This window comes from Fulmarus glacialis, unplaced genomic scaffold (assembly GCF_000690835.1).
Source record: "Fulmarus glacialis isolate BGI_N327 unplaced genomic scaffold, ASM69083v1 scaffold4307, whole genome shotgun sequence".
NCBI lineage: Eukaryota > Metazoa > Chordata > Aves > Procellariiformes > Procellariidae > Fulmarus > Fulmarus glacialis.
The window spans coordinates 26,847-98,935 of NW_009222575.1; the positions used below are offsets into that span (position 1 = coordinate 26,847).

Here is a 72,089-nt window from a genome sequence, read left to right on the forward strand (position 1 = left end):
CCCTTTCAGTTTATCAGCCTTCTCTAATTGTGGATGCTCTGGCTGGAAATGATATTCACATCTTATTTGCCCTTGTGCCAGATATAAAAGATAGTTTCCTTACTCCTCAGTATTCTTATAAATATACACCTAGTCACCTTGTTATCCTTTCAGTGTTGTTTTGTGTAACTCAGGAACAGCTGATTACCCATCATGGCCCTCAGGTCTTCTCAGAGGTTTGGAAGGTCTCCACACAGCAGTGTGTTCAGTCATGTCCTGTGCTTCTACAAGAATGAATTTACATTTTACAATATTATAAAATAAATAGTTTGCTTTTCAAAAGGGATATTACGGAACAGGAAAGACTTCACACAACAGTGATGATAAATGGTATAAGACATGGAAAAACTCATGAATGGAGCAGGAAGAGATTATAATAGCTTTATGTTAGAAAGGGCACAAATAAGAAAATAAGATGAAAACTATTCATTTGTCTAGAAAAGATAGATACGGAATGCTCTGTCTTTATAACAGCAGTAAAAAAATAAGAGGGAGTTCAGTTAAACAGGCACATTTGCAACTGGTAAATGTTTTCATTTGAAGGGTGACCAGATTATGCAGTTTGGTATGGAGTGTCATTGGTATCAAGAAATAGAAAAAAACCCCACCCACATCGGAGTGTTGGTAAGATTATATGAATGATAAGAAAATCAGCTATTGACACAAGGGTGTTTGGAAATGGTGAAGAAACTTGTTTCAGAGTCTGAACCAAATTCAAATTAACATGAAATCTTAACTTCTGCCTAGTCTATTCTGAAGCATTTCTTTAATGTTGCTTAAGACAGTGTGGGGAACTGTATGAACTGAGAGTGACAATCCTAGTGCAGTTTTAACCCATTAATATTAGGCCAATCTAACCTTGTAATAGAATATCAGCATTTAATATTCCTATGTTTAAGACTGAGCTAATTTTAGGTACAGAAAACGTTGGGTCTTGTGGAATGGGAGAAATGAATCCTGAAAGCTTTTGGAGCCTTCTGAGCCATGTCAGTTCACAAAAGAAGTGGGTTTTGCTAGTCTCAAAGTAGGTAACACAGCCTATTTTCTCTTCAGGAAATATTCAAAGAAGCGTTTATAGAGACTGTTTTTGGGGGTAAAGTTAGAAACATGTTTAAGTAACAAAACATAAAGTAAATGGCTAGGCAATTCTTGGCTCTGTCCATGAGAGTACCTCCAAATATAACAACAAAATTTATAGAACAAATGAACAAACAAGTAATGTAATAGCAATTTTAGTCACATCCTGAATCAATCCTACTTACCTATAGTATTTAACATGAATTCTACTTGCAACGGTGTTGTACCTGTTAGGCAGTTTCATAAAGGCACTATGTTTTTTATATAACATTTTGTCCCTTTAGAAATTATCATGACGCATGTCAGGAGCTTTCACACTGAAAAAAATATGTCACATTAGCTTCCAAGTTTCTGATTGTCTAAATAACACAGTAACTCAACATACAGCTGTCTGGCATTTTGACAGTACAATAACCCATAATTCTTTCTGCCACTCAACACTTCAAGGTTAGCATTTTGTAGTTTGCTCTCAAGGAGTATTCATTTAAATTTTCAAGAGGCAAAGAGTTGAATGCTGTCTTATACAGCTCTCTTGATTTATTTTTTTATTTACTTTTCAAATGTATTCAATTTTTTTTAACCATATATATATATGTATTTTATTTTTAACCTGCAACTTTCTAGGAGGTAGGATGTTCATCTACATTTCTGTTTTTCAGAATATTGGAGGCAGTGAGTATTTACAGCAGAACTTCCTATAGCAGGAGTTTATCATACAATATTGGAAGCATCACCTCCCTTGGTATATTACAGGGGACCATACACTTGCTTAGTTATTGAGCAATTCCTTCACAGGAAAATGTGGAGTGGATCAGTGGCCTTTGGGAAGAGTTGCTTTCAATTCCAAACTTAAATCTTGAGATTTTGAGGCAAATGGAAATTTTGAAATTCATAATGAAATGTTTGGGCAAAGTCTTGTTTGTGAACTTAATGTAGTTTAATTTTGTTGGAACTGACTTGTAAATCAAAAGCTTAATGTTAGGCAAATCCTTCAGTCTTATAAGCTCTCAGATACAGAGACTGACTTCACTTGCAGTTTTAATAGCTCAGACTCAGTGACAAAAGAAACAATTTTTCTTATAACAGGAAGTTGTTGAGAAAATGGGAATTAGTAAGGAATGAGAGGTCTACATTAGAAAAAATGTTAATATTGTAGATTTTGGTGCAGATAACATTTTAAGTTTTTGGTGCAAGTTATACCTTAGATAAGTGTTCTGGCCTGCATTGATGCATATGAGTATGCATGTCCAAAGACCTTCTACCATGTCTGACTGAACTTCTTGGTAAAGAAAACGCAGAAAGATAAGAGATACTGAACTTCCATCTTTTTTGGAACAATCTACCTAGGGCAAATTGTTAGAATTGTCCCATAAAGACAGAGCCCCCACCTGATTCAGTACAGAATTCGTACAGTACAAATTCATGATTCAGTGAAGACATTCAGGCCAAGCATTGTGTTATTTTTGCAAAGATCAACACATTAAAACTTGACCTAAACATGTCAGAACCTCAGAAACTGTAAGGCTGTTGACACTAATTTTCTGGCTATTTTGAACTTAGGCTTGCAAGCCACACCATGTATATTTATGGTAACAACGATACTGTATTAAAAAATATTTAGGTTTTGTTATTAGAAAATAAATAGGTTTTGTATATTGCAAGTGAATGAGATAAAATACAAATATATCATGATATAGATACAGGAAAAACATTTTTTGTTATTGAAAAAAACCCCCAAGTTTCCATGCATTCCCCCCCCAAATATTCTTTGGCTATCAAGAATTAATTACAGCTTTTAAAGAATCAAACCCCCTATGTATTACTAGCATGTGTGTGCATGTGCAGAGTACAAATATGTCCTAGAAATGCACAAGAAAACATTAAGTGGATTTTGTTTTCCTTTAGTGTGATTACTTTTCATATGGTTCTGAGAGGAATATAATTCAATCTTTTAAGTCTTGGGAAAACAGGGTAGTTTTTGAGCTCTTTAAAAGAGCAATTGGACCTGTTTTGACCAAAAGAATTGTCAGCAGCATATCTGAATAAACCGGGGTGAAATTAAGAACTGTTTAAAATTCACTGTTGAGAAACAAAACAGCCTTTATATTACTGCCAAGTTCCTCCCAAACACACTTAAACTTTTACGTGATTACTCCTTTCTTCTCTTGTGCTATTTTTTCCTTTTGCTTCTTGAGCTGAGCTGGAAAAGAGAGGGCATACACATAAAAGATTGAAGTAGTTAACTTAAAAAAAAAAAATCCTTAACTAGTCGTACAAATAACAGAAACTGAATGCTATTCCAAAGTGTGCCTGAATACCTAGGTAAACACATAACGGTTGTTGTAAGGTAAGGCATCTGGGAGTTTCTCACCGAATTCTTGCTGAAGTGCAGTGTTGTAACTTCTCAAGGCATAAAAATATGTCTGTGGCTAGTGCCTTCTTCAAGGTGTAAACCCCAGTGGACAGTATGAAACATGGCTTAATAGAGCTTTATTGTGCTCCCTTTCCTTCTTCACCTTTGCTTAGTCTTTATTTCTTGCTGTCTCTCGCCTGCTGAGTTCTTTTACTGTCATTCTCATAAGTTTTGATTGCTCTTTCTATTGTTACTCTTTTGGACAGGCTTTCTCTCCCTCTACATCTCCTCTTTATCTTCTGGGGAACATCATTTCTGCTTCAGGGTTTTCTGTTCTTTGAGGAATATTTGTACATGATGGAGAAGATGCTGGACCTCAAGATTATGTAAGTGACTGTGATACGCATGTACCTGTAATCGCGTGACACATGATAAGCTGGATATTGGGGTGTTTGTCAAGGGAGAGTAGAAATATTGCCTTGCAGCTAAAGAGTGTGCTCCTTATCAGGGCTTTGTTGATCACAAGGCTGCAGTAGAAAGCGCATAGATCCTGACTTGAGGGAGAGCCCTGTTGTGGCAGATGCAGCCGGTCAATGGGTGAAGCCACTGAGCTGTCTGACTTCTGAGATAAATGGACTAGAGAGGGGCCATAGCTGTTCATTGAAATCCATAAGGTACAGGTGGGAGGGTAGCACAAGAGGTATCATGAGTCTTTTTAGAGGCCTCTTGCTTTTTGGGTTTCTTACAAGATTTCTTTTTCCTGTATGTGGAAGATGCCAAGTGTTTTTTTCAGTTTGTGGTGTTTTACGTAACCTACTCCTCCTATTTTTGACTCTTGCATAAATACTTTGCTTTCTGTATGACCTGAATAAAATTTTGCATAGAATAAAATAAATTTGTTCACAAATACAGTATTGAGAATGGGGGAAAGAGCAGGTGCACATTTTGTCTACTGCTGGGATTGTAGCTTGCAAATCTACAGGAATACTTTTGTTTAAAATTTTTGTTCAGAAGAATCATAGCATGTTCCAAAGCGTACAACTGATGCATTTATTCAGGTCACCTGGCAAACCCTCCTATCCCATCCCATCCCATTTTGATTTCCAATACCTTTCAGATGTTTAAAAAACCTTTGCCTAGTATTCTTACACTAAGCCTATATATTAGTTAACTCTGTGAACCTGTCACATCATGTCTTGGAAAATTGATTATGAAAGTTGTGACTTACTGTTTTGTGATGCACTTGGCTACCAAAAATAGGCTTTAAGAAATAGATGCCATAAGGAAAACAAAAATTAAAAAGGAAAACATTGGAGACTGTGGATTTTAAAACATATATAATTATATGTTTCTTGGATGCCTTTTGACTGATTAAAAATAAAAATAAGATTGGAACAAAGCAAGCATTTAAGTGTGTGCCTGCAGTTCCTCTTCTCCAAGTAACTGAATACAGGATTTCTTCTCTAACCCTGTTCCAGCAAGAATATGCACTGCTTAGGTATTCATTTCAGTGGCATTGACAATACTGACAATATAATTGACCTAAAAAGTTCTGGATTTCCTGTTAATGCACTTTAGAAATGTACATCAACTACAAAAAAATCATTTCTATCTACATTTCACTTGATTTCCATTTTCAAGAAAGGAGGTTTCATCATTATTATTCTATTTGAATAGCACTGATATCTTGAGAGATGGAAGGAGACTTCTATTGTATGCAGGAGTACTTTATTTCGATATTTTCTTTGTCTGATTATACATGATAAACACACATTAGTGACATTCCGTGCATGTTTTGAAGATAAATGGGATATCTCTTTAAACCATTCCTGACACTTCCTAACCTGTGGGCTTAATGGCATATTCTTTCTTTGATTCAATAATTTGTCTGTCAAAAAAGCTGTGCTGACATTCTCGTTGTTGTGGGACTGAAATGGAAAGAAATCTCTTATCTTTAAGATAATTTTTGAAAAATCGAGGTGAACATTTTAGGATAAAAATGTTTTAAAAATGATTTCAGTTGGAAAAAAAGATGTAAGTGTTGACATTATACCAACTGCTAGATGGCAAGTGATAAAAGGAAGAATGTTATCTAAAACTGTAAGTCCCCTTGAATTAATTAGGGAATGTGTGAAATCTTAGAAATGAAGACAGCTTCTACTACTATGCCTTGCATAAGTATTAGTTCTGTCAAATAACTAGTAACTTTTAAAATAATGGACTATAGATGTAGATAAAAGAGTCTGGTTTGCCAAACCCATGTCTCTTCTCTGTGTAAGGCAAATATTAATATATGCATGCACACATGAACATGTACTTGTGTATGCATATTGTCTGTGTATGTATTGATACCTATATGAACAAACTGGTATGCTGTCTACCTAAAATAATCTACTCGAGACTATTTTATTCACAGAACTGATATAGAGAGGATTAGTTCAGACAGACTATGCAGAACCCTTTCATTTTTCTTAGCACAGTCCTTTCTAAGGTGCTGGTGTGATGTGGAACATAAAGGGCATATGCTCTGCATGAAACAAAAATAGTCTCTCCTCAACCCCCTAACTCTCCAGTTTTAATCTGATCAAGTAACACAGAACAATATCAGAGGCCAAGGGTTCAAAGAGTGTTATATGATTGTGGAAGCTGCTTTCATGCTTTGAAAGTTTTCACTTGAATCTTGTGAGCTAAGCCTGAATTCTGTCTGCTGGGCATGCCAGTTTTACTTACCATTTTTCAGGGACATGACAGATGTAGCAACTCTAATAGTTTTAAACTTAAAATATTATGCTTTTATGAGAGGTAGTTTAGGCAATAGGCTCCACAAGAGAATTAACTAATTCCGAGTGTTTGATTAAACACTGAGGTCTTCTTTTCTTTATTGTTTTCCGTGAGTTTCATTTTTGCCAATGAGTACTCCTCAGCGCTTTTTCCAGAGCTGAGGATTCCTCAGAGCTCCTGTCAAATGTGCCTCTGGCTGGATGGCTGACTAACAGGGATTGATCTTCCACAGGGTGTCTGCCTTAATTTGTCTTTCCTGATGATTAGTCTTGTCCCGTTTAAGTTATAATTGTGAAAGGCTGACCTGGTGACTGTAGCCTATAAGTTACGATTTGAGGCTGAAGCTCCTTGGTTCACAATGCTTGCAAGGGCTGGAGAGCTACAATGTGTTTTGAGATGCTTGTCACCATGGTAGAGTTCAGACAACTCAGGTGGTTTTAAATAAATCAGCCAACCAGCAGACCTGCTGGCACAATATGTGGAATTGATAGGGAAGGAGCAAAAGTGATGCAGACCTGTTTGAATTAAGAGAGAGAATAACAGAATTACCTGGAGTCCTCCTTTCCAAGATTCCTAACAAACAGAGAGGTCAGATTCTCACCTAACTATGCTCAAAGGCAAAGAGAGAATATAATTTTAGCAACAGACATAAACAAGATGAAAACCCCTCCCTCAAATAATTCTTACCCTCCAAGAAAACCCCACAACCAAAACCAAAAAAACACGAACCTAAAAAAGATACAAGGAAGGGCTGTGTTGGTCTAAAGGAAACCAGCGGGTTAGAGATCAGAACACTGAAATGAACTTTGTTCAGAGTTTGAAACTCTGAACTCAGAGTTTGAAACTTGTCTACCCTGTAGCTGCCACCATTGTAAATTCTAGTTAAGGTGCTTTCTAGACCACCGCTGACACCTATTGTGGGGAGCCCCTTTGGTCAATCTCAGCAGAAAGGTATTCTTTCCTCCTATGCTCGCATGATTGAACAACAGTCCTTGAGATGTTGTAGGGGATAGCTATCTTGGGGTCTAATAAAATAATTTACAATCTAGCTGTATTTAGGATCGAATGAAATGTGTTTAGCATGAAATGTGTATTGCCAGCTCAGTAGTCTATTAAAGTTTATGAAAATGTCTCTTAATTCTCTAGTAGCGTTGTTCTTAAGTGTAAAGTTATCAGGTGTGCTAACATGCTCTCTATTAGTCCTTTTGTTGTACTATGTGATATATTTAAAATAGGAGGGTATTTTCAGGAAAGATGTTTGCAGATATCTTACTTTTTAAAGGAAAAGATGGATTTTCCTAGTAGCAGCACAGAATTTAAAACCTGTGGTCATATTATGAGATTTCATTGCCTGATTCTGAAATTATCCATAGACTTTTGGGTAAGCACAGTGTCATATTTACATATGCTGTGACTTTTTCTTCACAGTTCTTTTTCATCCATATGGAATGAAGTCTAAGGTCTGAGTAGTTTGGGAAAGAAGATATGTGGGAAAAAGGTAGTAGCTTGCTTTCTTGACAGTGGTGAAACTTGTGCACAAGCTGAAAAATCTTAATTTAGCATGCTATCAGCATTAATAAGCAAATGTTTACATTTCCGAGGTCTGACATCACAAATGTTAATCCTTAAACCTAGACTTCACAGTTAAGCAGCAAAATTTGCTGGTAGATTGATATTTGGTTGAAAATTTTTTGAATAATAGTAACTAAGGTTAGGATCAATGTAAATGTTGTTGGAAGCTTATCTATTTTTAATCTTTTCAGTCTGGACCAGAACTGGCAGTGTTTAGTTACCATCAATATGAAATAGTAGCAGTTTGTATATTAATGTCCTCTGGAATGAGACAGAAGCTTTTGATCTGATTGCATATTAAACCTTAAGCTATTATTGCAGCAGTGTTAACAGATTCCATTGATGTGAAACGGCCTGCGTAGGGTTGACTGAGCTGTCTTTGCACTAACCAACTGCTGAAGTATTCAAATAAAATGATCACTCATAGATCCCTCAAAGGAGGAGTGGGGGAAAGAAGTGGGAGGGGGAGCTCCACACAATAAACAAAGCAAAAGCACTCAATCCTTTTCAAAGACTTATAAATATTTAATAATCATCTGTCTACAGCCAATCTAGAAAAAGAAATCTTTAAATAGACTGTTCTAAAGGCCAAAACCTGAATTTTAATTGAGGTGGTTCGAAGTACACATTAGTTAGTCTGGCTTTTCTTGGATGTAAAGGCAATATTTTCCTGGGGCAGGGTGTGAATCTTTCAAAATGTAGGTATGATAACTGTAGGCAGATTTGGATTTTTGTTGTGGCAAAATAATGCTGCATGAGACAGTATTTTTTGCTGCTGGAAAAATACTTTTAGCCTGGTCACTTTCATTTTGACTGAAGGTAAATCTCAGCTGCTGTGATTATGTACAAAAAATTCTATGTCTGTATAGATAGATATTAAAAAAAAAAAGTGTGAAATGACATGATCTTTAATAACATTAACAAGTTTTTAAGAACTGCCTTTATTCTCCCCATCCTTTCTCCTAGGTCATATCACTGAAGCACCTGATTCAAGTGTCCCCTTGGATGAACCTTTCGTATCTCACGCTAGCCAATTTCAACAGTCTAAGTGGTCAAATTGAGCCATTTTGTTCTCTGTGAAATAAACCCAGGCCCATTATGCGTGATTTTTCATTCACACACCCCTCCCCTTCTCTTCATTTTCTCCATCTTCTCCTTACTACAGCTCTGTGAATGTAGAGTGGCAACATTGTGAGGACCAGTGTTTTCACTCTAGGCATGTCAACTTCAATCTGCTGCGATTTGGTGTGAAATCTGTGCCATGGTGTGGGGCAGAAAGGTCAACCCCCCCATAATTGATGTTGCTTATTCATCTGCTTCCCGTGTATTTTTCTCTCCACACACTGGCCTTTGTTTGGATAAATTGTTTGAAGATTTACTGTAGTTCTTAAAGCCTGAGAAGCAGCTCCTGCTGTACAACTTCAATGTCCCCGCTAGGCAGGAGGCTCAGCTAGGATGACACATAATGGCATTTAGATAGAAAGATCCTTTTCTCCCAAGACAAAACATAGAGGACATCTTCTGGCATAACAATTAAGGCAATTTTCAGACTAATTTACTATGGAATCACTTTGTACAGTCCCGTTGTACACTGATATTTAATATGTTAATTGCTATTAAAACCTGAAATAATATTTTAAAGAATTCATAGACTTCAGCAAGTCAGTGTATATCTGGAGAGGGTGAGAAGGCAGGGATAGAGAAGGAAGAGAAACTTTTAATGAATGTGATAATTTAAATTCCACATAGGTACTTTTCAGATTGTTAAGGAAAACCCTCAATGATCATAAAGAATCTGAATGTAGTAATTTATTGTATTTTGGATCATCAACCTTTGTTCTGCTTATGTTAGCAAATGGCATCATTTGAGGAAGGAAGAAAAAAGTGCTATTTAGATACTTGGAGGAGCTTAATGGAGATTTGAAAATAAATTTTAGTAAATGTAATAATATTAAAATTCCTTGCATTTTCAGATTTCCAGTGAGCATACATGTAAATATTTGAGCCCTGCAGTAAAAGTACAAGGACATAAACCTACAAACTTTAAAGAATATCTGTGTCCTTGTGGCTGTAGTCCTGAAAAGGGTGCATAATTTACTGAAAGAAATAGTTAAAAATAGGAGAAACTCTTCCTTCTTCAGTAAAGAAAAGAAGGAAAAAGCTTTATCACCTAGTAATCCTGCCTGTAGATTGAATAGAATAGTTTTGAAGTCATTGTTTTGATTCCCATTGACTGAAGGCTAGAGTAGCTTTATTGGTTAAGCTGTTAAATCTGCTGTGGTTTAAACACTTTTTTTTTCCTAATGCACCCTTGCTTCAGTTGACCTTGAAACCCATTATCTCTTTTTTTTTCTTATTTTTCAGAAGAAAATGTCTATTGCATCAGATCATTTGAACCTGTCTTAAAACACTGAATAAATATGCTTTACTACTATTCTTCTAATCTTTTCAAGGATAATATGAAAGTATAATCCATGAGTATTTCTTCTGCAATTCACTAGACTGGGCTGGCTCCTCTTGGTGATTCACGAAGGAGACTCTACCTGCGACTAGTAAGCGGTTAAAGATGTGTGTGGCACTGTGAATACTTCTTTGGTTTAGTTATGGAATACAAATAAACTGCATCTGGAAAAACACCTGGCACTTTCTTACTTAAGGCGACCAATACGGGGCAATGCTAAGATGTTAGAATTCTGAAAAGTCATTATCTTGATCAAGAATAATGGATTAAAGAAAATTCTTTTAGAATTGAAAGTAATTGACGGTAAAATTCAAATAACTGAAGTGTTATAGAATGCCCACTGCTTAGGATCTAGAGCAGGTTTATGGTAGTGCATGCACCTAAAAGCAAACCTCTCATGCGATCATACTGGTTTCATCCTGAGTATAATTCTATTCATGGACTGAAAATCTTACTAGCTGCTTTTTCAAGCTCAAATATAGTTACTGCAACATTTTTGTATGAGTATTTTGCTTTGCAGTATCTTCTTGTTATATGTCTGTCATAACGAGTTTACGTGAAAAGAATATGCAAAGATTCTTATAGAATTTATACTTATCTTAGTACTAGCTGTGGCATTTATTTTACGGATTTGGCGTTTCTGTATGTTCTTATTAGTCAGGTTTTGTTTATGCTCATTCTTTAAATTAAAAATGCCTGTCATTAACTGAAATCTTCTAAAAAACCCCACATGTCGTCTGTCATTTTTAAGACCACCAGTATGCATCAATAATTGAAATTTCACTTCCTTTTTACTCCTTTTAAATAATACACATGCAGTCTTAGAAATATGTGAAATTGTATTTTGAACAACAATAAATCTGAGATACAGACATCAGTAGGAAAATAATAAAGCATTTCACACAACTCCACCCAGTTTATTAGACAGTCTGATCATTAAAATATTGGTGCAAAGAATCTATAACATTGAAAAAATAGCAACACATACCTAATTTATTTTTACATATATGTTCCATTTTGAAATGAGGGGGAAAAAATCATATCATATCTTAGATATCTGCAAACAAAAGTTAAATGAAATGCTTAGCAGAAATTACCCTTCCTTTAGCTTCCTAGCTACTTTAATCCAGGCTGTTCTCATCCCTTTTAATAGTCAAAAAAGTTTTAATTTATGCACATTCTTCTTCCTGCCAAACTTGGAATATAACCTTGCAGCATAAGGCTAATTTTCTTTCCTTTCTTCATTTAGAAGTGGTTGGAAAGCCTAAAAATAGAGTATCTCTTTGCAGGGTAGTATGCCTTTCCTGTCAGGTAAAGCAGCAATATTTGAATTTATTTAGGATTATTTTTAGTGAAATGGCAGCTATAATGCCAGGAACAACTGCTTCTTGTACACTTTTAGAGGTGCACTATAGTGGATCTAAGCAATCTGATGGCCTGGATGGATGTTTTGCCAGGGCTCTGTTTGCTTAAAACTTTTAAGTGTTTTGGAGCAGGCTGGATTAACAGGAGAATTAGAAATACAAAGCATGTTAAAATCTGGGTGACTGGACTTTCTCATGAGCAGCCTTGCCAAAAAACTGTACAGCTCCCAGGACTAAAAAGCACATATTTCATGTTCACTTCTATGCTTTATTGTTATATATTTGTACCCGCCTTTTCTTTTTGCAAATAATGAGCATGAGGAACATGCAGAGTGTTTTTTCCCAGGCGGTTTAGACCTAACATTTGCAGAAAGGAAAGATTCTACAGTTTTGTGGTATGGGAAGTTGGATTTTGGAGGAAGGTTTGTTAGTGATAGGGGGAATAGGTTAAGCAGATTTTTATTTATTTATTTATTTAAACAGGTTTTGTCTGTTGTATATAAATATATGGGACTACAAGTTTGCCCTGTAGTCAGAACACATGGTAAATATGGAGACTAGCTGCATTCCTAAATTGTGAATTTTTAAGACTCTTTACGTAGTAAATATACTTTATGGCATAGTTTGTGATGCCTGTGTAATACTAGTCCAAACCTTGTCTACTCTTGTAGTCTTTGTAATTCCTATCCGTTTTGTAAGTGCTAGATCAATTCACATTGAGATGGCTTGTTACCTCACATACTTCTGTGCCCAACTTGTATTGCTAGTAGCAAGCCAGATATGTCACACTTTCTTTGGGAGTAGGATTAGTTATTTTTGTTTAAATTAAGTGTGAATTAAAGCATTGGTGAAAAGTGCCAGATTGACAACTCTTGAAGATGAGCTCCTGGATCTCTGTGGAACAGGGAACAGAATTGCTTTGCTTTACTGGTGTACCTTTGCCCTGACCTTGGACACATCACTGCTAATCATTGGGCAAGTTTGATCTCCAAGTTGATTTTGAACCTGTCTTCTGCTTTGAATCTGATGGCACACTGCAAGATGAATTTGCTTGAAATGAAATCTCCTCACTGGCAGCTGGACTAAGACTACAAAAAATTTGTTCACTTTGTCCATCAAATAGTCTTCAGTATCAACTTAGGGCAGTTTAGCTTGCTGCAGTTCTCCTGCTTCCTGCCTTCCCTTCCAGCTCAATTTTAACTGGATCATATCCCTGAACTGCTTAACCATGGGATTGCACGAGAGTCAGTATGTAGCTGAAGGGAGGAGGAGGTGAGGTCAAACAGTAAAAGCAAAGAACAGGAATATAAGAATGTGGCAGTCTAGATTCAGATTGGCTTAATTATTATGACACTGTAACATTGCAAATTACTGGTCTGAGCTTGGTTTAAACTAATAATTTAGGGTGAAGATGTCTACCATTGAAGCCCTATTATGGCCAAAGGCACCCAGCTTAGCTGTGTCATTCTAAAATGAGTTAAAATAACATATCCAAACAAAGCTTTACAGATTCATACAGAAAAAATTATTTCTTCCAGCCTTTTCATTCTATATTGAAACTCATACCATACTGAATTATGAAAAAGACCCTTGAATTATTTTGTATGTGTGACGTGGTTATATTGACCGTATTGCATTAATCTTGCCTGTTGTAGATCCATTATGTTTTCAAAAAGTTGGGTCCCTCTGTGTCTGCTTTTTGGCTTTTTTTTCCTTTTTAAAAATCTCACCCTGAATGAGTTTTGTAAATATTCAGTCTTGACTTCAGCTTGCATTGCGGTGTCATCAATTATGACAGACTGCTGCCTCTTCTCTCCACTCTTCATCTTTTCCCTGTCAAAATGCACCCTTTGGCAGAATATTTTTCAAGGGCTAAATGTGAGTCTAAGGGAGTCACTGTCAAGGTATTTTTCATAATTTCAGAAATATTTTTCTCTTCCTCTTGTTTATAATTACCTCTTTGAAACTTCAAATTGAAATGTTTCTTTACTGTTTTTTCATCGCATGTGCACTGTAGTGAGATGGCAGGGCAGATTTGAAGGTTATTAATGTATTTTTTACCCTTTGGGGTTGGGGGAGAAGAAGGGAAGAGACATATGGCATAGTATATATAATGTATTCCCCCTTCAGACCCTCACCTCAATAAATACCAAAGATTTTATATGAGTACCAAAAACTGGTCCGATACCCCTTTCGTGGGAGGACTTTTCCTCCCTTCCTCCTATGTGTTAAAAGGCCAGCTGCTCATGGTCCTTGCATCCCATAGGAGATGAATAATGAAACCCTAAGGCCACAGCAACTGTTTGCAGTCTGGAAAGAGCCACAACTGAATACCTAGGGAAGATAGGGACTTTCTTTGTCCCTCTTCTCTGCTGTTCTGATAACTGGGGATTTGTTTAGATCCCAAGGTATCTAAAAAGTTTGTAAGGTAGCCAAGCAAGTTTTGCTTACCAAGAAGCCTATCAGATATTTTCATTTTATTTTTTTATCTCCTTAGTAAATATTGAGATAGCTTCATTTGCACAGTCTCTGAAGCATTAAACACGACACTCATTGTAATTCTGAATTTAATTGGAATCTAAGAATTTGGTAACATTTGGTAAACATGAAAACCTATACCCAAGATACATTATATTGAGCGTAGAAATAGCTGTGCTGTTTCTAAAGGCTACTCTGATGGAAGAGAACAGTGTAAATATGTTTTTGTATGGCTTACACAGCTGCCTAGTTTGGCTGAGGGTTCCATGTGATCCGTTTTGCTTGTGTGTGCTAAGAGCTGAAGTATGGTATTCTCTTAACTCGTGTTGGTTTTGCAGGGATTGCCTGACATTTTAAGGCAATGTTGACCATGCGCTAAGAAGGTGAGGAGACTAGAACCATTCCATTAGGTGATTCAGAGACTGTTGATTTTGCTTTCTTCATTTAGCATTTTGAATCTGTAACAAATTATTTGAAAGTCTTGTGTTTGTGAAAAACCTTTTTTCAGCATTTCCATGGCTGAAAGGCTAATCCAATCTCCTGCTTCTAAGACTGTTGGTTATTGAGCATTCATAGAGGAGGAGTATGGCCTGCTGGTTAAAACAGGGAACTACTAGGATACTGAAAAGTGCAATTCCTGGCCCTGCCATATAATTTCCATATGACCTTGGGCAAGATATGTTAGATAAAACTTACTTCACAGGGGCATAATATAGCTGAATTGATGAGATTGTAGTGCTTTTAGATCCTCTTGAGGAAAGTTACACAAAAAGAAATTACTACCATAGTAGAATAGTTGTGAAAGTAAAGTAGAAGAGCTGGCATGATTAGGAGACAATTTATTGACTTTCCTTTCCAGCTATTTAAAAACTTTTCTAACTTAGTTCAGGTTAGAAAAGTTGGTGCACTGTCAGTTTGTTTCTGTCCTTGATATACACGTGCAACTCCCATTAGTGCCAGCAGGAGCCCTGTGCTTGCATCGCGAGAGGAGAATAGACCCCTGTGCGTGTAATGATAAGTTAGATAGCCTCTTGTGGCTCTGTGTATGATTTCTGATCTATTGTTCCAGAGATACTACAGCATGAGAGAGAGCTGCTGTCATTTTCAATAGGAAGTGAGAACTTTAAGAGCTTGAGAACTGTCCTCTTTTTTGAATAGCACTTTTGCTGCATGAAGTGTAATTTATTTTTATCACAGCAGGCATAAAGCTTCCAGGTTTTCATAAAGAAAAATGATCCATATAGCGCCCATGTCGATTGAACGATCATTTGAAAACCTGTAAATTCAAAACACAGCCCTTTCTCAATGCAAAGTATAGTTCCTTTTTGCTGCAGCTTTTAATTTTTTTAATCTTGGACTTTCATTAGTACTTCAGACATACTATAAAACAGTGTTTTCATCTCAGTAATTATTTTTCCAGCCATCAGTTTGCCTGTAGCAGGACACATTGTTTAATTATAGTAACAAAAACTTCTTCAGACAAGACTTTCTGTGCTTTCAAAATCTTTCAAGGTGGTACTTCGTAAACTTTCTATTTTTTTAAGTAACAAATGTGAGTTAGTCATTAAAATTTGGGAAGAAAGGGGAAAGGAGAGGAAAGGGTGGGAGAAGGGGGGAAGAGAAAGAAATTGTTTGTATCTTGCCTGATACACAAACACACAAAAAGAAAAGAAAACAAAGCGAGACCTATTATTAGTCCTACAATTTGACAGAACGGTTGCCTCTCTCTCTTCTGAGAAAACACTACATCTTTAAATTATGTCCATTCTTAAATGTAGAAAACCCTGCATTGTGTCTGTTAGTCCATAATTGGACTGTCTTTTAATACAAGCAGAGGCACTTGTTTCTGAATATAAACCCTGCACCTCAACAGGTCAGGGAGATAGTAAAAACCTGTTGTTTGGCTTTGTCTTGGGGAATAATGGAGTCACTAATCTACTTGATCTCTGGGAGTCAGATAAAGAAGAAAGTGAACGATGCATACATTTCAAAGATGGAAGGCACTTGTAAAAGCAATTTCTTTGGAGGGAAAAAGTGGAGCAAAGGCTGTTGGAAACCTTTTAATTAGTACTAATTACCTCAGCAGAAAACGTTGGAGGCTTGAAAGGATTTGTGTCAGCAAGTGAAAGATCAAAGATTGCGGCACTCGCATTTTAATCTGTTGGCTATAAAAACGAATAAGGGGGTGGTAATGGGGCCCATGAGAATGACAACCCAGGTGGTGGAGGCCTTAATCCCTTCTTTACTGCTAGCGCCTGAGGCCTAGTTCCAATTACATAATAAGATGATTTAATTTTTGCTTTAATTTTAACAAAAATTAAGTTTATTTTAGCCTTCAGTAAGGACGTGACAAGGCTTCCAGACAAAATCCTGTCAATATATTTCTTTTAATGTTTTAAGTCCAAGCCTTTATTTAGCCATTTTTTTCCTAAGCGGCTGAAGTTGCTCTATAAAAGGCCATGAGGCGGCAAAGGTGCTTTGATGTGGTCTCTGGAAATGGGGAGGGGCGACTGGTGGCCACTGTGGCGGCGCTTGGAAATCCGGTAATGCCATGAGTGAGCCTTCTTTCTTTTATTTATTTATTTGTTTGGGGTTTTGGTGTTGTGGGTTTTTTTTTTTTTTTTTTTTTAAACAAACTGCCTAATTGCGTCAGCAAGGAATAGTTCATAGGCATGCTTGCTGTGATACTTCACTTCTCTGTTTTCTTTCAAAACACTGGACGGGTTCACGTGATCATGTGTGAGGTAAATTACATCTTTATTTTTGTGGCTTGAGCAGATTATATGCCCCTCAAAAACCTAATTGTCATCAAATTCCTCTATGGACAAAAGAGCGAGCATATGGCTTAGGCTGAAGATAGGCTGATGGCTGCAATGTAGACTTCAAATGGATAAATTTATATCCGGGAATCTCCAGCACTTCCACACAGCCAGGCCCAGCCGTTGTGTCGAAGGGGGAGGTAGATGCATCTTGAAGTAGCATTGGGTTTACAATTCAGCTCATGCAGTCAAGTGTTATCTGTACTCAGTGAAGTGGTAGGGTTTGAGTTTTTTATTAATTTGACTTGTACAAAAGGTTTTATTATTTACGTTCTGAGGATTCAAGCGTAGTAAGTTGCAGCTGCTCATGTATTTGTTTTTGTAGGTAAAAACCTAAAAATCTGGAGGCAGTGGCAACACAAATAATCAGGCCTTTATTCTGGGTTACACCTTTAAATTTCTTATTCAATGTTTATTCAGCAACTAAAGCTTGAAATAAACTTTGAACTACATACTTTATTGAGTTTTATATTGAATTTTTATATTCAAAATATGTTAAATGTGTATATGAGTTAGATAATTGTTTGACAGCGTATATAATAGCACATCCTCATTCTGCTTGTAATTCAGCCTTCAACCTCAGGTCCTTAGGGTGTTTGATTTTATTCTGATGTGATAGAAAACAGTGTTGATTTTTAAATAATGTTGTTTTGACTAAAGTCTTGTGGTACCTCCATAGGCTCTGTATGTATTGGCATGACAGTAAAATATGAAAAAAACCCAGATATCAAAGTTCAGTGTTGTCTTCCTTTTGCTTGCCTTTTCCTAATCTGTGGAGTATCTTTTGTCTTCAAGAATGGTTCAAAGCTGCGCCAGGGGAGGTTTAGACTGGACATTAGGAAGCATTTCTTTACTGAGAGGGTGGTCAAACACTGGAACAGGCTTCCTAGAGAGGTGGTCGATGCCCCAAGTCTGTCAGTGTTTAAGAGGCATTTGGACAATGCCCTAATAACATACTTCAACTTTTGGTCAGCCCTGAATTGGTCAGGCAGTTGGACTAGATGATAGTTGTAGGTCCCTTCCAACTGAACAATAGTATTCCATTTCTTGGGCATGGAAAAACGACTGAATTGAGACCTAAGCCTCTTTCCAGGGCAGTGTAGGGCAATAACACTAGCTTTTATTTTTTTTTGAGATGGCTCTTTCCTGTCAGAGCGCTCCATCATGGGCCATGGTGGGTGACTCAGCTGCTCAGAACGACCCAAGGTGCTATAGGGTTATTTGTTGCTCCAGGGGATGTTAGGGTGATCCCTTTACTCTAACATGATCCTAGGACTTTTTATATTGCTGTCTGCTGTGAAGAGCATTTGAATATGTATGGGCATGGTGACCAACTAACAGTCTATTGATACAATCTGTGTTTTGGTAATTGTTTGTCATCTTCTTCCTCATCCCTAGCCTATCAAATCCACAGTGGTGTGTCTTCTGAAGGTGGGATTTATGCTGGACTGTACTTTAGTAGTTTAGTTTAGACAATCATAGTTTAGACAATCTTATTAATTTTAGGGATTGAAGGAGGAAGAAAACCCAACACAAAAAATCCTACCATAGGTTCTCAAGTCCATCCTCTTGGACTGTAAGATTGTTACCTGCTATCTTTCCCTGCCAGTGTTTTGTATGGTTCAATTTTAAATATACTTGCTGTGTAGAAATGGAGGACACTGACAGGACACTATCCAGAATTTTTTGTGATGTTGCGCATGTTCCTTCCCCCCGCCCCCGAATTATGTATGAATTGGAAGAAATGTATTTGTTGTCTACCATATACATTTTATTTGCTCACATTTCAGAGTGTGATAATCTTTATAATTTCAGAGGCCGAATTCTAGAATCTTGTTTTGACCAAATGCTTTTCACTATTAAATACTGTATGCTTCCATTGCTGAGGTAATGTGTTAATATCACTCATTATTTTGCATAATATGAGCAATGGGAAAAATAACCAAAATAAAAACCAAAATGAACTTTAAGGTAAACTAATAACTTTGTTTTGAGCATGCATTTATTGTTTACTTATGTAAACACTTATGTAAACAATTTTAATGCATGTTGTAAGAGTTTCATTGAAATGCAAACCCCCCCAATTTGACTAAACAGATTAATGAACAGTATATTAAAGCATTATCAAAAATCAAAAAGATGGAAGCACATGCTTATGTCTGAATTTGAACTCTCATATATAAATCTTTGCAGGATTTCCATAAGGCCCAGTAATACAAAAAAGTTGTACAAACATTTAGTCCTAAGCAGTTATCATGCAACAGTGTTTGACTGAGTGCAGTGTGTGGTAACGATTCCCAAAAGTCATGGGGTGTTTCCTTGCTTTCTGCTCTTTGCAAGGGTGATTTATGAGTTTACAAGTTCCTTCCCAAACTCTATAATTGCCCCGACAGTTCCCCAGATGGACTATATCCAAGTTGATATAAAACAGTACTCATTGCAGCTGGTCCTTCTAATTCATCTTGAGTTAGGTACTGGACTTCTTGTTCTTTTTGTCTTTATTTAGATTTGTTACCTCTCTAGAAACACTGTACCATGGTAATTGGTACTACCTTCCCCTCAAACACCAGATACGCCTGAAAGCAAAACAAAGTTCTATTTAGTAAGACTTAGCTGAAAGCGTTTAGTTTTATGATTGGAAACAAGGACAAATACTAAACTCGGTCTTTGCATATACTTAGCAGATCGCCTTTCCACTTGCTGAATCCATCTTCTCTAGGATTCCTGGAATGGATTCCAGCAGGTACCGCTTTGGGTCCAGGTGTCTCAGCAATGCATCTTCTCAGTCCTGCCTTTAGTTCTGATTTAGTGCTGTCAGAAACCAGAAACTTTGGTGATCATGTTTGGAAACTGTTGGTGATTCTCTGTTTTGTATCAACTGAGTGGTTCTTCCTTGCCCTGAACACAACTATTTCCTCTTTCTCCCCGGGAGTGTCAAACTGGCCAGTTACCTCCCACTCCAGCTGGACTTGTCCTCCTATACGGGATTCATACCGTCCTGCCAAGTATTACACAAGACACATACATACATTTCACAAATGATCTCTGGTATGCCGTTAGCTTTCTAGAAAGAGATGAACAGGGTATAATGTTAACACTGATGACAGACCCAGTAACACAGTTACTTTGTTTAAACAAGCCCATGAAAAAGTGTTTCCCCTCCTACAGCTTTTCTGGTGTTGCAAGCTTCCACTTGCATAATGTAAAATTCACTGGAGATTGCACAGACATAACTAAAAGAAAAAGTTGTCTCTTGCTTGTGTATACTTGCATTTTAGAGTAAAGCACATCTGTGTGGAAGATGTGCTGTTTAGCAGTTAGGTAGTCTCCTTGAAAGGATTCTAGTTATTCTTATTTGGCTCAGTTGTGCATAGATCATGTATGCTTTTATCCTGTTTTATAGATCTAATAATCTGTTTACTAGCTTTTGGGGCTTAAATGCTAGCTACAGTAAGGAAATCCGTTACAAATAATGGTTTGAGTGCAAAAAGAAACATTGAAGAGTAAAGATGAAAATTTGCCTTACACTTGGAGATCGTTAAAAGGTTTTAAAATATACACCAAAAGTTAAATTTCCTATTGTTATTAAGGCACCTAAGTGATCTGATCTTCTTAAGGCACTAATGTCCCAGCTTTTTCTTTTAAGGTCTGTAAGAACTGTAGTTTGCTCAATACATTTAAAAATAAAAGTGTTCTAATTTCAAAACTAGATGTGTAGCTTCCTGATTCAGGCACCTGTGCTAACATAAAGCTTAAACCTGCAAAGCTTGAACAGTCACCTTTTTGCCATCCTTGGACATCTCTGGACTGATATTTTACCTTAAACTTTTTTTTTTAAAGTATGCTGTGAACTTAGTGTGTAACAAGTGCTTGAGCATTAAGGATGCTGATGAGCAAAATGTTTAGGAAGAGGATATTAAAAGTTGTACTGTGATTAAAATAAATATTGAAGGACAACTTAGATCCTTGTTCCAGAAACATAGGGGTGTAAAATACTCTTGAACAAAATTTTAAAATATATAACAAATTTGGAAGCTTGTGTGAACAATTTTATTAGTGTAATTGGCAGAACTCTTATGTCAATAATCAGAAGCTATGTGATTTTTGGAAGCTTACCAACAGTGGCTTACGTGTTGATTCAGTTACTCATATTTTTTTGAGAAAGTGTGCAGTTTAAGTAAATCTCATAAAAAACCATTAATACAATGAATCTCACTTCAGTGCTTTATTAAATATATTTAAATATGCATTAAAATATTTCAGAGCCATCAAACTGAGGACACCATTGAGTGTTTAGAAAGAGATGAATGCAGTGGCTGTTAAGTTTTAATTGTCTCTAATCTCTTGCTACTATGGCAATAAAAATAAAAACTTTTTAGAGCAATATTCTATATAATGCATTATTTGCTAGGAATGTTCTTAGTCAGCAAATCCATGTAAGCTGGAACATATATTTTCTACTTTTCCATCATTTTAATATGTAAGTTGTATGCTTCTAATAATCTTTGTGTTCTTCTTATCTGCATTTAACAGCATTGAGAAATCTTTCTTAATATTATTGAAAGCTGAAATACCTTTCAATCGTCTTCTCCTTCTTCCCCCTTCTCAACAAATTTCATGAGAAAATTAAAAATTTGAAATGAATCTACTCTATCTTATTTTGCTGTGCAGTTCTAAAATATTCTGATGAGCCTGGATAAGCTGATGTGGCCTTTAGGGAGAGACACATCAAATATAGGCAGACAGCTCCTGTGTCTGATAACAAAGACTGAGGAGGTCAAAACTATCCCAACAGGCCTGAGCAGGTCAGTCAGAGGCAAATGTTGGAAATAAAATTTGGTGGGGAGGGGAGTAAGGGTCCTGGGTCAAGTCCTGTTCAAAAAGTCAGCTTTGTCAAAAGCTTCAGTCACATTCTTACCTACAGGCAACCTCTGCTGATCCCAACTCATTAATCGAACTGGAGAGCCGTCTTGACCCTGGCTCCTTCCCTTTGAAGTGTGGTGTCCTCTGCAGCATGAGGAAATAATTTGCTGCCTGATTCAATGAGCCATCAGTAGAGCCAGCAGACCTAATGACATGTGAGAATATTAACCTCCTACCACGAAGAGCTGTGAATCTTGAGAGGCAGTCTATAATTCACCCAGCACTCCTGAGCCTTTCCTTTCTGTCTTATTCTTGCACTCACTTTCTCACTCACAGGGAGAGAGAGAGAGAGAGAGAGGAGACACCCCCTTGTCATAAAACTTTATTTTCTTCAGTAGTGGGAGCCTTACTGAGCTGCTTGATAATGAGTTACTTTCCTTTTGCAGTTGGATAAAATTTATACTGCAAACTAGACATCCATCTTGCATACAATAATTTCTGTTTAAAATATGACACAGGCTGCATAACTGACATCAAGGGGGTGGTAATCTGAATACTTACCCAAGTAGACTATTTTATGTTTCCTTATTTATTTTTCATCATCAAAGGAAAAAAAGCAAAAACAAGAAAACAAACATGCATAACAATGATGTTATTCTGTATAATGTATTTTCTAGCTGCCCTCAGTCAAGAGGATCTTTCTGCAATCTCCTTCTTCCTTCTTTTTTTTTTATTTTTTTCCTACCTAAAAGGAAAAACAGTTCTGCCTGGCCAAGTACTGTGTGTTATATGCACACACAAGGGTGTGTTCTTGCCCTTTGATTCTTAACAAAGAAATAGATTGTTGGTCTAATCCCGCTGCTTTAAAAGTCAGGGCTGGTTTTTCTCTTGTTGACTCCTTTAGCATGTTCAGTCACAGATTCAGGTCTCAATGTCTGGTAAGCTTCAGAAAGTGAGCCACTGTTATTCACGTGGCTAAATAATGAGAAAGGAAAAGCAAAAATGGCCCTGTGTGTATATGCTACTCACCGTGAAAATCGTGGTGATTACCAGACTTTACACTGTTATATACCCATATACAGTAAAATACTGTAAGAGTTTTGTTTTGTTTTTAATGTCTTTTCTTAGTGCTGATTGCTGCTGCAAAAGATCAGAACTTACAGGTTACGGGTACAGATGGGGCACAGTATCCAACGTAGCAAATCCCAGACTAAAAGGACTATTGCTGGCAACTTAGTCTTGTCTGTGCTAGAAAGGTTTTGGGTTTTTGTTCTGTAACTGTTCTGGCACATTTCTCATATTTGGTGGAAACATAGCTTGCAAAAGCAAATGAAATTATACCAAGTGTGACCACTTCTAATGGTAAAAGACGTTTCTCCACTGGGAGTGAAAGTTAGCGGTATAGTTGTGCAGCCAAAACCTTTCTATTGGAAATTGAGCCTGAATTCTGTTGGGTTACAATTAGAGGGTTATTTTGATTCTGAGGAGTTGTGGTAAACGTATTGGTGTGTCGTGTGGATCTGAGTACAGACTAAGATATCGTGCAGAGGGGATAAAGGAGGTTAGGGAGACAAAGCAGGGTAGGTAGCAGAAGGAAATAATAAATACATGGCAGTTGTATGCTGTGTAACAAGTACTACAGTGTCTGTGGTATGCGCATATGTAGATCCCTGTGATTTTAAGTTGTTCTGAAGATATTTTTTAACATCGAGGGATTCGGTGTTATGTCCATTAACAATTCTCTGCTATCATGCTTGAGCAGTCTATTAGTCGTTCTCACCTCTTATAGCTGGTCACAAAGGCCAGTCCCCTTGCCTCTCTCTGCTTCATCTTTTTTATTAAGTTTATTAAAACTAGCCAGATTATACTTTCTTATGGCACAGGCTGTGCTTGGTCCATTCATTATGGTTTCTTATCTTGGCAGGCAATCTGAATTGAACGGCAGCTAGTCCATTATGCACATATGAAGCCCATCACTCCTCCAGCAATGGCCAATTCATCAAACATTTATCTTTTGCCCTCTGAGCAGTGCGTCAATTTGCTTGTCAATCCTCAGCCTTGGTTGTTGTGGAAGATGGGAGAAAAATTACTTTTCTTTTTCCCCTTCTCACTGAACTCTAGTAGTCGAAATGGGCTTTACTCTACTCACTCTACAGGCTTGTTACTCCCCCCTTCTCTGTGCAAAAAGGGGAGGGGTCAGGTTACTATCTGAATTGCAGAGTGACAGATTGATCCAAGATACAGTAAAGCTTTCATTATGGCACTGCCTTTGCACTTGAATTTGCTCATATTTCCATTATAATACTGTTTTTTAGAGGGTTTATAAATAGGTTCTCAACTTGGCACATGGAGCTGAGAGGAGCTTTTAAGAAAAAATACATTATAGGGTTTTAGTTTTTGTGTTTGTTGTTTGCTTGTTTGTTTGTTTTTTTAAAATAGGTAGGTTTATATTTTGTAAACCCTGGCTTGTTCTTTTGCTATTTCTAATCACTAATACTTCCTTGCATTCTTTCAAGTTCAGGAAATGGCAGTGTTGCATTTGAAAAAAAATGCCATTTGTTTTATTAGGACTGAATTCTGTGTTAAGATTGGGGAAAAAGACAAAAGGATCAAGAGACACTCACATGCAAGTTTTTCTCTTAAATCCTCTAACCTTGTTATTCTTCATCAAATACTTTCAAGAAATTTTAGCAGAAGGATGCTTAAGTCCATACTTAGGAATATTATTGAAGTGATGCATCCACTGAACTACAAGGACTTCCTAGTGGTGTTTTTTCCAGAAAGCCCTTTGATAAAATACGAATGCATACAGTCACTTGCTCTCTGCTTGGTAATTTTTAGCTGTGTTTTGCAAACTGTATTTTGTTATATGATACTTGTTCGATCATTAGATGACTAAGAGCTCATTTTCTGATCCATTTTGTATTATTTTAAAATATTTTATATGGCTTATGTGAAAACCGCCTTGCCACAGGCTATGGTATTACACTGATTGTCATTTTATTTAAATTTACACAAAATTGTAACAGTAATATCAGATAAAATCTTGGCATGTTTAATCCTAAAGATGTAATATAAAAACTTCAGCAAAAAGAAGCCTAACATGAAGGATAAAGCTTGAGCTGTATTAATGGGATATCCTCTTGAGTAGAGCTGTATTAAATACACATAGTGAAATCTGAGAGTTTAAAAGGTGCATTAGAAGAGAAGTTGAACCCCACGCCAGTCAGCCTGGTTGCATTGTGGTAGAGTTAGGCCAGGAAAATAAATTTTCTTCTTCTTTTCTTTTCTTTTTTTTTTTTTTTTTTTTTTTTTTTCTTTGGTCTTGTTTTTTTTTTTTTTTTTTTTTTTTTTTTTTTTTTTTTTTTTTTTTTTTTTTTTTTTTTTTTTTTTTTTTTTTTTTTTTTTTTTTTTTTTTTTTTTTTTTTTTTTTTTTTTTTTTTTTTTTTTTTTTTTTTTTTTTTTTTTTTTTTTTTTTTTTTTTTTTTTTTTTTTTTTTTTTTTTTTTTTTTTTTTTTTTTTTTTTTTTTTTTTTTTTTTTTTTTTTTTTTTTTTTTTTTTTTTTTTTTTTTTTTTTTTTTTTTTTTTTTTTTTTTTTTTTTTTTTTTTTTTTTTTTTTTTTTTTTTTTTTTTTTTTTTTTTTTTTTTTTTTTTTTTTTTTTTTTTTTTTTTTTTTTTTTTTTTTTTTTTTTTTTTTTTTTTTTTTTTTTTTTTTTTTTTTTTTTTTTTTTTTTTTTTTTTTTTTTTTTTTTTTTTTTTTTTTTTTTTTTTTTTTTTTTTTTTTTTTTTTTTTTTTTTTTTTTTTTTTTTTTTTTTTTTTTTTTTTTTTTTTTTTTTTTTTTTTTTTTTTTTTTTTTTTTTTTTTTTTTTTTTTTTTTTTTTTTTTTTTTTTTTTTTTTTTTTTTTTTTTTTTTTTTTTTTTTTTTTTTTTTTTTTTTTTTTTTTTTTTTTTTTTTTTTTTTTTTTTTTTTTTTTTTTTTTTTTTTTTTTTTTTTTTTTTTTTTTTTTTTTTTTTTTTTTTTTTTTTTTTTTTTTTTTTTTTTTTTTTTTTTTTTTTTTTTTTTTTTTTTTTTTTTTTTTTTTTTTTGACTAGAGTCTTGGTAGGAGAAGAATGGTGATTAAATGACTGAGTGGTTGACTCTAATAGGTTTTTGTGAGCTACTGAAAACTCCAATTGGGATTTGTAGTTTATTTCACCAGGTAAATAATCCACCTGTATGGGGTACAGCTGTTAACAGTTTATTTTACCTTAATGTTGCAGTTTCTTCTAATTTCATTGTAAGACTTTGGACAGATAGGCTACATTCATCCCTCCCAAATGTACGTACTTCACTGAGCCTCACCTGAAGGTCTGATTCACCTTATGGAAGTGCCCATCTTTTGTTGCTGGCTGTAAGGAGTTACTGGGCTTCTACAGATGGATGAGATAAATCTGCATTGCTGCTTTTCAGATAATTTGAGGAGCTGCTGCTTAATAGCAAAATCTTTCTCTCAAGAAATTCTGCATTTCTGTTTTATAATTGGTAGGAAAGTGTTTGAAATGTGAATTTAACATTTAGAATTCAGAAGGCCTCTTATCTCTTTTTGTCTATCTGTTTATTGACTGTACTTTTGTTTGTGTTTTCTTTGAGGTTTGGGGGTGGGTGGTGGCTTGGAGGGGTTGAGTAGTTTGGGCTTTTTTTTTTTAAGCAATGGAATTTGCTGTGTAAGACTCAGAACAAGACTATGAAAACCAGATGAAGATTCTGGGTTTTTGTGAATCCCCACCATTTTAATGTGCTTACATAGCTCGAGATTATGATCGTTGTGCAAGATGTTTTCATCCCAATCTTTTTTGGTAATAAGGTGTCCCACGAAGTCTTGTATGCTTTCAGTGTATAAGGAAGGGGGAAAAACAAGGGATGGATATTCATTTTATTGTATGCCTGAAATTTAAGTATGACCTTTATAGGAAAAGATTCAGAAACTAATTGTAGATCTAGTTCATAACACAGGTTTAATCTTTTCTTATGGATGTTTTTTCTTCTGAGGTGTTTAATGATTCTGCTCATTCATTTCTTTCCATTTTCCTTTTGCTGACCATATTCACAGGCTTGTCTTACATTTTATTCAAAGAGCTGCTTCCAGATATTTTCTATCTAGCAACAGAAAGCTGGAAACAGATTGACTGGAAGTGATGCAAAATGCTACCTCTTGATAGCCTGCAAAATACTAACATTCCCTCTGATATTAGGCAAAACAAAGCATTTCATGTTTTGGAAACATTGGTAAGCTTTTTCTCCATTGAGCAGAATTTTGTGATTCCTATTTTATGACTTATCTGGTCTAACTTGGGGCCTGGCCCACACTAGAAATTTTGGAGGTTCTTTACTTTTACTGGGGCGCTTTTTTTTTGTTCTGCTTTGGTCTAGAAGTCGTTATCAGAACTGTCCGTTACATACGCCATTTTATTTTCTTTTTGGATGTATTATCATGCAGAAAAATGGGTATAAATACTGAGTAGGACTGCAGAAAAGAAAAGCTATTACGCTTGAATAGTGTAGAGGTCATTTTTTGATGCTTTACTTGTAGTTTATCTGCCATTACTATCTCTGTGTGCAGGAAATACATAAACCTTCGATTTGCAGTATTTTTGTGATTGTAATAGTGAGAGTGGTTTTTCTTCCTAGAACTTGAACTGAATTCTAGCCACTCTATTTTCTTTAAAATGGGTTATTTATTTTTCTGTACTCACAGGTGAGAGGTGTGTTTAGAGCAGAACCCCCCCCAAGCAGATTTGAGAGTAGAATTCTGACAGAGGCCTCAGCCTGAGGGAGTTTGCACAGAAGATTCACTGAACCCCTTCCACCATCAGAACAGAACTGGAAATGGCTTGGGTTTTTTGCCTTATTTGTATGCTATATTTCAGATTAAATGGCATTTAAAATTGAACAGGAATCAAAGCAAGTAAACCTGAAATGATTTGCAAATTCCCAGGGAATTATGCAAAATCTAAACTTACACATGTGTATGTCTTAATGTTTTTTTATATATAGCGTTTATTTATTGCTCTTTGTTTTGTTTTGGTGAGGTTAAGTCAAAGGACGAGAAGTCAGGAGCTCTGGGTTTTATTTCTTGTCTCTTAGAAAATTGCTGGAGGTCACCTTTCGTTAGTCACTTAACCTCTCTCTGCTTTACTACAAAATGGAATTTTAAGCTCAGCAGGTTTTTGAAGAGTAATTCATTAATGTTTAAAAAAAAAAAAGCTTTGTGCGCCTTGGCTGGCAGGTGCTGGAGAAATGGAAATTACATTTCTATTCTTTAAATACTGAAATTATCTAGTACTAGGGTTCTCGTGTTGATTCTGCTCTCCTGTAATCTGTTAAAACATAAAAGGCAAGAAAAAAGGTATTTTTTTGTAACAGCTCTGTCTTTAACTTCTGGTAATGGCTATCTCTTGTCAACAGAGTGCAAATCAATTTCAAGGCAAAAGCCAAACTCTCTCATTTACATATTGTTAACTGCTCTCTCTTTTCCTGTTAAACAGGAGGAAAAAGTCATTAGATGTGAGGCAGCTGTCTTATTAATGGAGGGGTGGGGTAAAATGTGAGGAACACTTCTTTTTCAGCGTATACTTCTGAACAGCTTGTTCTTCCGGGCCAGGACAAGAGTACCAAGGTTTGTCCATTACTTGAGAGGCTTCTGCTTTTTTTCATTTATAAAATCTTGTGTTTTCATTGTCAAATATTACCAAAATGAAGAGCTGCTCTTTAGTTTCATTGTAACTAAATCCCTGTCAGGCCAGAGGGATCGTATGAAATTGTGTCGTTGACAATTGCCATGCATACACATAGGAAAAAAAAATCTCTGCCATGACATTCCTTTATGATTAAAACTTTGTTACCAACCATGAATGAATTATGGAAAAGAAAGCTGGAAGAAATCATACTGATTAGCCAAAGGACTTGGATAAAATGACATTTCTGAGACCTTTGTATGCTAAAGGATTATTTACTGTCTGCTTACAGAACATCTTAAGTCCTTTTGCAGAGGGAGTCAGTTTCCCGTTTAGCGCAGTGTTTTTGTAAGCTAATGAGGGCAAAGCGTGAGCCATAGGCAATGATGCTGTGATATTAGCTGTGACAGGGAGCTTGATCATAATTATCTTAATGAGGATAGGGTTAATTACAGTGGAAACTTAAAGTTTTTTCTGTTTGAGTGAGGCAGCACTGAATACGTTGTGATGTTTTGTCGGTTTGATGTGACTTTGGAAATTGCAATGGAAATCTCTTGGCAGCACTTGCTCTCCTCTGGGAGCAGAGTGTGAGCCCTGCAATGAGGTAACGGAGATGGTACCTGTGGGTGAGATAATGGGCAGCTTTCATGTCATTAGAGCAGGGAAAAGCAACCTGCAATACACCTTAGTGGTGTTTATTAGTCTTTTGAAACTAGGGAAAACAACTGCTTGCCACTGCCCCTTCAGTGCTGGTTGTATTGTGGTGGTAAGATTGTGTGTTTGTTTTAATATACCAATACGGGGAGACATTTTTTCTGCTGTGAACTATGAGAAAACAGCACAGATTTAATTTTAGACAAGTTCTCTTTCTCAGGGGATTTCCCTCTTTTTATACTTGTCTCTTTTAGGCTGTTTGACTGCTTCTTGTTATGCTGTGTATATATACACACTCCTTTCCTTTTTTGTAATGGGCTTATAAGGAAATATTTGGAGTACATTAATATAACTATCTTACACTCATTAAAATAAAAATGCCAGTATTTGGTACTGATTTCTACCTCAGCTTCTCAAAAATGCTTTCTATATACTAATTCACGATTGCAATCCTTTCTTAGGTGAGTGATGTTATCTCCCATCTGCAGATGTGAAATTGAGGCACACGGAAGTTACGGGACTTGCTGAAATTTGTACCATAAAACCTATTGTGTGGATTGTACTTAAAACTTTTAAATTGTGGAGTACAACTGCTGGGCAATATTTCCTTATATATTATGGTAGAGATTGTTGCCTTGAATTTAGTAGCTAGTATCACTGAATGATAGCAAACACATTTTTTCCTTTTTTGTTTCTTTACCAACTGTTTTACCAGTTTTGTTTTGGTGCTAGTTTTTTCTTCTGTTTAAGATGAAAAAATAAGAATTCTGTGAATAGCAAAATAACATATGGATGTAAATTTATGTTAATGGCTACACCCTCTCTCTGTACTGTGGCAACCCCTGCCATCTCCCTGGACTCTGCATTTAGGTGATTAAATCACCAAGTGCACACTGCTCTGATGACATGAAAACAACAATTAATAAGCAACCCCCTGTGTAACATGGCTCCTTTTTAACTGAGCAGCTAATAACATTACATGGCAAAAATTATCAAAACCCAGACAGGTGTAAGGAGATTTGCGCACAGTTTTCTCTGCCTGTCTATGAAACTAGTACCCTTGTGTTCAGCCCAGGCTTGTGAAAGAAAGGCTGTTTCAATAGGCAACTCCCTCTAGTGTTTCAAGGCCTTTTGTCCCACTTCATGGCTTGTCATTTTGTTTTATGCCTCCCCTGCAGCAGTTTTGGATGTGTGCTTTCTTCTCCTTGCCAGTTGCCAACCATTTGCTGATTCTCATGATAAGAGTATTATATTTGCATAACATAACTCAGGAACAATGTGCATTTTGATGCTGACACTGACCAGAGCCCAAGCAATGTTTTTTCACAAAGGACCTATTAACGTCCCATAAGACTCTGTGGTGTTGACAAGGAGGTGGCCTTCTCTGAACTCCTTTGGCAAGTCAAAGTCTTACATTGAAATGTGAGGTTTGGAAATTATCCACTATTTATATAATAAAGAGTATTTAAGAGGAATTTGCTAAACTAGGTTTGTCAAATAAACTGAAATGAAAACTCAAACAGCTTGATAAACTCACTGCTACTTCCTCTGCGTTATTTTGCCTTTTAAAGATACTTGGGGGAAGGCACTGGCTGAAATGTTTGCTGATCTCTCGTCTGATCTTGACTTTGGCAAAACCAAGTTTGTTGTGACCCTTTGCTGAAATAGCTAGCTTAATACAGCATGCTAGCACAGCTCTTAACGGTGTACAGTTTATGTAGGCCGAATCAAGTTTTTTCCGAAACAGCTTGTTAAAGGCAAATGCAAAAAGTGCGACTGTTGCTGTCGTGGTTGTTTCAGTATAAAGTTTATAATAGAGGCTTTTGTTCTTTCAGCTTCAGAAATTGTAGTCTCAATGCATTGTAATGCATAGATATGCTATAGGGTGTAAGCATGGCAAATTTTCTTCAGGTCTGGCTGCTCAGCATCAAAATGGCATTAGTAATAGTTGTACCTCCCTTTCAGAATGCCAGGTCAACAGACTGTGAGTGCTTTGGAGTCCTTGGACTGAAATACACTGTTTCAATGTTTTGCAAATGTTACTTGAATATTCATAGTTTAGTGTACAGTACCCAGTGCAAAGGTCATGGACTTGATTTCTTTTGGTTGTTTGAACCCTCTAACTGTGATTTATATGTGGTCAGTAAGTTGTATCTACAAAAGTGGTATCTTGTTTTTGTTGGACAGATGAATGTTAAATTCTCTAATTTGAAACCCATATACTTTCTAATAATATTTGTATTTTCTTCCAGTAGTAGTGCCTGTAGAACTCTCTAACAGGGACCTTGGCTGTATTTTGGTCTTTGCCAAAAACTGGGAGGAGGGTGAGGAAATCCCCTCAGTATAAATGTCATTGGAAACTGAATAAGTAGTATAGGCTGCATCTCCCTTATTAATCACATTTTATAAAACAGCCAGGAGATACAGTGATGATCTTCCCACCGGTAGGCGTAGTAGATCAGCTGTCAGGTCATGCAATCTCAGCATATCTTTAGGTGTCTGGTAGGTGAATGAGCTGTGAATGCATGTCTGTGCGTATGCTCTGTATACCATGCATCTTAGTTGATTCATGTGTGGGGTTTTTTTTCCTGTTGGAATGTGCAAGCATTAAGAATTAAGTTTGGAGTAGATGCCTTAACAAGGTACAAAAGTGGGGTTTTTAGGGTTTTTCCCTGTACTTTGCTATCAGAGGAATGAATACCTCCAGAATCTTGTTTATTTACAAACCGTCATCTGCACTTCCATGTTGTGAAATGCTCCTTTTTAAAGCTGCTCTCTGCAGTCTGACCTGTGGCTTGACAGTGGGACAGTAAGTTCCAAAAAGAAACCAAATACCTTTTCAGTCTGGAGTAATTCTGAATTTTATTTTGTAGAGAACATTTTCTTTTGTTTGCAGGGACTAAAGAAGCAAATTAAGTGGTTAATAAAAATGAGAAAAAAAAAAAAAAAATCCCTTGTCCATTTCCTATTATTGCATGTAAGGTAACTGCTAAGAAATGATACTTGAAGTTGTATTTATTATTGTTAGCGGGGTATGATATTTCTTGGCAGAAATGATGGATGACAACTTAAATTTGTGTCCAGGGAATGAAGGTGAACTGTGACAGAGTTATTTATCTTGGGAATGGAGGTTAGGGTCAGGCGAGGCTGGGTGCCTGAAGGCACAAGACATTGACAAATTCATCCTGCAGGCCCCATATCTGAAGCCTTTTGTTTTGGATCCTGGCTACTCACTAAGTGACCCCCATCCTTCATCCTGCCAACATATGAAGGATGTGTTGCAGTGCCAGCACTCCCCTTGCCACTAATGCTTGTCATTCACTCTTCCGACAGGCCCAAACCAAAACTATTCCCACTCCTGAAAGGGAAGGTTAAAATATTTATTTCAGCTCATAATGGCCTCCCTGATTTAGTGGAGTATCATTTTTCCTGTTGCCTTTGTCGTTTGCAGGTCACTAGAAGGACTGAAAACATTCAGTTACTTGGAAGAGCTGATCTTGGACAACAATCTACTCGGAAATGACCTTCTGTTACCCAGGTTACCCCACCTCCATACCTTAATGCTCAACAAGAACCAAATATCCTTTCAAAGAAATACCTGCAAAATGTCAAATGAGTTTTATGTGTCAGCCAAATTAAAGTATGTGAAATATAGTTCATGTGCAGACAAAGCATTCTCTCGTTTGGCACCAGGAATACTTCATAGTAATTTATTATAGGTCATTCATAAATGAAATGCACCATTATATCTTCCTGTTGCTCCATTTTAGTGAGAGATCTAAGTTATGGCTCTGAAGAAATCTTTCTAATAGATAAAATAGAGAAAGAAAATAATGTCAGTGCTACCAGCGTGCAGCAGTTCCTGTGTTTGCTTGGGGTTCTGTTGCAGGCTGACCTCTAGTGGAATAGAGAGTGCAGTGAAACGCTATTAAGTTTTTATACTTTAAATAGCTCTTAAAACATTAAAGTAAAATAAAATTAAAAAAACCCCAAGAAATGTAATACCTTTCTCTATTTTAATGAAGTTGGTAATATGCACAATTTGGTAGCTGCTGTGCAACCGCAGATGTAAAAGCAAGTCACTGTATTCTCGGTGTTTCAACTCTGTATAAATTCATATAAAATCAAGTTCTTAATACGTTAAAGTATTTAGATGGATGGTTAAGTCCATTCATAACCAATCAGGCACTTCTCCATATGCCTGAAGTTAGTGCCTGCTTAAGTTTATTCAGCATAAATATTTCAGCATTTGCCCAAGTACTCTGCTGAATCAGAGCCCCTTGTCTGTAGGCTTATAGATAATGGTCTGTAAAAACTAATTATCTGTAAGCGCTGGGCATGGACTTGATTATTAAATAATTTTCCCATACTTTGACTCTTCTGGAGATTTGAAGACGCGTAATATATGGGTTTACAAAAGTGAAGGGCGATCAAATTGTGGCCAAAAGGCCAACTGAGGCCTGCAGCGTCTTAGAGCACAGACCATGAAAGCCCTCTCCTTGCAATTGCAGCGTGAGGACAAGGCTGCTCAACTGCAGGCTTTTATTACAGACAATGTAAACAGAGAGCAATTTACCTCCTACTAAAGCAAAATCCTCCTGCTGAGGAGGATAAAAATAACTGCAGATTCTACGATTTCTGCACTTATTTTTGACTCTATAAATAAATAAAAATCAGCAGAGTAACTTTCATTCTTGGGGCCCTGGAAATTTGCCAAGAGTGTCTCTTGAGCAGTGACGATCATTACTGTGCTAGGTATTTGGCTAGATTTCTGCTTAATGCCAGGATTCTGTGGATTGGATTTGAGTAACTGGTTTTATTGTTTGCTGCCTGAACTGGGCATGCTTTGATGAAGAATGTACAAGAACATTTCTGCTGATGCTATGGGTGATGGTATGTCTGGTGCAGCATATCTCCTACAAAGCGTGAAATGTAAATTTGGCTGTAAGACCCAAAAGCATGTGAGTATATTTGTCCTTTGGGGGGGTGTCAAGGAGGAGCTTTGCACTTGCTAAAAGGAGGGCAGGTGCATTGAATAAGAACTCAGAGAACAAAATCAGAGGGGAAAAAAAGATCCTGTCAGCAGTATTCTTTAAAGAGTTTCTGCTGGTCTCACAGACATACTTAAAATACTACTGTCAAGTGAGTAAGCTCTCAAAGTCAATGATAACATAATAAGAAGGATTTGATCTATCCTGGGATTTTTTTTAATTCAATCTTAAAACTATGAAGTTAGAGCTTTGAGAGTATTGAGCCTACCCATGCTATAGAAATAATGTATACATTTTGTAGTGTGCTGCCAATAATTGTAACAGAGGAGTTGCAGAAATGCTTGTAAAGCACCTAATGTATACAAACTGCCTAGAGAAGAAAAAAAAAACCACTGTCCATCATTAACATTTTGAGCCCTAGGGAGCAGTGATCTCTTGTAGGGAAGATACAGCAGTCTTCAGAAGCATGGAGACCTTCGAGATTCCTCTCTTCAGTGTGGATACCATATTTGAAAAAGGTGTCTTTTGAACTTGAATCACTTCTTTTAGTAAGTGATTTCTCTATAGAATTCTTTTAAAAATGTTCAAATAAAAATGTACATTTAATAGAATAATGAAATACATTACAGGAAAGATTGTTTAGTATATGACAGTAGCACTAGAGAAAGGACACAAATGAGCAAAGAATACTGATCTGAAACAAACTTCAATTGGTGGAATAACTTACCATGTATACATAAATATATACATATGCAGAGGGAGATAAAAACAAACAAAAAGCCAAATTGAGCCCTGTGAAAACTGGAATAACATGTAAACTTTAAAACTCATATGAGAGCTTTCTGGGTATCTCTTAATATTACTGTACTCTTTGCTATTTCTCTCCTTTTATTTTGGCTTCATTTTGATCCAGATCCTGTTTTGATGGTTCTGATAAAAGCTTTCTACTCCTTTTACATGGTTCACTTATTGTGTGGCATTGTATGTGTAAATAACATTTGGCCCCTCCTAACATAATGTCTGGATACAGTGTACAAATGTGAAACCTTATCTCTAAATCAGGTAAATACTTAGAAGAATCATCTAGTATTTTTTTCTTCAAACAGTGGTTGCATATTTCAGTTACAGTTAGGCCACTACCAGTTCTTCTACTAGAAGTGGAAGAAGCAAATTTAAATATTACTATTTTAAAAAGTTTCCTAGTGTTATACATCAACTTTTCTGTAATGTGTAATCTGTTAAAAATATTTTAAAATGCAGTCTATGTATCTGAAATACATAAAGGATAGTTACCAACATTGTGCAGTATTGGATTACATATGTCTAACATGCTTTTTTCATGTGTATAGTATGTTTGTTTTTACAAAAGTCTGATTTACTTTGGGAAACATATCATCTTAGTTTCTCTATCAGACACAATGGATGGCAGAAAGCAGTACAGACTAAGATGGATGGGTGGTAGGTAGGAAGTTGGTTTTGGAGGACGACTCACGATTGCAATCACCCATGCTTGTAATAGGAAGCCTCTTTTCTCCTTTTAAGTGTGTTCACTAGATACTAAGGATCAGTCAGGAAACTTCTAAATCAATTTATTCCCCTGTGTATGTTATTGCAGTGTGAGGTTTCCTGGCTTTTCACTGTGCTGATCACGTGTGTTGTTACAGTGGGACTATATAGTATAGACATTTCAATTTCCTTTACATTTCAATCTTTTTAGTATTTGTTAAAACTACTCAAAAGGGCAGCAGTGATAGTTTGTCAAATATATATACATGTATGCTGAAAATTAGATGGTGTTCACTGCCTCACTTCAAAATAGACAAGTCTGATCATGAACCAGATCTGTGATTCTCTGAAGTAAAAGCCCTATTTCTTAGTCCAGTGAGCTGGTCATCCATTTAACATACATTCTATATACTTCTAAAGAACTGATACCAAAATTGATCTAGAATAAAGGTGTTGAATGTAGATGTAGAATGTAGACATTGAATCTAGGTCTAGGTTGTGAATGGTTTAGAGAAAAACCAAAATATTTCACACCATAGAGTGGGAAATTGAGAGCTGGGCAGAATGCCCATAATGGTATATGCATTACTTATGTCAATACTTATTATTATCAGTGTGGTTCAGATCTAAGGATTATATGTTCTTGAGTCTTTGAAAACAGCGTGGATCGAGTACCTCAGCTGAAGAATGTACTAATAAGTACTTCTGGTATAATCTGTCTTCACAGAGGTCTCATCATAATGCCTAACAGTTACAGATTTGTTTAATCCCCAAACTGTAGATTGTAATTTATTTTGCTTTTGTGCTTGATCCTACATTGTCCCGAAGTGCTTGAAGACCTAGAAGTCCCAGTCTGACCAGAATGTTATTATGTTAAGTGCTGAGGACTTGATGTTTAGGTTGAGTGAATATGTTAAATACATAAATTGTCTCCTATTATGCACAGATCCCTATCTCCACTAAACAAAGATCTAAGCTGAAATGGTACAGCAGTCTTCCTGCATATACTTCTGAGCTCTCCATGCCACAACTGCAGATTTGGCTTGTTAGAGAACCGCAGTACCTGATGAGCCAAAAATCTTTCTTCTAGAATAAAGTGTACCTGAAGTAAAAATCAAGTAATGTGAATACCTGATGCCAAATATCTATGGAAGAGGAAGGTCGTCTTCAGTCCAGGCGATTCCTTATCCTGTCTTACAGCAATGCTTGGACCAGTTCAACTCCAGATGTCAGAACTTTTAGAAAAATGGCGAGCTGCTGCTTTATTCTTGATTGTCTTTGTGTTGCCTTGGGAACCTTGAGCAACATTTGGGCAGAATAGTGTTTTTAAAAAAAAAAAAAACCAAACGCCAAACTTTTAAAGAAAGGACATATGGTTTCAGGATGGGCCTCTCTAGAAAACCAGAAATGTAGTTTGATAGCCGGAATAGAAATATTTCTCCTTTTTCTCACATTTGTATACTTAAAAACATTGAAACCTGGTCTTCAAATCTGCAGCCTTGGAACCATGGGCTTTCTGAAATACCCTTAAAAGCACTGGCAACTCCAGCTACAGAAAGAAAACTGATGCTGCTCCAGTAGGCAAAATGGGATTTTTTTTTCCCAAGTATTCAGTATGCAGAAAGTTCTCCATGAGATGTATGAACTTAGTTAATTACCACCTGTGCTGCACCTTTTCCTTCTTGAGCAAAATGGTTTTAAAGTCAGTGAACAAGACCTTACCTGAAGGCCCTATCTCCCTACCAGATAGAGTTCAGGCCAGAAGATGGCATACAAATGACTGTGCGTGACATCCTATTGCACATACAGAAGGGGAAGATATATACTTGCATATTGCAAGCTATTTCTGTGGTTATCCAACCTTGAAGACCTAGCACATTCTAATGGAAAAGCGTTCAGGTGGCAAAGATCTTTTCACACTGCATTCAGAGGAGAATTGGTAACTTCTGCTTCAAGGCTATTTGCCTGTGGAATAGCTTGTGATTGCTACATCATGTTTGTGATAAATTTAATTGAAGCAAATGTTTCAAATGGGAATAAATAGAGGTACCTTGCTCATTTATGACTCTGGTAGAAGTGCTATTCAGCTGCTTTAATGTTAGGTTGATTGCAGCACCTGCATGACAGATGGTTAGCTGGCAGAAGACTTTTGAATGACAGTTTTGGGTCTTTCTACGTGTTGGTCTGGAATTCTGTGTGATATTTCTGACATTCTCTATGTACGTATTTCAAAAATATTTTGAATGTAAAGCTGTTTGCTCTTTACTTTGTCTCTGCTTTCAAGAACCTCCAAAAGTGTAATCACAGAAGGTCATTAACATAAAAAGCTCTCCTGCGACTCTTTTGGGGAAGTGGGATGGCTAAAAATTTGAAAAGAGTAAGTACAAACTTTTTGAAAGAAAATGGTGGAGCAACTTGGAAAGCACTGAGAGAAAGGAAAAGAGTGGTTATTTTTCTTATAAAGTCTATGTATTTGAGTGTGTGACTAGTAAAAAGAACTGCTGGCAGAGAAAAAGATTACAGAAAGAAATCCCAGATTCTCTTGCATGCTTCAAACTATATGCAAAAAATAATTAGTAGTGAGATGGGAAATATGTATAGCTTTGGATAGTTATATGTTAGCATAGCATTTGTATAGAGTTATATAGAATAATTTCATTTAGAAACTGTTAGCAAAGGTTGTGTTTCTGCATAAGTTTGATCAGCAGTTGTCCCTGAAGAACAACCATGAATATGGTTATACCAAGAATACCACTAAGAGAGGAAACAGTATGGAGTTTGGGGATGACCAGCATCAGTCCTTGGTACTTAAAGCAGTTGGACCCTTATATTACTCTCTATAAAGGATTCATGCAGTGTCTGTGCCCTGAAAATATACTGGAGGGGATAGTGAAAGGACACAGCTGAAGAGACTCTTGAGAATACAGAGGTCTGGAATAGTGAAACACGTGAGACATTATCCAGCAGTTTCTTTGTGAATCCACACAACCTCTCAGAAGTAAAACAGAATGGTCTTCTTATTATACTGGCTGTCACAAGACACAGCTTAGCATCAAAATGGCTGTCCCTGCTTGTGAGGTTCTCCTAAAATTGACTAAGCAAAGTGGCATTATACTATCCACTCAGAGTTTACAACTTTGACCTTGTTCAAATGTAATATCCCCTGGGGACAATTTAACTTTGAATTACACCAATCCTTCCTTGGTAGTAGTCTTCAATACTGTGGAACTAATCTTTGAAGGGTTTGTAAGGGGCCATAGTCCTGACTAGCACTAGAATTTTAATTCAGGCTACAAGATTTTCTACAAAACAAACAAACAAAAATGTTATGAGCTTGCATAGACAGTTAATTCTTAGCCAGAGAAGGGAGATGCATGATTTGCTTTGGGCTTTTGCTTGTTCTTTTTGCCTTCTGGAGAACCTCAAAAATTATCGTATTGGGTACCAGATAGTGAGTGAAAATAGACAAGTCAGAACATACTTATTTGTAGGAAATGTTTGGTTGCCTAAAACTTGGAAAAAATTCTGTTGCTCTGCAGCTTAATTGGACCCACCATAGTACTCTATTTTCCAACTAATTCTATTGCTAATGTCTCAGTGTTGCTGGTAGCATTTGTTTTTCTGAACAGAAAATATGGTCACATAGTTGTGTATGCTTGTGCGTATGTGTGCTGTGAACAGTCTACTGTAAATATGCATGTGTGGTATACATAGGTGTAACATAACAAAGAGGCTGAAAAAAGTTGATCTGAGTATGAGGGATATCCAGTTCTTGTAAATGTTTCCCTAATTTAAAACTAGAAATAGTGAAAGAAGTTAGTATAGTCTTTTGATGAGGATGAAATTTTAAAGTATGTCTAGTATGTTTCTGTTAATTATTCATGGAGGTCAGGTTGTGTTTTTGGCGGGGACCATTGTTGTATAATTGCTGAGAATGTATGTTTTAGCTTGTGAACTAAAGAGCTGAAGAGTTTAAAACTTTTGTTACAGATTTGTATTTCAGTCAATGTTTGTTAGAAAGAGAGGCATTAATAGACTGGTAATGATGACACTGTTGAATTAGGAGATGGATCGCTACACTAAGGCACTTTAATTGTCATAACAGTGACACTTTAAACCAGTTTTCAAACAATAGACTATAGTGTAAGTATTTGCATCACTGTTACATATTCACCTGGTGACCAGTGACACTGACTTCAGAAAGATCAGTTCAGGGCTGTTGTCACAGAGCTTTAAATAAATAAATAAATAAATATTCACTAGCACTGTCCATGGATTTAATTGTGGCTTTCCTTTTTGGAGAGAATGGAGCTGAAACTGGTCTTAGAAATGGCACAGCAGGATTTTGCAGCTCTTTGGCTCTGATTGCACCAATATGACACTCCTTAGGCTGCAATAATAAACCGTAAAAGGGAAGCTGGCAATAAAATTTCAGACTTGCTTTTGATTTTCTCCCTCTGTATTTTCCTAGCATTGTTTTAGAAAGACTTTACACTTTTGGTGGCATCGTATAGTTCCCATATTGTGATTAAAATAAGTATATGACATGCTAATTAACTAAACAGTACACTAGAAGTGCAGCATGACTTATGACTCATCTCTGAGATACACTTAATCGTGAGAATTTGAACAGGATATTATTTATTTTTTCCTACATGCTTTGTAAAGAATAACTGTGATGGCAGGTGGATGGGGCTTCTTCGAAAAATAATCTGTACCTTGTATTTTGTTTTTTTTTTAAGAGGGACGAGAAAAGATAGTTAAAGTCCTAAAGAACAGAAATTTTAATTATTTTATTTATGATATAACTGCTGATTCTGGCACAAAAAAGTTGACTATCATAAGCCACAGGTTGATTTGTTCTCAAGTGTTGCTGGTGTCCTGTTATTTTTGGGCTGTCCAAGCCTACAAAGCTTTAACTTTTCTCTGAATTAGTAACCTTCTACTTTTGAGGTGATTATGTCTGATTCTTGGGGTTTGTCCTGTGCACATGTTTCTGTTGCAGCTGAAGTTGAAATAATGCTAGGATGTAAATATCTATTTCAGGAGAAGGAGATGAGTAAATGATAACAAAGAAAAGATCTGGGGAGTCTCACACAGAACTGCATGGTAAGAGGTCTGTATGTGATTCCTGGTCATGCTTGCCTGAGATAATTTTTAGGGGGGTGTTTCTGCATCTAAAATCAATGGTCAGGGTTTAGATATGAGATATTAGAATCTAGACACTAATTTCAAAATTCGGGGAGATTTAGATTTTTGAGATGCAGACTATCAACTACTGTTATTTAACCAAAACTCTTAGTGAATTTGCTGTCTCTCCCTTTTGCTTTCCATAGGACTTTGATGCATAGTCTTTTTGCAAATCTAAGCTGACAGTGCTCTTCATCATTACATATCTAAACACATTTTGATATTTCCTCCTAAGTCTGCATGGTCAGATGGGAGTTAGAATACATGTCATACTCCACATTCAATTGTTGGGGAGAAAAGCTTCTACCCCAGAAAAATCTCTACAGAATTGACAAGCAAAAATTACTCCATAGAAGAAGAAAAAAGTTTGGGGTTGTTGTGGTTTTTTTTCTTTTCAATAGGAAATAGCCAGATACAATCTAAGCCTTGCAATAACTACCCCCCTGTGTGTGATTGCTGTTATGGAAATAACTGTCTTTTGTAATAATAAACTATTTCTCTCAGGGAACCTTTTTGCAACTTAAGCAATCCTGCAAGAAATTAAATGTTTCTCCTGGCTGAGGGAGGGTGCCAGATTCAAGCACTTCTCTAACAGTCTTAGGAAATTTTAAAAAAGCCTTTCACTTGAACACATGTGGGAAAACAGTTTGTGACCTTCCTATCACAGTCACATTTCACATCACTTTCACTTCCTGAAAGAGCCATGAAAAAGTTTATATATGAGCTTGAGGTCCAGATATGAGAAGACGAGAATTAGCACCAGATTTTGATTGGGAATTCATCCTGGCTAATAAAGAAGGTTTATATCATATGGTGCTACAAAAAGACAATTTTTCATAGGGTCTGGTTGATGACTTACTGGTGTATAGCATTCCATAATGTGGCTTTGCCAAATTAAAAGTTAGCATTTTTACCTTTTTAATTAATTCATAGAACTAATTTCAAACCCTCATTTTTCTCACTCATGCAAAATATTTGAGTATGATTCCTCAGACCTTATGGGACAGAACATTAACTATGAGTGTAGATACATTGATTTTAATATATTAAAATTAGTAATTGTCAGCACGATCTTCATGTCTGTTTGGAAACAAAATAAACTTTCAGACTTAGAAAAGGAAGACCGCGTTTTTAACAATAAAGCTGCTCTTTCCATTCTGTATTGCTTCTGTTGCCCTTAAGATATTGAGGTGAAGAAATAAAGTAAATTCCATCAGCTAAAAATAACAAAGATAACAGAAACGCATAAATTGAGTATAAATAATAGCAACACAAGTGAACTGAGGATTTAAAACAATAGTTGCGGTTTCTAACAGCAGGAGTGGATAAAAACAGAGCAATGAAATGCCCTTTAATGATTTTGAATAATTATTACTATTGTCTAAGTCAGTCAATTTTTAAACATTGAAAACTTTTACGTGTGTATGCATGGCATCTTTTTTGACAATCACGCCTTTTTCTTTGCATGTATATTAAAGTAAATAAGAATGTATAGTTCGACTCTTAGACTGTCACACTATAACAAAATAATTTGCTTTATTTGATCAATCAACAGGGTGCAAATGGTTGAATATTATTGTTATGCTTAAACCTAAGCTTTGATTTCTGATATTGCAGTGGTTAAAAGATAGTTTAACCCTTGTTTGCTTGTTTGTTTTAACATAGTTTACAGTATCGAAGGTGTATCATCATTATTTATGTTCTGAGCAATATAGTTAATTTAAAAAGCCTCGTGAACACCAAAATATAAGGCTATTTTAATGAAAAATTTTATGCTTTACAAGACTTTAGAGCTTCATATGTAAAATACTTGTAACACTGAAGTCTTTAAGTTGCACTTAGTGAAGCATTAATTCACATATACTAATTGAGTAATTACGATTGTGTTGCTGTGGCACTCAAAACGTTTATATGCTGGGAGTGAAAGTGCGTTGTTGTGGTTTGACTTTTTTCTTTTTTTTTTTTTTTTTTTAAAAAAACCTCATTTTCCAGTGGACTGAATATATTAGTGATGAATGTGCTGTGAAACTAACTGTTTGTTTCCATGCTGGAAAAGTTTCATGGCTCCAGCAATTGCTAGCCATTTTACCACACAGCATCCATCATTTTGTCAAAGTTTTAATGTTTTGTAGTGAACCACCTAGGAAAGAAAGGAGGAGAAAAGAATGACAGAACAGCTAAATTCTTTCATTCCATGCCAAAAAACTGACTGAAGTTTATCCCTGTTTGCCCTTGGAACAATTAATGTGACATTTTCCTGAATGCTATACTAAATTTGATTGTCAGTTATTGAAATGTATGTTTAAATCAGCAGTGATGCAACTCTAAGTGCTTTTTTCATTAATGTCGTAGAATCCTTAACCCACAACCTTTGACACATAACAGAATTAGAAAGCCTTTTGGACCATTTGGCTGAAGTTGTGCCCTCACTACAGTATCTCAGTTTGCTTGGAAACATGGCCTGCCCAAATGAACTAGTCTGCAAAGAAAAGGATGAAGATGACTACCAGAGGTACAGGTTAGTGTTTTCATTTGTAGATATGATAAGGTATGCCAGTTTTGTTTTATTACCAGAAAAATATTGAACGAAAACCAACTCAGAGTCTCAAACAAACATCTACTCTATTCTGAAAGCATTGTGGCATATTCTGCCATGAAACACCTGGGAATATGAGTAACCCCATTTCAGCGAGATCACTCTCAGCAACCCTATTTCAAGAAATATTTCAGTGCTGTACAGCACATGTTTGAGTTGAGCAGGTGTGCACAGGGTTTCCTGAGTGTGGGTGCTCATACGTGCCTACTTACGGCCTTTCCTTCTGTAAGGCCAAGGTAAGGCAACATTTATATATTCTATGGGTGACAGTTAATTAAAAAAAAAAAAATCACTACACTCAGCCAGTTGCATTGTCTTCTGCTAACATTCGGTTATGGTGATGAGTTTCTTCTACCATGGTTATCAAGGCATTATTAAAGAACACAGAAGAAAGGACTCCTCCTGTGTATTGTGCTGCTTTACTCAGAGCAGTTAGTGTTTAGATTCAAATAAGAAACCCCAAACTATCTCCATAATGTAATTTTAATGAGCTACATTACACAAAAGGTCACCTGGAAATTAATATGGAAGCCTGATAAAATGCTGTATGTCCAACTGATCCAACTGAAATATTGCTAAAAATTACGAGGGTTATTTTTTAAAAAATAAAAATAGTTATTACTGATGATGACTGGGAGTATAGATCCCAAACTTATGGAATGTCTGCTGAAGTGACATAATTTTCATAGCTATAATCTTTAGGCAAATGAGACATTGATTATTAAGAAAAAAAAAAAAAGTCATTGGATTTCTTTTTCCTTGCTTACATCTGATACAAGATTTCAGTCTTTGTGTGCTGGCGTTTTTCACATAGGCTGAAAATGGCTGTCTGAGGCAAGTCAGAGCCAAGCAGCACTGGTGACCACACTGCTGACCTTGCAGAGCCTGAGCTTACTTTTTATTAGCAGATCACCTGCAGTATTCAGAGTTATATAATAAAACTTTGATTTTATCTTCGTGTAATCCAAACTCTGCTGTAGGAGTTAGTATAAAACAATACAAAGTGACGGAGACTAAAAGCAGGTTTATTGGGAAGTGGCGTGAATTTGATGCACCAGTTTATTGCTCATAAATTCTGTAGGTTGAAACAACAGCACAGCTGTCTTGGGTGTGCATATACTTTTTTCTTTGTTCCAAATTTTTGCGAAGGTTTTCTAGGCTATCATTAGACTAAAGACTTTCAGCTTTTGAATCCAGCTTAGCTGTAGCATTTTGGTTTTCACCAAGTAGAGCAGCCTAGATTTAATAAAATATTTTCCCATTGCTTTCACACTTAAGTGGAAGGTATGCCTACTATCCAGCTTATGAGAGTGTAATAGTGCTGTCTCTATGTAAATTTATGTGACATTTGCACTAGAGAATTGCTTAAAAAATGAATTATATTTCTACAGTTTACTGTTTTTCACTTTAAGTATGTTTTCTGACAATATGTCTCCTATTAATCATTTAAGCAAAAGTAGTACGTTAAAGGAGCCATTCAGAGGCAAGAACCCATGGTTCATTTAGTGCTGTCTGAAAAAATTCTTTATTGATTGACATATTCTGTGGTTATGTGATGTAATATTTATAATATGTCACACAGCCATACATCAAAACAAGCATGTCTGTTGTTTCATTTCAATGCAAAAATGTTGATTTCAGAGAGGTCAAGGTAGTTTTAGGTCACATTGTGGCAAACCACCGTGTCAAAGTGTGAAATGATTGTATTTATGCATCTGCTGGAAACTGCAACATTGCTTTCATTTTCTTTCCCCTCAGTTTTTCAAAAACCTGTTTTTTTTTTTCCCATAGAAACTAGGTTAATTAAAGCTCTTTTAAGAAAGAAGAGTGGACTTCTAATTATTTGAATGATTTATGGTTCTGCTGCTATAATGAAAGCTTCCTGATCCTTCTCCATAATTATTTGTTACATTATATGAAATGTGTTTGCAAGGCAACATTAGACTCAAAATCCAAAAGTATCTATCTGTCTGTCTGTCTTTAGGGGGGAATATATTCACTACAAGGTGGAACCGATTAAAAGTACTCTGCTAATTTTACTCTGAATAGCTAATTCAGAGTTTTGAGTACATGTTCTGAATAATCTTGGACAAAACTTTTTTCTTCCTTTCCGCAAACATACAGATTTATCTCTCAGATTTAACAGCAGCAAGCTCTTCTGAGTGAGAAAGTATTTATATTTTATCAAACGTATTGCTTCAAATCTCAAAAGCAAACATTTGAAATGGCCAGTTTCAGCATTTTTTAATGGGTTGAAGTAACTTCTTTTCATAAGATTTTTTTTTTGAGAAAATTTGTCACACAGAAAGCACAAAAGATTGCATTTTAATGAACCTGAATTATGTAAACATTTCGCTTTACCATAAACTTTAACTGGTTTTGTTTTGTTCTGAATAGGAACTTCTTTTTGTAAATTTTTGCAGTGACCATTGGAACCACAGCTTCATTTTTCATTGAGCTTTAATTTCATTCCTCCTGAGTTCAATTAGAGTTCAGGCTATTTAATTCCTCAACCAGAAAGAGAAAGGTGCTAGAAATCAAAGCTTTACTTAATCTTGTCATTCCAACAAACTGAAAAGATCTGTAAAACCCCCAAAATCTCAACCTTAAAAAAATGTGGAAAATAAAATTTTTAAAAACTCAAGGTCCAGTGATTTACTGTGATATTAATAACAGAGATAAAAAGTAATATTACATCTTTTAAAAATAATTAGGTTTTATCATAAATACTTGGAAAATGTATAAAACTATGCTTTTTGTCAAGAAGTTATGATCTGGTTGCTCAGGTAATCCATTGGTATACCATTCTATCAATTTCAATACTAAAGCTTTTCCCTAGTTTTTCATTAAAAATAGGTTTTATACAAAAACATTGTTGTGATTTTTTTTCAAAGTAGTTATTTTTTCTAAGAAAGTGGGATATATTTTTTGGGGAAAAAAAAAGAAAACCTTTTTTTTTTTTCCCATCCCTGTTATTCCTCCTTAGCTTTCAAATGTGTAGGAGAACAAATTGATGAAAACATTTCTATGTTTTTTATTGGAATTTTTGCTTGGACAGGAAAAGAAAATGGAAAATTCCCTTCTGCGATATTTTTATAAGCAAACTTGTTTGGTTCATTTTAAAATCTCATGGTTTTTTCCATCATTGTAAAATGGCTTTCGTTTCGTTCTGTAACAAGAAAAAAAAAAGTGCCATAAGTTCTTACTTTTTTTCTGTATTTGGGAGGTGATGTTTTGTAAAGGGGTATCTTGGCGGTGAGGGCAAGGGAAAGCAGAATATCTAAAATATAATCATGATAGGAAAGTTTTAAAAGCTTTTGGCTCAAACAGGAAGCAAGAAACACAGAAAAATAGCTTGCAAAACAGTGCATCCTCTAAAATAACCTATTCTACAATCTCTACTTTGAAGATTGCGTGAAAGCAAAGGTCATGACCCGGAGATCAAAGTAACAGAAGTCAACACAGTAATTGCTGGTTGCTTCTCTTGTACCCGCACTTGGTCAGTCCTGTGGGTGTATTGTTTGCAGTGAAAACTTCAAACGTGGTGTTACTGAACTGTGAAAAATCATCTGGGTCAGAATGTATTACAAAGCGTTTGCTAATGCTGCAGGTGACCTCACCTATTTTCATTAAAGTGATATGATTGTGAAGGATGTATGCTATGTGTGAAGTTTTCAGTGCTTGTTCACTCTTCTTTGCTCTTTATTGACATTTCCTGGAATGATGCATTCATTAAGAGCTGTTGACATGGAAACAAGGGCAAGTGGAAACAAATGCCTGAGTTTATTTTAAATAAGCTTAAAAGTACATATACTAGATATGCTATCTTTGGCAGGGGGAGCAAATGGTGATAACCTTATGAAGTCCTCTTAAGATATAACAGCAAGGAAGGAAGTGCATGCATTTTGTATGGATTAACTTTTCAAGCTAAATCAGCTATTCCCATCCCACAGGTTTGATTGTGTGAAATGCTGGGTCCTCTTATAGCATTTCCAGTTTCCTTGCAGTTTTGTTTTGTTTTATTGTGGTTTTGTTTTGTTTTCATGTTTTTTTTTTTTTTAATTGAGACAGAACCTACTCATCTATTTTAAATAGTCTTGTTTTTTAATTTGTATGGTAATATAAATACATAAATCCATATTCAAGAAGCAATAGGAGACCAGAAGTCCTCACGCTGTAATGAAAATAATGCTAATATACTTGGTCAATATCAGTGAACTTACTGTTGAGGCTCTCTTTTAGCAGAAGGGATTGAAGTCTGTGGTACTTCTGCATATGTTTTTTATGTACTTCGTGAGACGATTAGGGTATTCCCTTACATCTGCATAATCTATGAATCTGTGCTAGTTCACTGTTTGCATGAGGCCTTGTCGTTTCTACAGTACCTGGAAGAAAAAAACCTGGATTTGATAGACATAAAATAGACACAACTTCCATCTGAGATTAGCCACTGTAAGGATTTATGAACAAAGGCTATTATAATGTTTTTGTTCAGCCAAATAAATTGAAGTCCATAATACCCCAATTTGTCCATACTAAGCCAGTAAGTCAAGACATAACTAGAATTATTGTTACATGTATAGAGAGATATTTTTCTAATTCATAACGATGTTTGCTACATGGAAGTAGGGCAGAGGATGTTAAAGTATTAGGAGGCAGTCTGGATTTCTGAGTGTCTTGAGAGCCCCTCAGAATTGCATGGTCATCACCAAGCAGTGCCAAGGTGCACAGAGGCTATGTGATCTTCTAACATACCTCATGCCAACATCATGTCCTCTGTTCTGGAAGGTGTTGGTTTAAGTTTATGACCTGGTTTCCTTAACTCTGTATTGAGGAAGTTTTGTTGCAGATGGAAATTCTGCAGCCAGCTATATGCTGTTTGGTGGGGCAAGGGTGGGGGTAGGAGTTAAACTTTTTGGTGGTGCAAAAGAAACAATTACAGGAGATAATCTAGTTCAGTGTCATAAACATGTTTGCTCAATCCTTCTGATTTTTGTTTTCATCTCTTACCATTTGAATGCTGATGTAACTTTGCCAACTTCAGGTTATTTATTATTTCTAGTTTACAGTAATGTAACTGAGAGCATAATCAGCCCTTCAAAGTTTGAAATAGGTATATTATTTTTATGTTCTATGATTGTCAAGCAAAGGAAATGCAGTAGCACAGAAAATAGAAAAATGAAAGTAAACACTTTCTGAAACAAAGAGGATGTTGCAGGTATGGTATGGGTAGAGCTAGACATTTCTGCATTCTCTGGGCAAATATTTCTCAATTTTTCAGTGCCAGATTAATTTTGCATTTTAAACTTAAATATTGATGCATATAGTACAGTTTTTGTTAATAAAAGTACAAAATAAAGGACTATACAGAATCTAGTTCTTACCATAGTCTTTCACTAAAGGTTCAGTGGAAGAGTTTATTTTCTCTGAAACTCTAACGTAAACAAATTTACTATACTTTTCTTGTAGTAGAAGGAGGAAAAAAAAAACCCAAAACATTCTTTCCCCAAGTAATTTATTGCCACTTCTAAGATTTTCTTATACTGTGGCTCACGGGTGATGCCATTATCTTTCAGTATCAGGAGGCCAACCATGTTCTACAACTTGTCTGCTTTTCCAAGGGAGGTAATAAATGAATCGAGGCCCAGAGATGCTATGATATTATGTGTGGGTTGTTGGTTTTTTTTGTTATGGTGTTCACAGCTCTAGAATAAAAGTTTCTTAGAACTGTTCAATAATAGTAAGGAGTAGTGTACCAAAACTCGTTAGAACTGAAGGAATTTTTATGCCTGAACCTAAATGGCTACTGAAAAAATAGATCAGAATGAAATTACACAGTAGCTATTTAACAAAAATAAGGAGTTGATATAAAAGTTATTTACACCTCTGTGTTTTGGATCAGGACTGACAAATTTCTCGCATATGTTTAAAATAGATTTGTTCCTTTCTTCCATGTGATCTTTTTCAGGAACACTTACACATTCTCTTTGAACCCTTTTGCTTCACCTGTGAAACTCTCTCCTAAGATTGTGTGAACCATCACTGATTTTTGGGGGGTGAGGGAATAACGCAAGGGCTATGTTTTAAGTAATGACTGTTACACAGTAGAGAACTAGAAACATACACAGAATGTACCTGCAAGGTAACCGATAGGTCTTAGTTTCCGTGTTCGTATGGCAGAGTTAAGATGACAAGTCTGTGATTCATTAAAGGCTGTAGAGTGAGTCAGTATCAGAGACAGTATTTCTTTATATAAAAACTAGAGTCGTGTATTGTTTAATAAATAGCAGTAGCTGATCTCAAAGCTGTCTTTGTTCTGTCCCTTTCTGAACTCCAACATGTTTCTTCAAAGGAAGGCTTTGCCCCATTGAGCTTTTGCCAATGTCAATAGTAGCTGAATCCCAAACTCACTGCATTCCTTTGCAAATGCCCCCTCAAGCCTGTCCCTCTTTTCCAATATCTTGACAGGTTTGTGTAAAAACTGTTAAAATAATACTAATCACATGCAACATTTACAAAATTGGTAAATGAGTTGTTAATCTTTATTGTCATTTTCACTTAACTACGACTGAAATAACATGAAATGTGATATTCTCTGGTCTTTTTCCATCTCTGAGTGTTCCTGTTTGTGTGTGATGATTATCTGTTATTAGGTTATTTTCATGGGACTCTTGGCATTGGGAGTCAAGGGCGGGAGATGATTCTGGACAAAAGATGATGCAACTTTACTTACATAGTTCATTTCCTTAATCCATCATGAATTAGAAGATCACTTTACAGGCAGTGATAAATGGATCTCTAAACACCTTCCTGGTGTTTCTGGTTTTTTTCTCTCTCTGGAGCTCACCTTTATCCTCATCACTGAAGATAATAACCTTTTTTCACACCACTGCAAAGATGTTAAAACCCAGTAATAGCAGTCTCAGAGCACATGGAGCAGTGCTAAGTTTCAAAATGATTAAAAAAAAAAAAAGGGGGGGGGGGAGGAGGAAGACCCTGCCCCCCAACCTCTAATATAAAATAAACCTTTCTAAACTTATAATGTAAAATTTAGATGGATCTTTTTCATTAAACAGCATTCTCTTAACTAGTGATTTTACAAGTCTGAAACAGGTGCAATGCATCGTGCAATTTATGGATCCTAGTACCTGCCATAAAGTATTTTATGATGGCTGCATTCTGTGTTATTAGTAGCTGTCTTTTTCTGCAGCCATTGGTGTTTGATAATAGTCTTAAAACACCCAAAATTACTTACCTGCAAGCAACGTTCCAGATAGTCCCTGTTGACAGTTTGAGTAAGTTTAGTGCCCTTTTGTTGTACTTTACCTTCAAAACAAACTGATTGAACCATCAATAGCTCCTGAAAGCTGACAGAGGCATGTCATCTGGTCTAACCCTCTGATAGTAGGTTATCTGTGGGAGTTAACCTCCCTGCATTGTTAACTGAAATGTTTTATGTACTATGCAACTTCAGGATACTGCTGTGATAACCTTAGTAACTAAGTCATACATCACAGTAAAGAGATTTTGTGCAACAAATAACCCTGGATTAAATTTACAAGGGTTGAATTGATATTGTGAAGTATTCATTCCGGGGCTTTGGTAATCCTTTCCTGTATTTTTTATGGCAAACTTGTGTTATATTTAGATTGAAGCTGCATCTTCATATTTCTAGCTAAAATATATCCAGGAAGCCCAATGCTTTTCTTCAGCCATTTAATAAAAAAGTATTGTACTATTTTCATATAATATAGATTCTTTTTATCCCACATTTAGTAAAAGGAATATGAATAAATGGAACTGTATTTTGAATCACCTTTTAAAAGAATTAATCACTGATATACCTTTGTTCTACTGGTGGGATAACCTTTATGGTACTTGCTTTTTAATATTTGCTTTCCTTAAGGAGTGCAATTTTTAAAAAAACCAAACCAACCCCAAACCAGTGACTGGTGGTGTAGTCTGCTGTTTAGTTTCTGTGGGTAGGGTTTTTTGGTTTTGTTTTTGGAATTAGCAAGTACTGGTGCTAATTCTGTTTTTTGAAGTGCAGTCAAGATGGCTTAAAAATACAAAAATACGTTTGTATCAAGGAATGCTATTATAATTTTAAGCTCTTTTGAAATGATTGAGAGACTGACATTAGGGCTGTGATCCAAAGTCAGCATAGATGACAGTGCTGTCTTAGTCTGTTGTCATTTTTGTTGCAGCCTGCTTTTCAATGGCATATTTCATTCCATCATTAAACATTTGCTGATTTTCTAATACTGATGTTTTCTTCACCTGAATATTCATCTTTTCTCACCCTACACTTAGTGGGTGTCTTTACTCATTTTTAGCTTCACTCTTCTTCGCTCTTGACATATTGTTTCCTTCTGTACATGTCTTCATTTGAAAGAATCTGTTGTCATCAGAGCTTTTCTGCCAGTAACACAAGATGGATAGCTTCTCCTCCACTGAAAGATAAGGGCCAGCAAAATGCCAGGGAGGACTGGAAGGGCAGCCAGGAAAGCTGGGAGGAGTCTGAGAATGTGTCAGTCTCTTAGATCTGTAGCTGTTGTTTAATAAATGGTCTTAGGACAGGTTCAGTTTTGTAAAGTGACTCTCTTTTTCTTCTAATATCATTGAAAATCATAGATTTGAGGATTCACATTTAAATTGCCTGAGCATTTCAGTACTGAGCATTTTCAGTTCACTTGTTAAAAATTTACGAAGCTGTTGCCTCAGAGGAAAGGTGTACTTGATGGAAAGGTTTCTTTGCAGCATTAAATTTTGCTTGGTTATAGAAGGCGAGTCTTACAGTCTTTTTCACGTTTATCTAGTCTTGAGAACAGTATTATAAGATAACTCTTACCTTTTAAAAGACATTTTTTGTGTGTTGTTCTTTTTTAAAATGTTATGCTATGCAGAGTTTTCTACTACTTCGATTTCCTCCTTCCAGTGTCAGAAGGGATTGGTATGATTAGGAGGCTCTCTGACTGACCGGAGTTTTATGCAGAGAAGCTAGGCATGGGGAACATTATCAATCACCTTTCTACCCCCTGCCAGGAAAAGTCTGGCACTTCCCTCACTTTGCAATGTCTGCTTCATATTTGGCTGACTAAATGTAAATAATGTGTACCTGAGGTGGTCAGATATTTTGATTTGCCATGGTTGTGTGCCTTGCTTTGTTTCTGATCTACCATGTTCTCTCCCTCTGCAAGCAAGGAGCCAATGGTATTTTTTTGAGGCTAAAAAGCTGCTGTACTTTGAGTAAAAAGGTTAAATAGCATACAGTACTGATGGGTCCTAACAAGAACTTTGAATTCTTAAAGTATTTTTCATAAAAATAGTCTCTTCTTGTGTGTTTCTGCATTTAATCCTGAGCTGGGATCTATATGTCATAAGGATACCTTGTCTCTCTGGCAGGACCAAATTGGAATTCTCCTTCCAAATGATGCCTGTGTCAAAATGTAGCCCTGGAAAGCAGAGACCAGGAATAACTCACCATGCTTTCTCTTGACAAATTCTTTTTTTTAATGTTAAGAGTTTTGAACATTGACATACACTCCTTTCAAGACAAAGGATGGTGTTTTAGGATGTACGGTAGAAGACAAATTACACTCCTCCCTGATTTGCTGCTGTTCACATGTCTTTAATATTGGTGATCATTGTGCTTTTAGGAAAATATAATAAAAATCTGAAGAAAAGTGTTGGCAAATGAATGTTTTCTGAGAATTCTTTCAGAGAAAATAGCTGGCAGTTTCCCCTGTCTTAGATTGGTTTTCCCCTGCAATGTGGGATGGAATCTTTGGAATCACTCAAAAGTCCTTTTTCCAAACTGGCAATTCAAAACAATTTCCAATTTATTCTATTTCTGGGTATACCTTATACCTCACTAATACCTATAGAGAATATACACGCCCATGGTAATAATTTTCTTATCTGTCTGATCCACCCAGCATTAAATTGTTATGGGCAGCTTACAACATGCTTCATTTGAGAGAGTAAAGTAAGTATAATAACTTTTTACGTAAGCTACGTTGCATGAAAAACGTGAACAGAGAGAGGAAACAAAGGCTAATGATGTTTATTGCTGTTATTTTTTAGTCATTTAGTCTGTGAGTATGTCTTTATTACTGGATTTTAACTGTGTGCATTTTGCTATCTGTCAGATATTTTGTCCTGCACAAATTGACAAACCTGAAATTTCTCGATACTCGGAAAGTAACCAGGAGGGAGAGAGAGGAAGCCTTGGTAAGAGGTGCATTCATGAAAGTGGTTAAGCCCAAGGACGCTAAGGTAGGAGAGTAAATGGAAGAAGTAACAACAATGTGATTCATTAACACTGTTTTAAAATAACTCCAAAAGCTTGGCTGTGTCTTTTGCTAAAGTACCAGACAAAAGCTTTCAATTGAAAGGACTGGTAAATGTGGTCAGGTGAGGGACAAAAGCCTTAGTAATTTTTCTGTGGTTTAATATCGAACTTTACTGTTACATCTGGTTAATGGACTGTGGTTGTGTTATCAAATTTCTGGTTTCCAACCTGTTTCATATAACAAAGTAACTAATACGTGTCACTGAGCTTTGAAGAATATTTTTACCCTGTCTAAAGATATGTAACAACTGTGTGATATGCTTTTGTGAAAGAATGCGATTTTTCTGACGAGTTGTCCCCTGCCTTGTATGTTGAACACAAATGTCTGTCGCAGAGCTCACACCTATGGTGTTTATTGGCTTTTAGTAGACCAGCTGATTCTAATTTTGTATGATGTTACTTAATGTGGTGTCCTGCTAATAAGCATTGACAACATCAGAGAGACAGTTTCAGTATCTGAGCTTTTGATACCACTTGCATCAACTCTGGGCATATTGCATACTGCTGATGCAAGTAGAATGCGAATGTGAATTCTCCACTTTACCCTCTTTTTCCATTGTTGATCAATACATGATGATAGAAATCTGAGCTTCAGAGCGCTTTAGTGCTGCAGATCTTTCTTAAAACTCCACTTAAGTTTTCAGTCTACTTGCTTTCTGTTTGCTGTTTTGTTCTCTAAAATATACCATCAATAATTTATTGCAGATTTCCAATAATGCTGAATAATAATGTAGCAGTTATGGAAATGCACTCTTTGGTAGCATAACCATGTTGCTAGATAAATGCATTATCACAACTACAATTGCAGTGCATAACAAATTAATTCAGACTGATTCATTTATAACTACTAAAATGTTAACAGTTCTATACAAGCATAGCTTTGATATATCGTTTACCACTGCCTTTAGTTATTTCAGCTTCATATATGTAATAAATGAAAAAATTTATTTCTAAGATATCTTATTGTGGATATCTTATTCACTGCAAACCGTCTTTGCTGAATCTGGCCAAATGCAAGAGCTGAAATGTGCTAGATATAGCATATGTATGTTATCTTCTTTTATAATTCTTCTTATCTAATCAGATTTTGGATCTGGTGAAGTGGTTTTTTTTAAATTTTGTTAGCAATTAGATTTTTCATTTAAGAATCTGGTCTTTGAATTTTAACCAACTTAATAGTGTAAGAGAAGAAAAAAAGTGTCTGTTTCCTAAATTTGAAGTTCCTTGTCTGGATGAAACCTCTTCTTAAGTCAATAGCTAAGGGTAAATTACTTCACAAATGTAGGGATAACATCTTTATCTTTTATATCTGTAATTGAACCTTTTGTATAGTTTTGAATTATTTACCCACTAAGTCTTATGATAAAACATACATTTATTTCAGCAAATTGCAGAAGGCTCAAATTTACTGTTGTTATTGCCATACTAACGGTTTTTTTTTTTCCTTCTTTATAAATGGTTTGGTACAAATTGCTGATGGTAAAATCATTGTAAATGCTTCTCATAGAATGAATTATGCTTCTTAAGGTGCTACAAAATTACCCTCATCATACAATATTATATACATATTACAGAAGTGGCTAATTTAAAATAAATATTAAATTGGATGCAGAACAGATATTATAAACCTCTTAAAATTGTTTTGAATTTGTGCTTGTTTCCTAGGATATTCATGCTTATAGTATGCATGCATGCAAACTCTTTTTACGCCTGAGAACACTCATAGAGGCCTCTCTGCATATATGCTTTCAGATGCAGATATGTATGTATATAGCTATTTATAGTTATACTCAAAGACCATAACAAGCAGCATTCCTCTATATATCACAAAGATGATGTGCACAATAACTGTACTTTCAAATTCTATCATATGTTATATATTGAATACATAATGTTTTTTTATTCTTCAGCGTTCAGGTTTCCTGAATTTTGTGCTCTCTGTCTGTTCATCAGTTCCCCTCCCATATAGTTGCTGAGATTTTTGACCAGCTTCAGCCAAATTTAACAGACAGCTAGTGGTAATATATTCTAAGCTTTCTGAAACTAGTTAGACGAGAATGCATCTTGATCCAAACTAAGAGGAAGACTGCAACACATCCAGTATTGGTCATCAGAAAAACTCCTTAAGAAGTTGACCTAGTGATATAAGACCCTGCTGATAGTGAACTTCTAAGGAATGTTTTTTTCCTTCCCCCTAAGAGAGTAGCCACTGTGTCGGCCTATGCTTGTCAGGAATGGAGTTGGAATGATTAGTCTTTATCTTGGTGGATGCCACATGGAAATGTTGTTCTGCCAGATGTAGTAACAACAGTGAGCCTATCAGACTTGCTTTTTCAGGAAAAAACAAACAAACAAACAAACAAACAAAAATCCTAAATTAGGTGGGTTTTTTTCCCCCCATTATGATAAGCAGGAGATGGTATGGCTTATTCAGCATAAAAAGCAGACTGATGATCTAAAGAGGCTGTGATGTGGGGAGTTGTTTTCATTTTAGTCTTGACATGAAATACTTGGGACAGCAAAGTACCCCACCAAGAAAAAATACACAAAATGAGAATAAAAGCAAGAAATTTCCATTTGACTAGATTGTGTTTACTCAAATGCAAAAGTATCTAGCAATCACCAGCCATCACTAAGTCATAAATATTTTATTTTGTATAAATTTTTACTTTCATTTTTCCCTATTTTTTCATTTTTTTTTTTAACAGAACACTGCACTTTCTTGTGCTTTGCTTCATTTCATCCTTTGTTTAAAATGCATCTGTTTGTGATATGACTGTCTTATGGAAAGATGCAGTCATTTATTAGAAAACAGTTTAATGTTACAGTGCAGTGTTCCATCTCACTATGTAAGTGAGCTAAACTTCATTATTCTGTGATGTTTATGTTTTCTTTTGTCAAAATATTGAACATTGTATCATGCCTGATTTTAATAAAGATTGGGTAAGCCTGGCTGGATAAGAGGCATTAAGCCAGATGAGGAAGCCTTGTTTAATGACCAGACCATGACCTCATTTCACTGGTATAAGTATAGATCAAAGTAGAAGATGCCTGTCCAGTATGGAGTGTATTTCTGGGCTTGACAGCACTTCACATCAGAAAGACAGCTCAAGAATACGACAGTCAAAATTGCTTAATTATGTCCCAGCTTTGTAATTATTCATCCCTGCTTCTACAAAGAGTACAGTTGTCGTTTCTTGACAATAATTATTTAAAACTGTACCCTTCTTTGGTTTATAGGTATATGAATTGTGCTTCCAACTGTTTAATCTTTAAAACTTAGAGATGCAAAACAGAATGTGATTTGAAAATACATTTTAAGGCTCCATATTTTTACATTGCATATGATATAAATAAACAAAATGAAATTATGATGTATCAAAGCACATCATAATTTCATATTTTAAAGGTCTATATTCATGATCATTTAATCTAAATGATAAAATGTGGATATATCCATTATATCTAAAGTGTGTTGCTATGAATAGATACACACTGTCCTAAGTCTCTTTAACTATAAATTTCATTGCTTAATTCTGGGACAATGCACTTGCTTTTATAAAATACATATATTTCCCAATATTTTGCAACCCCTCTGCCCAACAATAATTTTTTTAGTTTACTGCATTTTTAAGGTTAACATTTTTATCAGTTTTATTTATAGTGGCAAAAGCAAGTAGTATGCATTTGGTCACGTGTAAAAATCTTGCAGCTTATAAGATCAAATCATCATCAGGTATCCATGGGTATACTTCCAAGTAACTGACTTAATATTATGTGGAGTTATTCTGCTTTCTTGCAACTTTACAAAGAACATCTTGTCCACTGGGTATAAAAGAAACTCTGTACAACAAAAGATGGCAGTACAGGTGTTTTGAATCCCCCCTCCCCCCGCCCCGATGCATTGTTTTCATCACAAGTTATAATTATAAAACCTGATATAGCATTTGTTCTCTAAGGGACTAAGATGGAGACACTTAAGCAGAAAGGCAAATCTAATATCTGCATTTCATGTAATGAGTGTATGTGATTCTTGCTCACACTGTTACTTGGAGGGTAGACAGAGATTATTTTATTATGACAGGAAGAGCAAATATTTAGGCAGTACAGCTTAAGAAATAAGGTGAGCTAAAATCTACAGTGTGCTTTCAGATCATTGTCAGTATTCTTGTGTTTAAGCTCATAGGAAAAGCTCATTATCAAAGTGACCAATGCTGATACATGCTTTTTCAAACTCTATTAAAATCATATGAAGCATAAAGAGTGATTTTAGTAATTTTTGTCCTTAACTATTTAACAAGAATCATATTTTTCTTAAATAGATATATCCTATCTGCTTCCAAGAATTTAGGCAAGGCATTTTTGCTAATGCATCTGATGGACCTTTTTTGCCCCTCCCTAAATTAGGAAGATGGGGCTGGTTTTAAAAAGTAAATAAAAGGTGACAGATAAACCTTTGGAGAACATCTGCATTGCTCAATTTTTTTCCTTTTACCAGCACAATTGTGTAAAGATCTTGACTTATGAACTTACAGCATTTGAAGTAGATGTAGAGCAAAGGACTTTTAAAGTGTAAAGAATCATTGTGTCAATGAACTGCTAGCTAGTAAGATACCTCTTTGAGACAGCTTCTACGTAATAGAGTTTCTTATTGTCCAGACGTCAAGGTTTCACGTACTAAAACAGAACGATGTCTCAAATATAAGACTCCAACCTAGACTGTGATGCCGTAAATAATACTGACTTCAAAGACATTGTAGCAGTCATGCTACTATTTGGCACGCTGAAGTATCCATTTTGCTCTTTGGAAAGTTTAAGTATTTTAAGCAAGAGTCAGTAACATGATTGGCTTATAATCCCCTAATGACTCATCAAAATTAGGAATAAAGAGTAACTGAAAAAAAATGCCAGAATTTATGTTTCTATGTATGAACACTTTGGTGGTTTAGAAGAAAACATTGCTGAGTAGGATCTGGCAGATACAAGAGTGGTACTTGCTAGAACTAAGCTGACAGAGCTAAGTTCAGTCATTTAAAAATTTTCATTTTTAAAATCCCATTATCTCAAACAAATCCCATGATCCAAAACAAATGTAAGCAAACACACCTATATAAAAATTTTATTAAATAACTGTGTGTGAATAACATTTGCATATTTTTTTCTAAACTGGTGGATTTTACTTATTTTCTAAAACTGGGGCATGACATCTTCAACTAAGCCTTTCTTTGGCCTGCAGGGGAATAGGTATGATGATTAATGTGGTAGAATAAGAAATAAGAAAAGCATTGTGAAATTCCAACATTAAGTAGTGATCAAGGTGTTGGAGAACTGAGAGATGACCTTAGGTTTTTCCGTCTGTTTTCCAGTTGCTTATGGTATACTGATCCACATTTTCTTTTTTTTTCACTTAATTTGGAAGTTTAGATTCTTGTATGTTTGTATTATCCAATTAGTTGAAAAGAAGACCAGAAGAAACTTTTAGCAGAAAAAGATATGATCCAGTCCTTGAAACATCAAATAGTATTTTCTACCTCTCTGTCTCTGAGAATATCTATATGTCCCCTTGATAGTCATATTGCAATAATAGCCATCTATTTGGTATGTCTATGTGTGCGTGAGCTCACCACGAAGCACAGTGAATCTGGAAATGGAATTTGAGCTGTGATATTCATAAATTCAAGAATACTTTGTTCATAAGACTTCAAAAAGTTCACTAAAGCTGTCCTCAATTTTTGTAGCAACAAAAAATCAATTCCCAAAGTATGGATATGTCTTGATCCAATGTTGAGAGATAAAATCTGCTATCACATCTCATGGTGCTTGTAGGGTAAATTAGTGACATGAAATTTTAAGAAAAGGGAAATCTAATTATTGTAGCTGTGCAAGTGATAAGGGGCTTAAGGGTGTGGCTGAAAAGTTATATACCAGACTAATAAGCAGAAAGCTGGTAGTTCATCAAATGAAGTTCTGTAGAAGACAACTGTGAGACACTGTGGAGAATGATATGTGAACCTGTGAACATACAGTTACAATATATAAGGATACAGGTCAACAAGCAGTGCTACTGTAGTTTGGATCTTGCCTAATATGTAGTCTTTGGATGAAATAAGTCAGCAATTAGCAATATGTGACAGCTTCTTACACATTTCCTTTGATTATATATCAAATTAAATGTGCATATGAAGGATAGCCATAGACTCCATTCTTTGGTTCAAATTATTGTGCAATAGATCCCACTGTCTTCACATATGATCAATAACAGACCAGTATTGCACTTGCTATATAGCATGTTGTCATAGTAGTGAAGAAACCTAACAATAAATTTCATCAGGCTGTGAATTTGTGCATCATGTGAGGAAGCTCTTGCTCCTGGAAAAGGTGGAATTAATAACAGGATCTAGAGCAGTCTGCTAAGGCCAGTTGGTAAAGAGTTGCCTTCGAAGTGCCTGCAAGGGCAGCTGCGTTAAAGCAAACTGAAAGGCAGGCTTGGGGAAAAAACAGTGAACAGAGGGAAGAGAAGGGTCAGTATCCAAAGAGGAAGCAAAGACAGTTATGATAGTAAAGTTGAAGATGGGAATCTGAGCTACAAAGAGCTTGGGAAGTAAGAAGCTTGCATGCAATACTTGAATCTGCAAGCTAAGACATTTAAAGGGAGTCGATTGCTATACTTTGTGTCTTCACGTATGACAGGTCACATGATTAGAGAGAAAGAACCTCAGTCAGTAAATGAGAGAAAAGCAATGATTTTAAACAGTGAGCACTAAGCTGCAAACATGCAGCTGCTGAAATTGCAAAGGAATGTATTCTCTTTGCTTAGCCTGCTGTAATTCCAGTCAGGAAGGAAGAACAGACACGTGTGGGTCATGTGTGTTAGGGTAGGGGGAAAGACTCTTCTTCATTGTTTGTTCTTGTGGTGATAATTCTTGGAAAACTGGTATATATTTTGTTCTTTGGGAAGGTATTATGTGGACTACATTTCAGTATCTAACTGCTATTAAAGGTACAGAATGCAAAAGGTAATGTCTCTTTCCTAAAATTATTCCTTTAAAAGAAAGTATATGATTGTCATGAAGCCAGTGTCCTTTTAGCTATTAATGATCCCAATGCACTTTTCACATAGGAAGGGGTGTTAACTCCTGGAGCCCTGGCCTGATTCCAATTCAGGTAATTACATTCTGCCTCCATGGATTTCTCTGCAGTCTCAATTTACTAAGGCATTCTTCTCCACCTTCTGCCCTAAACCGTTATGTAGTGTTGCAGTGTGCTAGTTAACCAGCTGCTACTTTGCACCTGAAAGGTGTCTGTCTTTCAGTAGTAGTGAGCAAATTGATCCCTTTGTAAGACTTATGTAATATTTGCAAAGCACTCGGAGGTTCTCTGATGAATGGCAATGGGCACCGTATATCATTAACACACGTATTTAATTGAAGAAGCTAGTATGACAACTTGTTTATTACTGCTGTTATTTTATTTTTTTGTTAATTTTGTTTTTTATTTGTGGGTTCAGACCTATGGAAACTTCAATTATTAGATGCTGCAAGCATATGGTCTGGCTTTTGTCTTGTGATCAGCCTATTCAGTCTACTTAATACTGTCAGTGATATCAGACACTAAGGCAAGAATCATGATTGGTTTAAATTCCCAATGGATCAACAGAATTTTATCCTATAAGTTTTGTTTCTTTTTCTTTTGGAAATGGAAACACTGCTGCTCTGCAAGCAGACTTCGCTGCACTCTTTAGTTCCTCTTTTCAGAAAAACTAATGCAATAGATCTCATTATCAGATGGCACCACTGTTAGGCATAGGAGTTGTTCATATGTTGCATTTTGTCAAAAAAAAAAATTGTATTTAATATGGCATTGGCAAAACTCTGGGCCAGCTTATGTCTATTCTTTTGTTCCTATAGGTGATTCTTCCCCCTCCCCCCCCCCTCGTCTTTGAGGCATTGTATATCTTATGTACTCTCAATCAAGTTGATAAGTCATTCTCACTGAAATAGTAGTAGTCTTAAGTGTGATGGTTAAAATATATGTTAATTCCTAACTATGAAACAAAGGTCCAATTATAAAATAAAATATTCTTTTTTTTTCTGAAAGCTGCTTGTCACAGCAGATTTCTGAGAGAGAAAAACAGTGGCAAACTACCACTACCGAAGGGGTCTACTTGTAATTTTGTAAATGTGGAGCACCTGGTTCAAAAGTTGGAAAGAACTGTCATGGCTGAGTTTACATTTATTGCTTGTTTTGACTATGATTGGATGTCATATAGTTTTCACAGCAGGCTCTGCAGTGTATGTGTATGCTGTGTTAAGACCTGGCTTCACTGTTTCACTGACCCATCAAAAGCTCACCAGCTGTTAGAGGTAAATGTGGTCACAAGGGCCACTGCAAATGAAGACAAAAATGATTTGTTGTTGTGATCTTCCCAGTACCGTATCTTGCAGTAAGGGACAATGTACTATCAGGAAGATCATGACGTAAACAGAGTTGTATTTTATGTTAACTTAACCAAGTTCATTGGCATCCTCCCTGGCAGAGGTTACTACTGCATGGTTTTTAGAAAGGTGATTCTCACATACAAAGCAACATTGTGTGAACTTTTAAATAATTTTTTATATCATGCTCTCACAATTACGACTTGTTCTTTCACACCAACTTATGTTGCCACATAGTTTTAGGTTGCTGATACTTTGAAGAAGGAAAAAAAGCTGAAGGTTTATAGAGTTTTAGATAATAAGATCTGTTTAGTTGAACATCCATATTCAATTTAACATCCATGAAAAGAATAATTGCAAGTCACATTATATAGATTATTATAGTTGTTGTCATTACCTCTCTGTGTACTCTTCTGTTTTTCAGTAGTCCTTTCTCTTGGTAAATCCTAGGATCTAAATTGCTGAAAGCTTCCCCCCTGGTATTTTTCATGGTACTTTTCTATTTCTCTGCTGTAAATTTCCTCCTAATACTTTTTGCCTTCTTCTCCTCTCTTTGATTCTTAGGGAGCATGAAAGCTGAACAGGAAGTATTTATTTGGAGCATTTTACCAGATCTTTGCGATTCAAATGACTATTCTTCTTTCTTCTTTTCTGTCTTGAAGTACTACTTTCCTTCATTAATGTAAATCTTTCAGGAAACTTTCTCTTATGATGTAGTTGACAAGTTTGTGGTAGTGAAGTTTCTATATCCAGACCAAAGAAGTAAATAAACAAATAAGAAATATAGTGCCTTCATCATCTCATTTGCTGCAAATTGTTATTCCCCTAGTATTCTTAGTATTCTTTGGTTTTGCTTGCCATTAGCAAAATGTTTTTGGTTGCACAATGACATTTTTAATGATGTCTGTGATGACGCTGTAGCCTCTGATTCTACAGAAGTGGATTTTATCTTCCATGTGTTTCCTTTTGACGTCAGTGGGTTTGTGGTCAAAAAGAACAGTCTGCGGGTTACAAGTTCAGGTGTGAAGACCTAAATTATATCGGGGGATAAAGGACCATGTCTTCATCATATAAAATGTGGTGCAAGCACATCATATAGCATCTTGTTGTGAAATGAATGCTAGATTGTTTTTAGTGTTGCCATAGTCAAATTAGATAGAATGAGAGGACAGGAACAAAAGGGGAGGTAAAATGAATGCACCTGGCATTGGCTAATATTTCTAATTACTTTGGAAACAATGCAAGCACCTAAAAAGAGCAGTCTAGTGCCATTTCAGATACCCTAAAGTATACAGCAGGTCCATGTAGGGATGGCAGATAAGTATCTATGGGAGATGCAAGCTTTTCTGGAGCTACTATGGGAGGCTGGGCCCAGATACTATAGGGTGACTAAAATGGCAGTAGAAGCTTGTCTTTAAGCAGCTGAATCCTGCCTTTCCTGTTGCATTAAAAGAGAGACCGTGTGCTGCAAAATATTGACAGGTCAGGAACACCAGAGCATTATAATAATAATCTTCCCCCACATTAACGTCAGCCAGAGTGTGGTCCAAGAGGCACGTAGGGCTGGTAGTGATGAGGTCATCCTCTAAAAGCTCAAGCATATCAGTCATTCTCTCTTCATTAATGACTAAGAACATGACCAATTTCTAGCTGGTTTATGAGTTATTTCAGGAAAAAGAATTAATAATTCGTTTTCAAAGAAGAACTAATATTTCTCCCCTTGTTTCCACCCTTACCAGAAATGTATAGGCCAAAGGGATATTTTGTAAGAAATCCTGAACTTTTTTGCCTAATGAGTTTCTAAAACTGCTCCCTTTGTCAAAGAAAAAGGATGCACCACAGTTTCATCTGCTCCCTTAAAATCACATTGAACTTACAGATTCTGATTCCAGTGCCTGAATGTTAGTTGAAGCTGATGCTAACCTCATTGTGTTAAAATACAGGGAGAATAATTTTATTGAATTCTGTGCCTGGTTGCAGAACACAGTGCTAATTATAGCTTGTCCTAATCAGGCTGGCCATTGAAAATCTTAACCAGTTTTTAATGAAACAACAGATTTTCAATTGACTTTAGGGGCAGTGGAATAATCTTTATACAGTCAGTTTGCACACCTGGAATCTTTATTGATCTAGGTGAAAGGCATACACAAACTTAGCCTGATCCAAGCATCCTTTAAAACTCTTAAGAAATCTTCCACCACAACCACATGTTGTGATTTCTCTGAACTTTGAATTTTCTTTTTTTTTTCCTTTTTAAAATTTTTCCTGTCCATTTTACAGACCAATATTTTAACTTCCTTGAAAACCTTGACTGAAGAGCATTTTGCCCATCTTGCAGAGAATGGACCTCACATAAAACATCTAAGATTTAGTGACTTAGGTTACACATCCTTGTTTCAGGGGAAAATGAGGGGTTCATTGTGTGGATAAAAAGCTCAAAAACATTTGTGACTGGTGTTCTGTTTGAAGGAATTAGTGAGCGTATAAAGCTTTTGCTGAAAATTGTTGTCCTAATTTATCTCTGTTATTCACAGCATCCAAGGACAAAATGTTCATAGAAAAACATACAAATTGTAATTAACTCTGCCATTAGGAACTTCTCTGATAGATCAAGAAAATTTCAATCATGTCTCAAAAATGGCATTGCTTTGAATCCTGTTCTGTGAATGATCTGTTTTGGAGCTAGGGTTTCTGTGACTTTAGCAGGCAGGGAATCCGTCCTTAAGTTACGTGCGTTTAATTTTTAAGTGCATTTAAGGTATGCTTCAGTTCTAATGTATCAAATGTCATTATATAAGGTGCCTAGTTAACGCATGTGCGTTGTCCCAAAGATGATTCATTTCTCTTTCAACCTTGGCAGGGCTTGAAAACCTTAGTCGTTCTTTCTTGTAAAAGAACCTGTGGGATATTTGCTTAATGATTAAATTACAATTGCCTTTGTGTTTCTAATTTATGAGCTTGAAGCAGAAGGAGATGAAGTTTTCTGTTACGTCAATACAGCAAACTATCCTACATATCTTACTCTGGCAAGTTTCATTAGGAAATGTATCATTTGGGTTAAAATAAGAAGTGAATTCAGGATTGAGAAATTAAGACTTTTTTTTTTCTTCCCACATTGTAAGACTAAATATACAACTTTGTTCACATAATGGTTACAAACAGTTCACTGTGTAGGCCAAATGCTCTCTAATGCAGTAAAATTAAGAAATAATATGCTTTGAAAGTGATTTATGAGTGTGGTTAAACTGCCAGATTTACAAAGAAATAGTTCAGATCTTGGGAAGCCTCAGGAGTCACGTCAAAAATGAATTTGACCATGATTTAAACTGCTACTTTTCTTACATGACATTTAATATGTGTACTTTGGAGGCCCATATGTCTTTAATAAAATAGCATTAAGTTTTAAATATGATATGAATGCAGTCAGTTTCTAAATTCATAACCTTTTCCACAACTCCAAAATGCTAACCAATAAGGGAGTCATACATGCAATAAAACATAAACCTTAGAAAATAGTTTTTTATTAGAATGGTTAGACAGTTGGCAGCTGTGTTGTAATGTAATAAATACAGGCAGCCAATGTGGGTTTATCAGCCTTTGTTTACACTGTAAGCAACTGGGACCAGACAACTAATTATAACTGAGAACCAAAGGTCATGAAAAGGATATTTTGTCCATTGAATGTGTACTTGCTAGGTGAACCTTATAATGCTAAGAAAAGTAATTTATTAAATAAGAAACACTGTAGTATGCTTCCCAGTTGAATTTGTCTGAGAATATAGTGTTTATTAGAGAGTCATATACTTTAAGACTCTTCTGAAGTACTAAGTATTTAAAAAATTGTGAAAAGGCATACACAGTTTACAAAGGCTTTCAATGTTTAGCAAACAGTAGCCAAGAGAGTTCAGTGTTTTGCGAAAACAGAAGTATGGGAGTCTGGTTTATGCTGAAGTTTATACTCAATAACAAAAGAATGTTAGCATATTTTGAGGGGTATTTCTTTGCAATGTGAGGTACTTTATTAATTTTGTTAAAATAATGTATTTTAAGATTACTTTCTGAAACAGAAGCTAGCCCACAGCAAAACCAGCTTTCCAGATAGCTTGAGCTTTTATTCAGAACAACAGGTTCTGGTTTGCTTGCTGAGTTACCCATTTATTCAACATGCATAGAACAATACTGCAAGCCTGATCACATATTCTAGGTAGTCTGACATTCTAATGAAAGCTATTGAAATGGTGTGGGAGTCGGGAAAAGACAGATTTTCTGTGTACTCTTAAGAGTGTGTGGGGGTGGGGGATAAAAACTTGATTGTGGTATACTTTTTCCTCCAAAATGCTTTCAGTGATTTGATTTCTGGTTAGTGTGGTTCTAGAAAAATGGCAAAAAGTAAATTAAAAGAGTCTGCTTTGAGATGTATTACAAAGCATATATTCAAATGCTAATCTGTAGTCGTCCAGAATTATGGGTCCCCTAGAGCATCCAGAAGATTATTAACAGCATGTAATCCAGCTCAGTGTGAATGCATCTTTACTCTGTTAGCCAAATCTTTACATAATACAAATCATTCTACCTATAAGAGCACAAATATGTTATTGTTCTCAACAGGCAATTTAATGCAGCTATAGGGAGGAGAGTAAGAGAAAAGAAGATTACAAGCTAGCTGATCGTGCTTTTATTTCTCTTAAATCTCTCAGCATTTCTCTGTGGTTGTACTTGCTTAAGGATTGTACACAACTGTGCTGTCTATATGATTTGGAAAGCAAATCAGCCTAAATATAAAGTTTCAATGGGTGTAGTTTTTAGGGGATTTGATACATTTATGACAAATACACATTTTACGTCAGAAGCAGTGCTGAACCTGTAATCTTTTTTTCCTTATAATTCTTTTGAAGACTTAAGTTTTACTGTAGAAAGCTCATTTATATTTGCCACCCAGTTGTGCAGCTTTAGCTGCGGAAGAGCTATTAAAGTTAATTATTTTCTGGAGGGTTTTATCAAAAGGACTATTAGTGTGAATACATACAGAAAGTGTGTGAATGAGGAATAAAAACGTTTTATTGAAATAATACACAACTATCTCCAGTCATGCTGTGGAGTCAGGATCCTGCTCCAATGCTATTATGTAAATGTGACTGAGTTTAACTGGTAATTCTTGTAAGCAAGGAGGTGGATCCATTCTAGCATATATGTGCAGATTGTGGTTGTCTTTTATTGTTGCATTCTGCTATTTTTTTCCCTGCTATTATTTTGCCACCAGACTGTGGCTTGTGACTCTCAATGTAATGTTTTGCATCTATATGGAAATAATAGTTTTGATCTTTGTATTGCTTTTGTTATTCTCCACTAAGCATATGTTGTTATGGTGTATGGGTACTACCTAATCACTAATGATTGGAAATTTATGTAAAACGTTTAGATATGAGTAAGCAGTCAGCCTATTATTATTATTAGTTGCCAACAGAAAAAGTGAACTAAATGTTTGTTTTAAAGTGAAAGTGGAGGTACTACCACCAGAGAAGCAGTCTCTCTAGGAAAAAGAATGGAGTGGCAGAGGCAATGAACATTCCTGTTCTACCTGTTCTTGTCAAGCCCATTCAGCATGAACTGGAAGAAACTGTGTACATACTTCTGTGGAAAAATAGCATTCCTGAGTTTGAAACAGGATGTCACTTGCATGTTTTGCAGTTAGCTACAGGTCAAGTCCATTGGACTGTTGAACATAAAGCATAAAATATTTATGCTGCTGTGTCTTAGAGCTGTTCTTGGAGAACTTGCTCACTTTGCATGTATTTTGGCAGGAGTTTTGTGCTTTGTTTCACATTGCATATTGTTCCAGAGATGTCTAACAGGCCACAATATTAATCCATTGCCCCAGGTCTGCTCAAATTTATAACTATGTTGCTTTTGTGTAATATCCCCCAGCTTTTCCCCTTCCTGTTATGTGATGATTTTTCATATCTTTATGGTCTGAATAAAACTCTACAGTGCTATTTACTTCTAAATAACGAGTCGAAGATGTTGTGTGCAATTTTGAAAGATGGAATGCTGTAACAGGACTAGGCAAAAGCACTGTATGTGTGGCACAAAATTCTTCTTTCATATGAAGAAAACCTTTGAATCCACTTTTACTCCTGTTGAGTAGACTCTGAAGTAGTCTGCTGTGTCAATGTGAGCAAGAAAAACAAACGTAGATCTGTGCCATGTCAAATGGTCTTTCCAAAGCAGAACCCATTAAAATGTCTGCACGTGTGATTCTAGTTTCAAAACAAAGAAACAATCATTCTCTAAATATAAAGAAATATTGCATTAGCAAGATTTTCAGCAGCACCTATACAGGTAATTTGCTGATAGGAGTACTTTGGATTTTATTGTTTATCTCTGACAGTAGAGAATTATTACAAGATGAGAAAATAATTCAGGTTGTCAATAGAAAAATATCTTTAAACTGAGTTCCTGTGCCAGGCCAGAATGGCACATAGTTTCTTAGTAAAGGACACACCTAACTTTCTGGGAAGCATTGCTGCAAGGCCACTGACAGTTGCAAAGTAAGGAAAGAAAAAGAACAGAATGGATTTTATTTTCCTGATTTATTTTTGAACATGAAACTAGAGATGTTATTTTTCATAGCAACTTCTTGATTTCAAGGCAAGAGCAACACAGCTTTTGGGTCTTTTTCTCCCCCATATGTTTACCAGTTTCGCTGGAGAGAACTTCAGAAGAACTGTTGTTTATGTGAAGTGCTGTTTTTCTCCGCCCTCTCCTCCACCTCCCCCCAAGTAGAAATGAATAGATATGTTGTTGGTAGAGAACTTACTTGGTTTGTCCTCTTGAGGTCATATTTTGGCAAGTGGGAAGTCTATTTTTTGATTTGATAAACCCCTAGTGGAATATGGTTTGGCTTGTAAAAACTGCTGTATACAGATCCAATGGTTGTCTTGTCCTTTACAGCCTGTCTTCTACCTTCTGCCCAGAATGCAGGGGAAACCAATGATCACTGGCTGAGTGTCATAGTAGGACTACTGAAAATTTATGGAGCTCTAATTAAACCTAAAATGCACTAATTCAAGTCCTATAAATCTTGTGTAATGCTGGTACAGTGAGTTAACATGAGGGCTGGTGTGGTCTGGGAGAACAAGGCACATGCCTAATATTCTTTCCAGTTTTACAGCTGGGAAGCAATTATGTTGCAATCTAGACTGTCCAGTGATCCCAAAGAAGGTTCACGGAAGTTAATTTCAAGTTTATTTTCAGTCAGGGGATGTCGAAATGTTGTAGTAGATAGACCAGCTATTGCAAATTTTAAAAATCAGATTTCTTTTTTTGGCTCATATGTGGAGAAAAGGTTCAGCTGAATATTTTGCCTATACTGTAGTTACCTGAAGATGAGAGTAGTCTCTTCCAATCCCTGTATTGATAATAATGATGAAAACACTGCATTATCAGGGCTGGTGTTTAGCTGGATACATGATATATCTGTTCTGTGTGGCAGAAAATATTATTCTTTCATATGCTCTCTTAAAGAAGTAGATTAATCAAATACTAATATGCCATGTAAATTGAAAATGGTAGCTACTTGATCTCAAGATGGAGAAGAGCTTAAATTGCTGGTGTATCATTTTCTCATCTATAATATTGGCATGGTAGTATAGTTTTAGTTGGTAGAAACTTGCTGTAGTGGGAATAAAATAAATCATTTACTTATCCTGTGGCTGAAGTTTTGGGCCTAGGCTGAAAGGCCACTGCTTTGTAGTAAAATCCTGCCTGCAGTGCTGTGGCTAGAAACAATTTGCATTATCAGTGGAGACAGGATTTCATGCTTTCTCTTCTGCACTATTCAAAGAAATGCTTACTTTTCTGATGTAATTTTTATTGGAGAAGACTTATTTTTTTAAAAGGGAGAATGGACTGCGTGTTTGGCTTTCATGTAGGCTTTCAGTGCTGGTTCTTCTCCACTCAGAAACAAGTCAGAAAAATAGCATAATCATAATGCTTTGTTAGGGACATGGACAAAGCTGTCTATCAAGAAAAGCAGATGGGCCAGGTAAGAAGAAAATCTTATAAGGCAGCCAGTGAGCATAAGATATCACTATTGGAAGGCTGGTAGCCTGGCCCTGATGCGAATCTTGTGTGCAGATTCAGACGTATGTTTGTGTGCCCTCCAGGATTTAAGAGGGGTTTTTTGAGGCCTAAGAGCTGCATTGTCTTTACAAAATCTCTTCTTTCTCCAGGTTCTGTATATGTTGAGAAGTCTTTTAAAGCCCTGTGTCAGATCTACTCTTCGTGTGAAGTCTTTATAAATATTTATATTGCCCTACTGAGGAAGAGTCAATCCATTGGAATGCTTTAGGCTAAGATTACTGCTCATGAAGCCTATTTAGCCAAATGCGAGCTTACTTTATTTAATAACATTAAAGAGATAGTAAAAGAAAGCTTCTTTATCAGATAGTGGGAGGATCCATGGAACAGATTTATTAATGTCTAACTATCAAATTATACTTGCCTGGAAGTATATTCATGGAAGTAGCAGAGTAATTGCCTATTTGATTTGAGGCAGATTAGCATGTTTGTTAATGTCGAAGCTGTTTCCCATGTGTGCAAGCCCTTGATGAGGTCATCAACAGCGGCCCTGCTTTTTTTGACTCCCATACCTAATGGAGCAATACTGGTCTGAGATTGTATGGCAGCTAATGCTGATTTTTTTTTTTTTTTCCTTCTCAAATACATACTAATACTGATTTTATGGCGTTCGCGCAGAAGTATCTTGTGATTTATAGTTGACTCATGCAGATATCTATAAAACAATGAATATTTGCTAGAGACAACTTGGACAAGTAGATGGAAGTGAACCAGCATCAAAGTAGTGATATTGGGAACCGCTGGTCTGCTACTGGTCCAGTACTGCTGGCAGGCTGAAGATTCCTTGTATTACTGTTAGCTTTTAGGATAAAGAAAAAAAAAAAGTGTATTTTTGCATAGTACAGATCTCTGGCAACACTGGAGACAAATCTTCCAGGCAGACGCATAACTTTATGGTTATTCTTGCAGACCTATATAAAGGGTAAGTCATTTGGGTTCAGTCACGTATGCCATATGAGGGACATCAGCCATTGCATGTGTGGATGTCTACTTTTAGTAACCATCCAACCATAGACCTCTGAAACAACCATTTCCTTTAATGTTATATATATTCATTATCCCTGAATCTCTGGTATGTTTTCAGAATCTTACAGTATTCTCTTGGCAGTAATATAAATGAGGGGGTTGTAGCTCCTGAAACCATCATATTGTCATATTTTACATGTAACCTTAGAGGATTATCCAATCCAGAAAACAGTTCTTGCTATTCCTTTGTTCTCTTTCCCCCCCATATCTAGATCATGTTGATCCCAAATTCCTTCTATGTCACTCAGAGAAAGAGGTTTTGAGAGGCAATTGTTGCAATGTGAATCTTTATCCTTCTAATTACTGTCTCTGATAAGAATAGATGAATGCAGTTTCTCAATTCAGAGCCATTCCCACCACACACATTGTTTTTTCCTTTTCTTTGCAACAAAGATATTCAGATCTCCCTTTCTATCTTTCTCTACCTGTCCTTGCTTCCCAAAGTAGGGCAAATTGACTCTCATATAAATGGTAGGATTTGGAATGATCTTAAAGATGATGTCAGAACGGCATGATCAAAGTACTTTTCTAGAGTGAGAAAATGCAATAATACTGAAACATTTCTTTTCTTTGCAGTCATGACAGTTCGGGTTAGTTTGCTTCTGCTGTGCCTCCCCTTTGCCACCCCCTCAAGAAGAAATGTAGGCTGTATTAGAAAAGCTTATATTTTCAAGAA

At 35.9% G+C, this 72,089-nt stretch overlaps 1 protein-coding gene across 1 annotated transcript; it reads left to right on the top strand.

Annotated features, from left to right (window-relative positions):
* The first annotated feature begins 16,584 nt into the window (after positions 1 to 16,584).
* LOC104079450 (chromosome unknown open reading frame, human C10orf11) lies at positions 16,585 to 56,584 on the top strand. Its single transcript, XM_009581490.1, has 5 exons — positions 16,585 to 16,668; positions 32,590 to 32,754; positions 43,242 to 43,381; positions 53,611 to 53,737; positions 56,522 to 56,584. Exons 1-5 carry the CDS (start codon positions 16,585 to 16,587, stop codon positions 56,582 to 56,584), a joined length of 579 nt encoding a protein of 192 aa, XP_009579785.1.
* The last annotated feature ends 15,505 nt before the right edge of the window (positions 56,585 to 72,089 follow it).

Bases quoted from the DNA above. Each gene is read 5' to 3' on its own strand.
- LOC104079450 (XM_009581490.1), top strand. From the start codon at position 16,585: ATGAGGCGGCAAAGGTGCTTTGATGTGGTCTCTGGAAATGGGGAGGGG. The intron at 16,669-32,589 runs GTAATGCCATGA...TCCCTGATTTAG, and splicing joins TGGCGGCGCTTGGAAATCCG to TGGAGTATCATTTTTCCTGT. The intron at 43,382-53,610 runs GTTAGTGTTTTC...GCTATCTGTCAG, and splicing joins GATGACTACCAGAGGTACAG to ATATTTTGTCCTGCACAAAT.